General features: G+C 39.4%; 1 protein-coding gene across 1 annotated transcript; it reads left to right on the plus strand.

Moving 5' to 3' along the window:
* The first annotated feature begins 26,103 nt into the window (after positions 1-26,103).
* LOC124966725 (guanylate-binding protein 6-like) lies at positions 26,104-46,144 on the plus strand. Its single transcript, XM_047528335.1, has 11 exons — positions 26,104-26,237; positions 32,567-32,780; positions 33,549-33,676; positions 38,024-38,133; positions 38,305-38,501; positions 40,499-40,744; positions 41,510-41,790; positions 42,546-42,758; positions 44,016-44,118; positions 44,461-44,654; positions 46,031-46,144. Exons 2-11 carry the CDS (start codon positions 32,591-32,593, stop codon positions 46,142-46,144), a joined length of 1,776 nt encoding a protein of 591 aa, XP_047384291.1. The 5' UTR covers positions 26,104-26,237; positions 32,567-32,590.
* Positions 46,145-72,089: the final 25,945 nt, after the last annotated feature.

Genomic DNA, 72,089 nt, shown 5'->3' on the forward strand with positions numbered 1-72,089 from the left:
CAACACAGTGTTGCCTATGTCTTAAAGGGCCAGAAACAGACACAAACAAAAAACAGAGACAGAGAGGATCCTCAAACCATAGCTGAAAGACAGGAACCTTTAGAATAGACAGACCAAACAAGGGAAAAATCTCCCTAAGTTTCCAACTCCTGTTTAACTGCGACTTCTACACCCGTGGCACTATGGATATCACCATGAAGAGGTACCAGTTGGGGAACCAAATATGTAGACTCAAGGGTCTGGAAGTGCACAATGGGGGACCTTATCAAATGGCCAAGGTATTGTAAATTTACTGCATTCAGTTTCCTTTCTCTCAAAGTAGACCAAGATGAAGCAATCCATACAGTTCAGGGAAGGAAGGTGGGAGTTCTCCAAAGCAAAAGGGCCTTTGGCAACTGCTGGGATGGTCCCTTGGTCCCTCCCTTTACTTACAGGAATAGCTCCTCTGGTTCGACCTGAGGCATACTCACCTGCCTCCTGACTTTCCAGCAGTCAGCTCTCAAAATGTTTGCTTTACATCCTCAGCATGGAAGTGCAGTTGCTTAGAGTGACAGACCTGTTCAAGAAAGCTGGAGTGGGGGCTGCTCTCAGGTCCCATCTGGGGTACAAATTTTGTTCAAAAATCTCAGTTCTTGTCCCTGATGCCAATTCATGCCAATTTAATAATGAGAACACAGTTTTGAGAAAAAGGGGGAAAGAAAATGTTTATTGCTTTGCTAGCAAAGGAGAAACAGGGGACTCCAGTCCCAGACGCTGTGGTTCTGTCTATCAGAGAAAACAGAGGACTTTTAAAGAAGCTCTTTCAAGGCTACATTCCAAGTGTGCCCTCACAGGGAGTCCCAAGTGTGCCCTGATGGTGTGTTGAAATTTTCTGGTTAATTTGGAAGATAGCCACTTCCTAGATCTTCTGGTGACATCTCTTTCCTGTGAAGCACAGATAACTCAAGTTAATCTTGTTTTCTGCCCCCAGGTTAGGGAGGGGAAGGGGAGAAGAGGAGAAGAAAAACATGTCCCTTTAAAAATAAGCAGCAAGAGGTATATTCAAAAGGTAAAGCATACCACTGTTACATTTCCCCACTGTCCAATTCTACATTCCATTTCTATGGAAAAATGGGTGATGACATCTCCATGTTGCTTCCTGTTGAGAGAGGGTGAAGTTGGGGGGAAGTAACACAGAGTTCTTTTTTTCTGACAGTTGGGGTATGGACAGTTAAGGGTTTTCAGCATCATAGCAGTCCAGAGGTCCATGATGGCAGTTGGCAGGTGACTGAACAAGGTATCCATAGGGCAATGATCATGCTAGGACAACAGTAAACAAGACAGGAAAGCATTACTTTTTTGCAAATGATTAATACAAAAGCAATTAATATTTTAGTCAGTCTCTGAAAAATAGGGCAATCTTGTGTCTTTAGAGTTCTTTATGATAATTAGATATTAGGCATTCCCACAAGAACCCTTAATTTACAGCTTCCAGCTTACTTACTCTTGATGAGGCTAACACAAGTGTACATCTCAAGTTACATTAAAATAATTATTGTCTTTCTTTTAAAAGCCCAGAGATGGCTGTGCTTTGGTTATAAATGTTTTTGCTAGGTGTTTAAGATCAAGCTGGTCAAATTGACCTTGTTCCTACCTATTGTTAAGAGTCAGCTGTGTTCCTTCAGGGGGTCACTCTTGGGGAACTTGAGAGCAGCTCCTTAGCTCCTTTAGTGCCATCTGCCAGGATTGGTCAAGAGTCTTGTTGACCATGTGGCTTCCCTTGGAAGCATTAGGGATGTCTCCATTTCCAACCACTCTCCTTTTTTGCAGCATGTGCACTGGTTGACATTCTGTTCTCTAGGGTCTCAGTGATCCCACTGATCAGGAAGTCATGTGGCCTAGAGTTGCAAAGTCCTTAAAGAAGACCCCTTATTCCCTGAGTTCAAGCTGACTCAGAGGGCAAGAGCCAGATGTGACTAACTTCCTTAATTTTAGTCTCCAAGTTTTGGTCTTGAATATCCAGGAAGTCAGTTTTACCAGTACTGGGTTTTAAATTTAATGTCTATAACTTTACAGTTATTTACTCCTTATATTTTATTGGGGGTCAATAGTAGCTCTGGAAGTTAGCTTTATATCCAGTCTGTCCTGTAGGTGATGGCTCATTATCTCAAATTAACTCAGGTATATATTAGAAGTTAATCTCTGTAAGGCACTGAAAGATAACAGTTAAAGTTCACAAGGAAACTGCAAAATTAAATTAATAAGAGGAAAAACATTGTTTTTAAATTATATCTGAACCAAGACATATAATTTCCATAATCCCAAACCTTACTTAGTTATATATCTCCTATTTATTTTGAGGTCACAGTAATCTTCCCATCAACATTTTTCCTTTGAACATGATTTTAAATGAGTTTATATCTAACCTACTTTGGAATCATCCTAACAGAAGTAAGGTGAGAGGGAGAGTCTTAAAACTTAGATGAGGTGGAGCTCAACAAATCTTAGGTAAAGTGTTTTATTGTTGAAGTTGATATTTGCCTCTTTATTAAATATCATTTCACAAAAATTAAAATTTGAGAACTAAAAGTGCACAGTCAAATAGAAAGTCATGGACCAAGCCAATAGCCTTGGTAACTTCCCAACATCTGTGCAGCATAGATTTCAACAATTAGCTCCAACACTCTTAATGTCTATTCAGCATGGACTCTGATCAATGCCTTTATCCAGAAGCCTTAAGTCCCCAGACTAATATACTCAGGTGGAAAAGTTTTCTGCTAGTTTCTCCCTCACATCACATGGAATTCTATTTTTCTCCCTTGTGTTTAAAGCTAATTTTATTTATTTGTTTATTTTTTGTCCTCTGACACCATCCATGGATTTCATCCTTTCAACTCATGAGACAAGAATATAGAAAGAAAATTGGTGAGGCCTACAGCCCACATAGATTTCATTTGTCTGCAGAAGCAGTGAACTGAGCCCTGTTCTCAAACACCAATTTTATTCCCAGGGACAAAAAGTGGCTGGAAAGCAGGATAGAGGCCATGTCCTCTTGGCCCATTTCTCTATAGGCCAGGCAGATTTCTTGGAATTTCCCCCCCTCTTTATCCCAGGACTGTTGTCCCTGACCCACAGCAGGATGATCTGTAGATGCCTGAGGTCAGGCTGAGAAGCAGTACTCAGACTGTCAGCACTGGGTTGAAAGGATTAAAAACATTTTTTTTAAATTCTCTTTTTGTGGTCTGCTATACTTGCATATCAGAGGCAGCACCTTTTTTTTGTATCAAGGTTAGTTTTTGACTGGTTAGACTCATTATGTAATTGCATACATTCCTGAACATACAAAATCTTTCACTTATTTTGTCTCTGGCAGACTAACTCCCAACTGCAAGATTGTACAATAATACAGAAAATTCAAAGGCCAGATTGTTACACTGAAACATGATTTTTTTCTTAGACAGGTTTATATCTATAGGTGGTCCATTCAGCCAAGATCTTTCCCAAGAAAAAAATTTATAGGATCAACACAGTGTTGCCTATGTCTTAAAGGGCCAGAAACAGACACAAACAAAAAACAGAGACAGAGAGGATCCTCAAACCATAGCTGAAAGACAGGAACCTTTAGAATAGACAGACCAAACAAGGGAAAAATCTCCCTAAGTTTCCAACTCCTGTTTAACTGCGACTTCTACACCCGTGGCACTATGGATATCACCATGAAGAGGTACCAGTTGGGGAACCAAATATGTAGACTCAAGGGTCTGGAAGTGCACAATGGGGGACCTTATCAAATGGCCAAGGTATTGTAAATTTACTGCATTCAGTTTCCTTTCTCTCAAAGTAGACCAAGATGAAGCAATCCATACAGTTCAGGGAAGGAAGGTGGGAGTTCTCCAAAGCAAAAGGGCCTTTGGCAACTGCTGGGATGGTCCCTTGGTCCCTCCCTTTACTTACAGGAATAGCTCCTCTGGTTCGACCTGAGGCATACTCACCTGCCTCCTGACTTTCCAGCAGTCAGCTCTCAAAATGTTTGCTTTACATCCTCAGCATGGAAGTGCAGTTGCTTAGAGTGACAGACCTGTTCAAGAAAGCTGGAGTGGGGGCTGCTCTCAGGTCCCATCTGGGGTACAAATTTTGTTCAAAAATCTCAGTTCTTGTCCCTGATGCCAATTCATGCCAATTTAATAATGAGAACACAGTTTTGAGAAAAAGGGGGAAAGAAAATGTTTATTGCTTTGCTAGCAAAGGAGAAACAGGGGACTCCAGTCCCAGATGCTGTGGTTCTGTCTATCAGAGAAAACAGAGGACTTTTAAAGAAGCTCTTTCAAGGCTACATTCCAAGTGTGCCCTCACAGGGAGTCCCAAGTGTGCCCTGATGGTGTGTTGAAATTTTCTGGTTAATTTGGAAGATAGCCACTTCCTAGATCTTCTGGTGACATCTCTTTCCTGTGAAGCACAGATAACTCAAGTTAATCTTGTTTTCTGCCCCCAGGTTAGGGAGGGGAAGGGGAGAAGAGGAGAAGAAAAACATGTCCCTTTAAAAATAAGCAGCAAGAGGTATATTCAAAAGGTAAAGCATACCACTGTTACATTTCCCCACTGTCCAATTCTACATTCCATTTCTATGGAAAAATGGGTGATGACATCTCCATGTTGCTTCCTGTTGAGAGAGGGTGAAGTTGGGGGGAAGTAACACAGAGTTCTTTTTTTCTGACAGTTGGGGTATGGACAGTTAAGGGTTTTCAGCATCATAGCAGTCCAGAGGTCCATGATGGCAGTTGGCAGGTGACTGAACAAGGTATCCATAGGGCAATGATCATGCTAGGACAACAGTAAACAAGACAGGAAAGCATTACTTTTTTGCAAATGATTAATACAAAAGCAATTAATATTTTAGTCAGTCTCTGAAAAATAGGGCAATCTTGTGTCTTTAGAGTTCTTTATGATAATTAGATATTAGGCATTCCCACAAGAACCCTTAATTTACAGCTTCCAGCTTACTTACTCTTGATGAGGCTAACACAAGTGTACATCTCAAGTTACATTAAAATAATTATTGTCTTTCTTTTAAAAGCCCAGAGATGGCTGTGCTTTGGTTATAAATGTTTTTGCTAGGTGTTTAAGATCAAGCTGGTCAAATTGACCTTGTTCCTACCTATTGTTAAGAGTCAGCTGTGTTCCTTCAGGGGGTCACTCTTGGGGAACTTGAGAGCAGCTCCTTAGCTCCTTTAGTGCCATCTGCCAGGATTGGTCAAGAGTCTTGTTGACCATGTGGCTTCCCTTGGAAGCATTAGGGATGTCTCCATTTCCAACCACTCTCCTTTTTTGCAGCATGTGCACTGGTTGACATTCTGTTCTCTAGGGTCTCAGTGATCCCACTGATCAGGAAGTCATGTGGCCTAGAGTTGCAAAGTCCTTAAAGAAGACCCCTTATTCCCTGAGTTCAAGCTGACTCAGAGGGCAAGAGCCAGATGTGACTAACTTCCTTAATTTTAGTCTCCAAGTTTTGGTCTTGAATATCCAGGAAGTCAGTTTTACCAGTACTGGGTTTTAAATTTAATGTCTATAACTTTACAGTTATTTACTCCTTATATTTTATTGGGGGTCAATAGTAGCTCTGGAAGTTAGCTTTATATCCAGTCTGTCCTGTAGGTGATGGCTCATTATCTCAAATTAACTCAGGTATATATTAGAAGTTAATCTCTGTAAGGCACTGAAAGATAACAGTTAAAGTTCACAAGGAAACTGCAAAATTAAATTAATAAGAGGAAAAACATTGTTTTTAAATTATATCTGAACCAAGACATATAATTTCCATAATCCCAAACCTTACTTAGTTATATATCTCCTATTTATTTTGAGGTCACAGTAATCTTCCCATCAACATTTTTCCTTTGAACATGATTTTAAATGAGTTTATATCTAACCTACTTTGGAATCATCCTAACAGAAGTAAGGTGAGAGGGAGAGTCTTAAAACTTAGATGAGGTGGAGCTCAACAAATCTTAGGTAAAGTGTTTTATTGTTGAAGTTGATATTTGCCTCTTTATTAAATATCATTTCACAAAAATTAAAATTTGAGAACTAAAAGTGCACAGTCAAATAGAAAGTCATGGACCAAGCCAATAGCCTTGGTAACTTCCCAACATCTGTGCAGCATAGATTTCAACAATTAGCTCCAACACTCTTAATGTCTATTCAGCATGGACTCTGATCAATGCCTTTATCCAGAAGCCTTAAGTCCCCAGACTAATATACTCAGGTGGAAAAGTTTTCTGCTAGTTTCTCCCTCACATCACATGGAATTCTATTTTTCTCCCTTGTGTTTAAAGCTAATTTTATTTATTTGTTTATTTTTTGTCCTCTGACACCATCCATGGATTTCATCCTTTCAACTCATGAGACAAGAATATAGAAAGAAAATTGGTGAGGCCTACAGCCCACATAGATTTCATTTGTCTGCAGAAGCAGTGAACTGAGCCCTGTTCTCAAACACCAATTTTATTCCCAGGGACAAAAAGTGGCTGGAAAGCAGGATAGAGGCCATGTCCTCTTGGCCCATTTCTCTATAGGCCAGGCAGATTTCTTGGAATTTCCCCCCCTCTTTATCCCAGGACTGTTGTCCCTGACCCACAGCAGGATGATCTGTAGATGCCTGAGGTCAGGCTGAGAAGCAGTACTCAGACTGTCAGCACTGGGTTGAAAGGATTAAAAACATTTTTTTTAAATTCTCTTTTTGTGGTCTGCTATACTTGCATATCAGAGGCAGCACCTTTTTTTTGTATCAAGGTTAGTTTTTGACTGGTTAGACTCATTATGTAATTGCATACATTCCTGAACATACAAAATCTTTCACTTATTTTGTCTCTGGCAGACTAACTCCCAACTGCAAGATTGTACAATAATACAGAAAATTCAAAGGCCAGATTGTTACACTGAAACATGATTTTTTTCTTAGACAGGTTTATATCTATAGGTGGTCCATTCAGCCAAGATCTTTCCCAAGAAAAAAATTTATAGGATCAACACAGTGTTGCCTATGTCTTAAAGGGCCAGAAACAGACACAAACAAAAAACAGAGACAGAGAGGATCCTCAAACCATAGCTGAAAGACAGGAACCTTTAGAATAGACAGACCAAACAAGGGAAAAATCTCCCTAAGTTTCCAACTCCTGTTTAACTGCGACTTCTACACCCGTGGCACTATGGATATCACCATGAAGAGGTACCAGTTGGGGAACCAAATATGTAGACTCAAGGGTCTGGAAGTGCACAATGGGGGACCTTATCAAATGGCCAAGGTATTGTAAATTTACTGCATTCAGTTTCCTTTCTCTCAAAGTAGACCAAGATGAAGCAATCCATACAGTTCAGGGAAGGAAGGTGGGAGTTCTCCAAAGCAAAAGGGCCTTTGGCAACTGCTGGGATGGTCCCTTGGTCCCTCCCTTTACTTACAGGAATAGCTCCTCTGGTTCGACCTGAGGCATACTCACCTGCCTCCTGACTTTCCAGCAGTCAGCTCTCAAAATGTTTGCTTTACATCCTCAGCATGGAAGTGCAGTTGCTTAGAGTGACAGACCTGTTCAAGAAAGCTGGAGTGGGGGCTGCTCTCAGGTCCCATCTGGGGTACAAATTTTGTTCAAAAATCTCAGTTCTTGTCCCTGATGCCAATTCATGCCAATTTAATAATGAGAACACAGTTTTGAGAAAAAGGGGGAAAGAAAATGTTTATTGCTTTGCTAGCAAAGGAGAAACAGGGGACTCCAGTCCCAGACGCTGTGGTTCTGTCTATCAGAGAAAACAGAGGACTTTTAAAGAAGCTCTTTCAAGGCTACATTCCAAGTGTGCCCTCACAGGGAGTCCCAAGTGTGCCCTGATGGTGTGTTGAAATTTTCTGGTTAATTTGGAAGATAGCCACTTCCTAGATCTTCTGGTGACATCTCTTTCCTGTGAAGCACAGATAACTCAAGTTAATCTTGTTTTCTGCCCCCAGGTTAGGGAGGGGAAGGGGAGAAGAGGAGAAGAAAAACATGTCCCTTTAAAAATAAGCAGCAAGAGGTATATTCAAAAGGTAAAGCATACCACTGTTACATTTCCCCACTGTCCAATTCTACATTCCATTTCTATGGAAAAATGGGTGATGACATCTCCATGTTGCTTCCTGTTGAGAGAGGGTGAAGTTGGGGGGAAGTAACACAGAGTTCTTTTTTTCTGACAGTTGGGGTATGGACAGTTAAGGGTTTTCAGCATCATAGCAGTCCAGAGGTCCATGATGGCAGTTGGCAGGTGACTGAACAAGGTATCCATAGGGCAATGATCATGCTAGGACAACAGTAAACAAGACAGGAAAGCATTACTTTTTTGCAAATGATTAATACAAAAGCAATTAATATTTTAGTCAGTCTCTGAAAAATAGGGCAATCTTGTGTCTTTAGAGTTCTTTATGATAATTAGATATTAGGCATTCCCACAAGAACCCTTAATTTACAGCTTCCAGCTTACTTACTCTTGATGAGGCTAACACAAGTGTACATCTCAAGTTACATTAAAATAATTATTGTCTTTCTTTTAAAAGCCCAGAGATGGCTGTGCTTTGGTTATAAATGTTTTTGCTAGGTGTTTAAGATCAAGCTGGTCAAATTGACCTTGTTCCTACCTATTGTTAAGAGTCAGCTGTGTTCCTTCAGGGGGTCACTCTTGGGGAACTTGAGAGCAGCTCCTTAGCTCCTTTAGTGCCATCTGCCAGGATTGGTCAAGAGTCTTGTTGACCATGTGGCTTCCCTTGGAAGCATTAGGGATGTCTCCATTTCCAACCACTCTCCTTTTTTGCAGCATGTGCACTGGTTGACATTCTGTTCTCTAGGGTCTCAGTGATCCCACTGATCAGGAAGTCATGTGGCCTAGAGTTGCAAAGTCCTTAAAGAAGACCCCTTATTCCCTGAGTTCAAGCTGACTCAGAGGGCAAGAGCCAGATGTGACTAACTTCCTTAATTTTAGTCTCCAAGTTTTGGTCTTGAATATCCAGGAAGTCAGTTTTACCAGTACTGGGTTTTAAATTTAATGTCTATAACTTTACAGTTATTTACTCCTTATATTTTATTGGGGGTCAATAGTAGCTCTGGAAGTTAGCTTTATATCCAGTCTGTCCTGTAGGTGATGGCTCATTATCTCAAATTAACTCAGGTATATATTAGAAGTTAATCTCTGTAAGGCACTGAAAGATAACAGTTAAAGTTCACAAGGAAACTGCAAAATTAAATTAATAAGAGGAAAAACATTGTTTTTAAATTATATCTGAACCAAGACATATAATTTCCATAATCCCAAACCTTACTTAGTTATATATCTCCTATTTATTTTGAGGTCACAGTAATCTTCCCATCAACATTTTTCCTTTGAACATGATTTTAAATGAGTTTATATCTAACCTACTTTGGAATCATCCTAACAGAAGTAAGGTGAGAGGGAGAGTCTTAAAACTTAGATGAGGTGGAGCTCAACAAATCTTAGGTAAAGTGTTTTATTGTTGAAGTTGATATTTGCCTCTTTATTAAATATCATTTCACAAAAATTAAAATTTGAGAACTAAAAGTGCACAGTCAAATAGAAAGTCATGGACCAAGCCAATAGCCTTGGTAACTTCCCAACATCTGTGCAGCATAGATTTCAACAATTAGCTCCAACACTCTTAATGTCTATTCAGCATGGACTCTGATCAATGCCTTTATCCAGAAGCCTTAAGTCCCCAGACTAATATACTCAGGTGGAAAAGTTTTCTGCTAGTTTCTCCCTCACATCACATGGAATTCTATTTTTCTCCCTTGTGTTTAAAGCTAATTTTATTTATTTGTTTATTTTTTGTCCTCTGACACCATCCATGGATTTCATCCTTTCAACTCATGAGACAAGAATATAGAAAGAAAATTGGTGAGGCCTACAGCCCACATAGATTTCATTTGTCTGCAGAAGCAGTGAACTGAGCCCTGTTCTCAAACACCAATTTTATTCCCAGGGACAAAAAGTGACTGGAAAGCAGGATAGAGGCCATGTCCTCTTGGCCCATTTCTCTATAGGCCAGGCAGATTTCTTGGAATTTCCCCCCCTCTTTATCCCAGGACTGTTGTCCCTGACCCACAGCAGGATGATCTGTAGATGCCTGAGGTCAGGCTGAGAAGCAGTACTCAGACTGTCAGCACTGGGTTGAAAGGATTAAAAAAATTTTTTTTAAATTCTCTTTTTGTGGTCTGCTATACTTGCATATCAGAGGCAGCACCTTTTTTTTGTATCAAGGTTAGTTTTTGACTGGTTAGACTCATTATGTAATTGCATACATTCCTGAACATACAAAATCTTTCACTTATTTTGTCTCTGGCAGACTAACTCCCAACTGCAAGATTGTACAATAATACAGAAAATTCAAAGGCCAGATTGTTACACTGAAACATGATTTTTTTCTTAGACAGGTTTATATCTATAGGTGGTCCATTCAGCCAAGATCTTTCCCAAGAAAAAAATTTATAGGATCAACACAGTGTTGCCTATGTCTTAAAGGGCCAGAAACAGACACAAACAAAAAACAGAGACAGAGAGGATCCTCAAACCATAGCTGAAAGACAGGAACCTTTAGAATAGACAGACCAAACAAGGGAAAAATCTCCCTAAGTTTCCAACTCCTGTTTAACTGCGACTTCTACACCCGTGGCACTATGGATATCACCATGAAGAGGTACCAGTTGGGGAACCAAATATGTAGACTCAAGGGTCTGGAAGTGCACAATGGGGGACCTTATCAAATGGCCAAGGTATTGTAAATTTACTGCATTCAGTTTCCTTTCTCTCAAAGTAGACCAAGATGAAGCAATCCATACAGTTCAGGGAAGGAAGGTGGGAGTTCTCCAAAGCAAAAGGGCCTTTGGCAACTGCTGGGATGGTCCCTTGGTCCCTCCCTTTACTTACAGGAATAGCTCCTCTGGTTCGACCTGAGGCATACTCACCTGCCTCCTGACTTTCCAGCAGTCAGCTCTCAAAATGTTTGCTTTACATCCTCAGCATGGAAGTGCAGTTGCTTAGAGTGACAGACCTGTTCAAGAAAGCTGGAGTGGGGGCTGCTCTCAGGTCCCATCTGGGGTACAAATTTTGTTCAAAAATCTCAGTTCTTGTCCCTGATGCCAATTCATGCCAATTTAATAATGAGAACACAGTTTTGAGAAAAAGGGGGAAAGAAAATGTTTATTGCTTTGCTAGCAAAGGAGAAACAGGGGACTCCAGTCCCAGACGCTGTGGTTCTGTCTATCAGAGAAAACAGAGGACTTTTAAAGAAGCTCTTTCAAGGCTACATTCCAAGTGTGCCCTCACAGGGAGTCCCAAGTGTGCCCTGATGGTGTGTTGAAATTTTCTGGTTAATTTGGAAGATAGCCACTTCCTAGATCTTCTGGTGACATCTCTTTCCTGTGAAGCACAGATAACTCAAGTTAATCTTGTTTTCTGCCCCCAGGTTAGGGAGGGGAAGGGGAGAAGAGGAGAAGAAAAACATGTCCCTTTAAAAATAAGCAGCAAGAGGTATATTCAAAAGGTAAAGCATACCACTGTTACATTTCCCCACTGTCCAATTCTACATTCCATTTCTATGGAAAAATGGGTGATGACATCTCCATGTTGCTTCCTGTTGAGAGAGGGTGAAGTTGGGGGGAAGTAACACAGAGTTCTTTTTTTCTGACAGTTGGGGTATGGACAGTTAAGGGTTTTCAGCATCATAGCAGTCCAGAGGTCCATGATGGCAGTTGGCAGGTGACTGAACAAGGTATCCATAGGGCAATGATCATGCTAGGACAACAGTAAACAAGACAGGAAAGCATTACTTTTTTGCAAATGATTAATACAAAAGCAATTAATATTTTAGTCAGTCTCTGAAAAATAGGGCAATCTTGTGTCTTTAGAGTTCTTTATGATAATTAGATATTAGGCATTCCCACAAGAACCCTTAATTTACAGCTTCCAGCTTACTTACTCTTGATGAGGCTAACACAAGTGTACATCTCAAGTTACATTAAAATAATTATTGTCTTTCTTTTAAAAGCCCAGAGATGGCTGTGCTTTGGTTATAAATGTTTTTGCTAGGTGTTTAAGATCAAGCTGGTCAAATTGACCTTGTTCCTACCTATTGTTAAGAGTCAGCTGTGTTCCTTCAGGGGGTCACTCTTGGGGAACTTGAGAGCAGCTCCTTAGCTCCTTTAGTGCCATCTGCCAGGATTGGTCAAGAGTCTTGTTGACCATGTGGCTTCCCTTGGAAGCATTAGGGATGTCTCCATTTCCAACCACTCTCCTTTTTTGCAGCATGTGCACTGGTTGACATTCTGTTCTCTAGGGTCTCAGTGATCCCACTGATCAGGAAGTCATGTGGCCTAGAGTTGCAAAGTCCTTAAAGAAGACCCCTTATTCCCTGAGTTCAAGCTGACTCAGAGGGCAAGAGCCAGATGTGACTAACTTCCTTAATTTTAGTCTCCAAGTTTTGGTCTTGAATATCCAGGAAGTCAGTTTTACCAGTACTGGGTTTTAAATTTAATGTCTATAACTTTACAGTTATTTACTCCTTATATTTTATTGGGGGTCAATAGTAGCTCTGGAAGTTAGCTTTATATCCAGTCTGTCCTGTAGGTGATGGCTCATTATCTCAAATTAACTCAGGTATATATTAGAAGTTAATCTCTGTAAGGCACTGAAAGATAACAGTTAAAGTTCACAAGGAAACTGCAAAATTAAATTAATAAGAGGAAAAACATTGTTTTTAAATTATATCTGAACCAAGACATATAATTTCCATAATCCCAAACCTTACTTAGTTATATATCTCCTATTTATTTTGAGGTCACAGTAATCTTCCCATCAACATTTTTCCTTTGAACATGATTTTAAATGAGTTTATATCTAACCTACTTTGGAATCATCCTAACAGAAGTAAGGTGAGAGGGAGAGTCTTAAAACTTAGATGAGGTGGAGCTCAACAAATCTTAGGTAAAGTGTTTTATTGTTGAAGTTGATATTTGCCTCTTTATTAAATATCATTTCACAAAAATTAAAATTTGAGAACTAAAAGTGCACAGTCAAATAGAAAGTCATGGACCAAGCCAATAGCCTTGGTAACTTCCCAACATCTGTGCAGCATAGATTTCAACAATTAGCTCCAACACTCTTAATGTCTATTCAGCATGGACTCTGATCAATGCCTTTATCCAGAAGCCTTAAGTCCCCAGACTAATATACTCAGGTGGAAAAGTTTTCTGCTAGTTTCTCCCTCACATCACATGGAATTCTATTTTTCTCCCTTGTGTTTAAAGCTAATTTTATTTATTTGTTTATTTTTTGTCCTCTGACACCATCCATGGATTTCATCCTTTCAACTCATGAGACAAGAATATAGAAAGAAAATTGGTGAGGCCTACAGCCCACATAGATTTCATTTGTCTGCAGAAGCAGTGAACTGAGCCCTGTTCTCAAACACCAATTTTATTCCCAGGGACAAAAAGTGGCTGGAAAGCAGGATAGAGGCCATGTCCTCTTGGCCCATTTCTCTATAGGACAGGCAGATTTCTTGGAATTTCCCCCCCCTCTTTATCCCAGGACTGTTGTCCCTGACCCACAGCAGGATGATCTGTAGATGCCTGAGGTCAGGCTGAGAAGCAGTACTCAGACTGTCAGCACTGGGTTGAAAGGATTAAAAAAATTTTTTTTAAATTCTCTTTTTGTGGTCTGCTATACTTGCATATCAGAGGCAGCACCTTTTTTTTGTATCAAGGTTAGTTTTTGACTGGTTAGACTCATTATGTAATTGCATACATTCCTGAACATACAAAATCTTTCACTTATTTTGTCTCTGGCAGACTAACTCCCAACTGCAAGATTGTACAATAATACAGAAAATTCAAAGGCCAGATTGTTACACTGAAACATGATTTTTTCTTAGACAGGTTTATATCTATAGGTGGTCCATTCAGCCAAGATCTTTCCCAAGAAAAAAATTTATAGGATCAACACAGTGTTGCCTATGTCTTAAAGGGCCAGAAACAGACACAAACAAAAAACAGAGACAGAGAGGATCCTCAAACCATAGCTGAAAGACAGGAACCTTTAGAATAGACAGACCAAACAAGGGAAAAATCTCCCTAAGTTTCCAACTCCTGTTTAACTGCGACTTCTACACCCGTGGCACTATGGATATCACCATGAAGAGGTACCAGTTGGGGAACCAAATATGTAGACTCAAGGGTCTGGAAGTGCACAATGGGGGACCTTATCAAATGGCCAAGGTATTGTAAATTTACTGCATTCAGTTTCCTTTCTCTCAAAGTAGACCAAGATGAAGCAATCCATACAGTTCAGGGAAGGAAGGTGGGAGTTCTCCAAAGCAAAAGGGCCTTTGGCAACTGCTGGGATGGTCCCTTGGTCCCTCCCTTTACTTACAGGAATAGCTCCTCTGGTTCGACCTGAGGCATACTCACCTGCCTCCTGACTTTCCAGCAGTCAGCTCTCAAAATGTTTGCTTTACATCCTCAGCATGGAAGTGCAGTTGCTTAGAGTGACAGACCTGTTCAAGAAAGCTGGAGTGGGGGCTGCTCTCAGGTCCCATCTGGGGTACAAATTTTGTTCAAAAATCTCAGTTCTTGTCCCTGATGCCAATTCATGCCAATTTAATAATGAGAACACAGTTTTGAGAAAAAGGGGGAAAGAAAATGTTTATTGCTTTGCTAGCAAAGGAGAAACAGGGGACTCCAGTCCCAGACGCTGTGGTTCTGTCTATCAGAGAAAACAGAGGACTTTTAAAGAAGCTCTTTCAAGGCTACATTCCAAGTGTGCCCTCACAGGGAGTCCCAAGTGTGCCCTGATGGTGTGTTGAAATTTTCTGGTTAATTTGGAAGATAGCCACTTCCTAGATCTTCTGGTGACATCTCTTTCCTGTGAAGCACAGATAACTCAAGTTAATCTTGTTTTCTGCCCCCAGGTTAGGGAGGGGAAGGGGAGAAGAGGAGAAGAAAAACATGTCCCTTTAAAAATAAGCAGCAAGAGGTATATTCAAAAGGTAAAGCATACCACTGTTACATTTCCCCACTGTCCAATTCTACATTCCATTTCTATGGAAAAATGGGTGATGACATCTCCATGTTGCTTCCTGTTGAGAGAGGGTGAAGTTGGGGGGAAGTAACACAGAGTTCTTTTTTTCTGACAGTTGGGGTATGGACAGTTAAGGGTTTTCAGCATCATAGCAGTCCAGAGGTCCATGATGGCAGTTGGCAGGTGACTGAACAAGGTATCCATAGGGCAATGATCATGCTAGGACAACAGTAAACAAGACAGGAAAGCATTACTTTTTTGCAAATGATTAATACAAAAGCAATTAATATTTTAGTCAGTCTCTGAAAAATAGGGCAATCTTGTGTCTTTAGAGTTCTTTATGATAATTAGATATTAGGCATTCCCACAAGAACCCTTAATTTACAGCTTCCAGCTTACTTACTCTTGATGAGGCTAACACAAGTGTACATCTCAAGTTACATTAAAATAATTATTGTCTTTCTTTTAAAAGCCCAGAGATGGCTGTGCTTTGGTTATAAATGTTTTTGCTAGGTGTTTAAGATCAAGCTGGTCAAATTGACCTTGTTCCTACCTATTGTTAAGAGTCAGCTGTGTTCCTTCAGGGGGTCACTCTTGGGGAACTTGAGAGCAGCTCCTTAGCTCCTTTAGTGCCATCTGCCAGGATTGGTCAAGAGTCTTGTTGACCATGTGGCTTCCCTTGGAAGCATTAGGGATGTCTCCATTTCCAACCACTCTCCTTTTTTGCAGCATGTGCACTGGTTGACATTCTGTTCTCTAGGGTCTCAGTGATCCCACTGATCAGGAAGTCATGTGGCCTAGAGTTGCAAAGTCCTTAAAGAAGACCCCTTATTCCCTGAGTTCAAGCTGACTCAGAGGGCAAGAGCCAGATGTGACTAACTTCCTTAATTTTAGTCTCCAAGTTTTGGTCTTGAATATCCAGGAAGTCAGTTTTACCAGTACTGGGTTTTAAATTTAATGTCTATAACTTTACAGTTATTTACTCCTTATATTTTATTGGGGGTCAATAGTAGCTCTGGAAGTTAGCTTTATATCCAGTCTGTCCTGTAGGTGATGGCTCATTATCTCAAATTAACTCAGGTATATATTAGAAGTTAATCTCTGTAAGGCACTGAAAGATAACAGTTAAAGTTCACAAGGAAACTGCAAAATTAAATTAATAAGAGGAAAAACATTGTTTTTAAATTATATCTGAACCAAGACATATAATTTCCATAATCCCAAACCTTACTTAGTTATATATCTCCTATTTATTTTGAGGTCACAGTAATCTTCCCATCAACATTTTTCCTTTGAACATGATTTTAAATGAGTTTATATCTAACCTACTTTGGAATCATCCTAACAGAAGTAAGGTGAGAGGGAGAGTCTTAAAACTTAGATGAGGTGGAGCTCAACAAATCTTAGGTAAAGTGTTTTATTGTTGAAGTTGATATTTGCCTCTTTATTAAATATCATTTCACAAAAATTAAAATTTGAGAACTAAAAGTGCACAGTCAAATAGAAAGTCATGGACCAAGCCAATAGCCTTGGTAACTTCCCAACATCTGTGCAGCATAGATTTCAACAATTAGCTCCAACACTCTTAATGTCTATTCAGCATGGACTCTGATCAATGCCTTTATCCAGAAGCCTTAAGTCCCCAGACTAATATACTCAGGTGGAAAAGTTTTCTGCTAGTTTCTCCCTCACATCACATGGAATTCTATTTTTCTCCCTTGTGTTTAAAGCTAATTTTATTTATTTGTTTATTTTTTGTCCTCTGACACCATCCATGGATTTCATCCTTTCAACTCATGAGACAAGAATATAGAAAGAAAATTGGTGAGGCCTACAGCCCACATAGATTTCATTTGTCTGCAGAAGCAGTGAACTGAGCCCTGTTCTCAAACACCAATTTTATTCCCAGGGACAAAAAGTGGCTGGAAAGCAGGATAGAGGCCATGTCCTCTTGGCCCATTTCTCTATAGGCCAGGCAGATTTCTTGGAATTTCCCCCCCTCTTTATCCCAGGACTGTTGTCCCTGACCCACAGCAGGATGATCTGTAGATGCCTGAGGTCAGGCTGAGAAGCAGTACTCAGACTGTCAGCACTGGGTTGAAAGGATTAAAAAAATTTTTTTTAAATTCTCTTTTTGTGGTCTGCTATACTTGCATATCAGAGGCAGCACCTTTTTTTTGTATCAAGGTTAGTTTTTGACTGGTTAGACTCATTATGTAATTGCATACATTCCTGAACATACAAAATCTTTCACTTATTTTGTCTCTGGCAGACTAACTCCCAACTGCAAGATTGTACAATAATACAGAAAATTCAAAGGCCAGATTGTTACACTGAAACATGATTTTTTTCTTAGACAGGTTTATATCTATAGGTGGTCCATTCAGCCAAGATCTTTCCCAAGAAAAAAATTTATAGGATCAACACAGTGTTGCCTATGTCTTAAAGGGCCAGAAACAGACACAAACAAAAAACAGAGACAGAGAGGATCCTCAAACCATAGCTGAAAGACAGGAACCTTTAGAATAGACAGACCAAACAAGGGAAAAATCTCCCTAAGTTTCCAACTCCTGTTTAACTGCGACTTCTACACCCGTGGCACTATGGATATCACCATGAAGAGGTACCAGTTGGGGAACCAAATATGTAGACTCAAGGGTCTGGAAGTGCACAATGGGGGACCTTATCAAATGGCCAAGGTATTGTAAATTTACTGCATTCAGTTTCCTTTCTCTCAAAGTAGACCAAGATGAAGCAATCCATACAGTTCAGGGAAGGAAGGTGGGAGTTCTCCAAAGCAAAAGGGCCTTTGGCAACTGCTGGGATGGTCCCTTGGTCCCTCCCTTTACTTACAGGAATAGCTCCTCTGGTTCGACCTGAGGCATACTCACCTGCCTCCTGACTTTCCAGCAGTCAGCTCTCAAAATGTTTGCTTTACATCCTCAGCATGGAAGTGCAGTTGCTTAGAGTGACAGACCTGTTCAAGAAAGCTGGAGTGGGGGCTGCTCTCAGGTCCCATCTGGGGTACAAATTTTGTTCAAAAATCTCAGTTCTTGTCCCTGATGCCAATTCATGCCAATTTAATAATGAGAACACAGTTTTGAGAAAAAGGGGGAAAGAAAATGTTTATTGCTTTGCTAGCAAAGGAGAAACAGGGGACTCCAGTCCCAGATGCTGTGGTTCTGTCTATCAGAGAAAACAGAGGACTTTTAAAGAAGCTCTTTCAAGGCTACATTCCAAGTGTGCCCTCACAGGGAGTCCCAAGTGTGCCCTGATGGTGTGTTGAAATTTTCTGGTTAATTTGGAAGATAGCCACTTCCTAGATCTTCTGGTGACATCTCTTTCCTGTGAAGCACAGATAACTCAAGTTAATCTTGTTTTCTGCCCCCAGGTTAGGGAGGGGAAGGGGAGAAGAGGAGAAGAAAAACATGTTCCTTTAAAAATAAGCAGCAAGAGGTATATTCAAAAGGTAAAGCATACCACTGTTACATTTCCCCACTGTCCAATTCTACATTCCATTTCTATGGAAAAATGGGTGATGACATCTCCATGTTGCTTCCTGTTGAGAGAGGGTGAAGTTGGGGGGAAGTAACACAGAGTTCTTTTTTTCTGACAGTTGGGGTATGGACAGTTAAGGGTTTTCAGCATCATAGCAGTCCAGAGGTCCATGATGGCAGTTGGCAGGTGACTGAACAAGGTATCCATAGGGCAATGATCATGCTAGGACAACAGTAAACAAGACAGGAAAGCATTACTTTTTTGCAAATGATTAATACAAAAGCAATTAATATTTTAGTCAGTCTCTGAAAAATAGGGCAATCTTGTGTCTTTAGAGTTCTTTATGATAATTAGATATTAGGCATTCCCACAAGAACCCTTAATTTACAGCTTCCAGCTTACTTACTCTTGATGAGGCTAACACAAGTGTACATCTCAAGTTACATTAAAATAATTATTGTCTTTCTTTTAAAAGCCCAGAGATGGCTGTGCTTTGGTTATAAATGTTTTTGCTAGGTGTTTAAGATCAAGCTGGTCAAATTGACCTTGTTCCTACCTATTGTTAAGAGTCAGCTGTGTTCCTTCAGGGGGTCACTCTTGGGGAACTTGAGAGCAGCTCCTTAGCTCCTTTAGTGCCATCTGCCAGGATTGGTCAAGAGTCTTGTTGACCATATGGCTTCCCTTGGAAGCATTAGGGATGTCTCCATTTCCAACCACTCTCCTTTTTTGCAGCATGTGCACTGGTTGACATTCTGTTCTCTAGGGTCTCAGTGATCCCACTGATCAGGAAGTCATGTGGCCTAGAGTTGCAAAGTCCTTAAAGAAGACCCCTTATTCCCTGAGTTCAAGCTGACTCAGAGGGCAAGAGCCAGATGTGACTAACTTCCTTAATTTTAGTCTCCAAGTTTTGGTCTTGAATATCCAGGAAGTCAGTTTTACCAGTACTGGGTTTTAAATTTAATGTCTATAACTTTACAGTTATTTACTCCTTATATTTTATTGGGGGTCAATAGTAGCTCTGGAAGTTAGCTTTATATCCAGTCTGTCCTGTAGGTGATGGCTCATTATCTCAAATTAACTCAGGTATATATTAGAAGTTAATCTCTGTAAGGCACTGAAAGATAACAGTTAAAGTTCACAAGGAAACTGCAAAATTAAATTAATAAGAGGAAAAACATTGTTTTTAAATTATATCTGAACCAAGACATATAATTTCCATAATCCCAAACCTTACTTAGTTATATATCTCCTATTTATTTTGAGGTCACAGTAATCTTCCCATCAACATTTTTCCTTTGAACATGATTTTAAATGAGTTTATATCTAACCTACTTTGGAATCATCCTAACAGAAGTAAGGTGAGAGGGAGAGTCTTAAAACTTAGATGAGGTGGAGCTCAACAAATCTTAGGTAAAGTGTTTTATTGTTGAAGTTGATATTTGCCTCTTTATTAAATATCATTTCACAAAAATTAAAATTTGAGAACTAAAAGTGCACAGTCAAATAGAAAGTCATGGACCAAGCCAATAGCCTTGGTAACTTCCCAACATCTGTGCAGCATAGATTTCAACAATTAGCTCCAACACTCTTAATGTCTATTCAGCATGGACTCTGATCAATGCCTTTATCCAGAAGCCTTAAGTCCCCAGACTAATATACTCAGGTGGAAAAGTTTTCTGCTAGTTTCTCCCTCACATCACATGGAATTCTATTTTTCTCCCTTGTGTTTAAAGCTAATTTTATTTATTTGTTTATTTTTTGTCCTCTGACACCATCCATGGATTTCATCCTTTCAACTCATGAGACAAGAATATAGAAAGAAAATTGGTGAGGCCTACAGCCCACATAGATTTCATTTGTCTGCAGAAGCAGTGAACTGAGCCCTGTTCTCAAACACCAATTTTATTCCCAGGGACAAAAAGTGGCTGGAAAGCAGGATAGAGGCCATGTCCTCTTGGCCCATTTCTCTATAGGACAGGCAGATTTCTTGGAATTTCCCCCCCCTCTTTATCCCAGGACTGTTGTCCCTGACCCACAGCAGGATGATCTGTAGATGCCTGAGGTCAGGCTGAGAAGCAGTACTCAGACTGTCAGCACTGGGTTGAAAGGATTAAAAAAAATTTTTTTAAATTCTCTTTTTGTGGTCTGCTATACTTGCATATCAGAGGCAGCACCTTTTTTTTGTATCAAGGTTAGTTTTTGACTGGTTAGACTCATTATGTAATTGCATACATTCCTGAACATACAAAATCTTTCACTTATTTTGTCTCTGGCAGACTAACTCCCAACTGCAAGATTGTACAATAATACAGAAAATTCAAAGGCCAGATTGTTACACTGAAACATGATTTTTTTCTTAGACAGGTTTATATCTATAGGTGGTCCATTCAGCCAAGATCTTTCCCAAGAAAAAAATTTATAGGATCAACACAGTGTTGCCTATGTCTTAAAGGGCCAGAAACAGACACAAACAAAAAACAGAGACAGAGAGGATCCTCAAACCATAGCTGAAAGACAGGAACCTTTAGAATAGACAGACCAAACAAGGGAAAAATCTCCCTAAGTTTCCAACTCCTGTTTAACTGCGACTTCTACACCCGTGGCACTATGGATATCACCATGAAGAGGTACCAGTTGGGGAACCAAATATGTAGACTCAAGGGTCTGGAAGTGCACAATGGGGGACCTTATCAAATGGCCAAGGTATTGTAAATTTACTGCATTCAGTTTCCTTTCTCTCAAAGTAGACCAAGATGAAGCAATCCATACAGTTCAGGGAAGGAAGGTGGGAGTTCTCCAAAGCAAAAGGGCCTTTGGCAACTGCTGGGATGGTCCCTTGGTCCCTCCCTTTACTTACAGGAATAGCTCCTCTGGTTCGACCTGAGGCATACTCACCTGCCTCCTGACTTTCCAGCAGTCAGCTCTCAAAATGTTTGCTTTACATCCTCAGCATGGAAGTGCAGTTGCTTAGAGTGACAGACCTGTTCAAGAAAGCTGGAGTGGGGGCTGCTCTCAGGTCCCATCTGGGGTACAAATTTTGTTCAAAAATCTCAGTTCTTGTCCCTGATGCCAATTCATGCCAATTTAATAATGAGAACACAGTTTTGAGAAAAAGGGGGAAAGAAAATATTTATTGCTTTGCTAGCAAAGGAGAAACAGGGGACTCCAGTCCCAGACGCTGTGGTTCTGTCTATCAGAGAAAACAGAGGACTTTTAAAGAAGCTCTTTCAAGGCTACATTCCAAGTGTGCCCTCACAGGGAGTCCCAAGTGTGCCCTGATGGTGTGTTGAAATTTTCTGGTTAATTTGGAAGATAGCCACTTCCTAGATCTTCTGGTGACATCTCCTTCCTGTGAAGCACAGATAACTCAAGTTAATCTTGTTTTCTGCCCCCAGGTTAGGGAGGGGGAGGGGAGAAGAGGAGAAGAAAAACATGTCCCTTTAAATATACGCAGCAGGGACTATATTCTAAAGGTAAACTGGACCACTGTTATACTTGTATTGAAGAGTATTGTCTGTGCCAGTTCAGACCACATCTTTTATGTTACCCATTTTCTGCTTGTTTTTCGTTTGACTTCTGGCCTGGGCCTGTGCCTTACTATTATTTGCACACCCTTCAATTTTGTTTTGAAATATGAACAAAGTTGGATTAATGTATCTCTAATTTTTTAAAAAAATTTTTATCAGGCATATTGAATTCAGGCTATGCTTCCTTTAGGAAGGGTATCTATTTTAGACAAGTTAGAAGAAAGGAATGTTTGTGTTCTCATGGGCCTAAATTTTGCGTGCTCTCTCTCTCTCTCTCTCTCTCTCTCTCTCTCTCTCTCTCTCGCTCACTCTGTGTATTTGTATGTGTTTTTACCGAGTATATGGAAATATTTTTTGTATTTACATTTTGTGTTGATGGAAGTGAAGTCAATTCCTTTGTTCATTTGCTAGAAAACATACCTCTTGAATTGAAGTCTGATCAATGTCAAAGTATAACCTTGATCCAAATCATTTTTCCTGAAACATTATTAAACATATTTTTCCTGACTGTATGTTTCTGTGGGCTGCATAGCTATTTAAGAAAAAAAGTGTGTCACTGAGATCAAACATGCATAAAGCACTGTACTCAGATCTTTGCTGTACATATGCTGGGCGTTCACAGATGCCAGTGTCATTGTAACTTCCACTGAGATCAAAGCATGAACATTACTAGAATCCCAGAAGCCTCTAGTTCTGGTCACCCAGTGTTAACAATTGTTCTGAGTTTATTCACTAGTTTAGTCTGTTTCTGGAATTCAAAGAGCAGAGCTTCCTGTGCTGCTTTCCAATTGCTCAGTGCTGTTTGTAGGAATCCTCTGCACTCCAGGTGGCAGTAGTTCTCCCTCCTTCATTGCTCTCCATTCTCAGGATGGACACTTTGGGCTGCATGGTACTTGCCGTGGAGCCTCTTCTGTGCACTGTGGGACATTTAGCAGCATGCCTGCCCTCTAACTGGCTGATGCTAGTAGTACCTGTGTGGTACCCAACCCAGCTGTGACATCCAAACATGTCTCCAAACATCACCAAATGCCTCCTGGGATCAAATGTTTTTAAATTGCCTGATTTTCTGCGGAGAAGACAAAGCAATATGGTCTAATCCTCAGGCTCCTGCTGTATTTCCTTTTTTATTTTTTTGATACCAGGGATTGAATCCAGGTGCACTTAACCAATGAGACACATCTCTAGCCCTGTTTTATTTTTTGTTTTGGGACAGTGTCTCACTAAGTTGCTTAGGACTTTGCTAAACTGCTGAGGCTGGCCTGGAGCTTGTAAACCTCCTGCCTTAGCCTCCTGAGCTGCTGGAATTGCAGACATGTGATTCCACTTCTGACTCCTACTGTTTCTCAGGTCTCTCTTCTTTGTAGTTTTATGGATACATGAGAAAATGTGCAGTGTTTTATTAATATTTTTCAATATTTTGTGTTCAAAGAGTTTACGTGTTATCATTCAAAATGTTTTCAGTATCAGAAATTTCCTACAATTGTCCTCTCATTTTGATTAAGAATAATATTGTATTAGTCAGGGTTCTTTAGAGGAACAGAATCAATAGGCAGTATGAGTATAAAAAGGGGATTCATTAGATTGGCTTATACTACCAGAAGCTGGATAGTCCACAGTGGCCTCCTGTAGGCTGGAGAGCTGGAGGAATCAGTAGCTGCACAATCCAAGATGCTGAAGCCTCAGAACAGGAGAGATCAGCAGTGCTGCCCTAGTTCAACACATAAGGCTTCTGGAAACTCCTTGGAGAATCACTGGCACAGTCTGCTTTGGAAGAGTGAAGGAGCAAGAATCTGATATCCTCAGGCGTTTGCAGCAGCAATCAAGAATCTGTTCAAGAAGAATGAAGTTTGTATCTGCTCCTGCTTCCTTATTCTTCCAACTTTCATCCCATCCAAGCCTATTGGATGCTTCTGCCCATGCTTAGGGAGGGTGTCCACTTCAGTTTGCTATCACACATACCAATCATTCCTAGACACACCCTCATTGACACACCCAGAAGCCTCTTAATCTTCAGCATCTCTTAATCCAATCATGTTGGCAATTCAAAATGACCATTACAAATATTAAGTAAATAATCAAACCAAGAATAAAATATAAAACTCTAGTATATATACAAACCAATCTGAGCAAAATTCCAAAATAAGTTGATTTTGTAATTAAATTGTGTATCTTAGAGACATCATTTATTTCCAGTCACAGAAAAATACAAGAAAAGCTAACAAAATGATGATGATGGCAATGATTATAGCCAGAAATTCAAGACCGACCAAAGCTCGCTTTTATGAGTTTGTGTTCTGATTTGTTTCACATTCACAATGTAGAGAGAAAAACTCATGTGGGATCCTCAGCGAGGTCAAAGTGAATATTTTAAATCATAATTGCATCTGGTCAGTGGGTAAACAGGTACTACATTGACCCTGGCCATGTGCTGCTGGTATTGAGGAAGACTTGAGAAGGTGTTGAGGGAAACATGCCTATGTTACAGTCGAGGTTATTGTGCTCTTATATGTCTCAGTTCAGAAATAAGACATCAAATGAATTATACCAACTGCTAGAATTTAAATTGCTCATAAGTATGGTGAAGGATTAGCACCAAGTACCAGGAGTCAGTGTAGAAAGAAAGTCTAGAGCCAATTGAGGTTAATCAGTTGGTGCTTTTTCCATCAGGAAAGGAGTTAAGATGAATTTTTACTGAGGACACAATTTCAGTGGAAGTGAGGGATGTGAATTCCAGAAAGGAAAGAGTTTATGTACAAATTCCTAAGTGAGGAAGAGCTTGAGGTGTTTGGTCCTGAAGGAAGAGCCAGGTGGTGAAGCTGAGACAAAGGGAGATGAGAAGAGGGGCAGACAGGAGCCCAGCTGAGTACGATCTTGCAGGCCTTGATGTCCAGGGAGACTGGACATCATTCTTACTGTAATGGGAGACTTAAGAGTTTGTTCTTAAAGACTTTTAAGAATGGTGACATGACTTAATTTGTGTTTAACAACTCCCATGACTGCATCAGGTAGGATGAATTGGAGGTGGTAAAAAATGTTGGTTCCTGGCCAGGTCGTCAATGCTTATAACCCGCCCCCCCCCGCCCCCGCAATTTAGCCTATAAAATGACCTACCTGTTTGTAGAAACACTTGAAAGAGTAAACATCACATCCTTTTTCTTGAACAACAATAATGGGAAGTGCTGGAACTCTTAAACACATTTTCCCCTTTGCTCCCTCCAAATTTTCCATAGTGTTACTGCACAGGGTGGTGGTGGTGAAGGAGGAGAGATAGGAGGAGAGGTAAAAGGAGAAGGCCCTCTGCCCTCACGCAGCCCAGCCTTCTCATGAATGTCCCCCCCACCCTTCATCTCCCAACTGTGGGAAGAGGTAAAGGATTAATCTCTTTGCTGCACAAACATGCACATATTCTAAACTGCTTTAGATACCCTGCCAATTGGCTACATATATAGAAAGGGAACCCTGTGTTAGGAAGGGTTATGTATCAGGGAAACATCAAGAATACTGAACAAAATGTCAATAATGAATATCTCTGGATAACAAAATAAAGGTTTACTCAGTTTTATCTTTTTTCTCTATTTTATTGTAAAAATGATAACCTATACTATGTTCAAAACCATTAAAAATTCTTCTTTAGCAAAACAGAGATTTCCACTAAGAGAAAAATGGTTGAAATAGTTTTGGTTTATATAACTTTGCTTATATTTGTACCACAGATTTTCTATTTTTTTTTTTTTAATGAAACATAAGCCAACTGGAGGGATGTATTTAGAAGGGAGCCTGTGAAAGCCTTCCAAGATGAGGGGGGAGAGAAAAGAAAGTTAGTAGGACTGTGTTGACGGAGATGTCACCATGGAGTGTCTTGTTTTTCTGTCCTCTTATCTCTACAGTCTGTTTCTGAGCAGTGGTCTGATTTTTCAGAAGTCTTTGTTAACTTTAGCAATGCTGTGAGTTACTTTTAGTTTCAGTTTGACTGCAGTATTCTCTTTGTGGAAGGGGCTGGCTTCCTTAGTTTTGGTTTTATTTTCCAGCTTATATAAGGGAGAGACAGACAAGTGGAAGGAGGCAGACAACTGGAGGGTGTGTTCGAGGCAGCTGAGGACTTCTTGGAGCTGTAGTTCAGTGGGGCAGGTATGTTCCTCTTCCTCCTCCTCCTCCTCTGCCTGCCCCCTTCCTCCTCTCCTTCTCTTCCTCTTCTTTTTTTCTTTTTTACATTCGACTTAGTCGTACTTTTGATTTGATTTCCAAAACGAAGTGACAGTTGAAGGATGGCCAGGAAGGGCAGGTAGCCTGTTTTTAGCCTGTAGGGGTCTTTACCTGGCTTTAGTTCTGGGGAAACTCAGCTTCTCTCTTTGACCAGTGACAACTTTGAGGTGGCAGCCAGACACACAGAGGCCCCTGGTCCCTGAATTCCCTGCATCTTCAACTCAAGGCAGAAACCAGGGGTGAAGAGGGGTGGTGGGGGTGGAAAGAGCCCTGGATGGGAACCCATCTACCATCTGCAGACCTCTATCAGTTCCTTTAGTAACTCTGGAACACACAGGAGAGCATTCCTGCCTAGGAGCTTAAGGCAACTGTAATCTAGAGACTTCGCTTTTTGTCTTTCTAGTTGTCACACTTAAGATATCTTTAGAGTGAGAGTTATGTTTCCATGTGGAAACAAATGTAGTTACTGTGGTTTTGACTTTTTTTTTTTTTTTTTTTTTTTTTTACCAGTACTTTATTTTTATTTCAAGAAAAGAAGTTACTTTACCCTGATACATGACCAAATACCTCTGGGTGGTTTACAGATATTATTTCTTTTGATCTCACAGCAAAGTTGCACTGTAGGGACAAGCATTCCCTTTTTACAAGTGCAAACCCTGAGTGTCAAAGGTATTAAGTGTCGTGTGCAAGTTGATACGGCTGGCCAGTGGGAGGCCCAGGATCTGAGTTGTCTGACTCCAGTCTCTGTGACTCCGTAGTGTGTCACAAAGTGAGTGGGTTGCCCTTTGAGCTGTGCTTGAGTTAGAAGGCAAAGGGCAGGAACGCTGCTGGGTGCTAAGCCTCATTACTTAGACTGAAGTGTGTTCAGAGTCTGACAAAAAGGATTTCAAGGGACTAAGAAGCACAGCATAAGTAGAAAGGAACTATGCATACTTAATTTGTAGTGCTGACTTTCATTGTTAAAAGTAATTATGTAGGCAAGATTCTGTGTGTGTGTGTGTGTGTGTGTGTGTGATGTTTGTTTCTTACAGGGACATCAGAGTCACCTGTAGATGCTTAGACCTGGGAATCTATATTTTAATAATCCCTGAGGGTGATTCTGAGGTACACTGAAGTTTGAAAACCATTCCTGAACATGATCAAAAGAATAATCATTAATTTGAATTTAGAAGGCCCAGTGATTCATTCATAACTAACCAGAGACATTTCTAAAGTTGTCTGCAGTAACGGCCACATCATCCTAGACCTGCCTTTAATCTTCACTGCAGAGAGGGTGCCTCCCAATTCCAGGAATTATAACAATTCTGGGAATCATAATGTTGACGCTGGGGGATTATGTGATCCCCACATTAAAGAATCAGACAAGAGAAACAGCATGTTTGAACTGAGTGCTCTGTTCTGGTGAAAAATTAATTTGCAGTTTTTGTTTCTTAGTAATTAACAGTGTGCAGCTTTTGTTGAGACATATGATCTAATGGATCGATTTGCTTAGTATGACTATTATAACTTAATTGCCATCTAATTCAACAAACATTTACTGAATTCTGCATTGGGATGCATGCTATCCTAGGATATAAACTTCTGTTGTCTCATTTAGTTTTTGAACACCTTTCTGCTTGGACCTATTGTTTTACTCATAAGCTCCGTAATTACCCAACTTAGGATTTGCTAGAGGAAACTCCTAGTTTAAGTGAACTCAAGTGAATCTTAGAGCTAGCATTTTTAAAAACTAGTTCATTTTTAAAATGAACTAGACATAATAGACATAATATTGGAGTTCATTTTGACACGATTATTTAAGTATGGAATAAACTTTGCTCCAATTCAGTCCCCATATTTCTTCTTTGCCTCTCCTCCTCCCTCCCTGTTCTCTTTTCTCTACTGATGTTCTATTTATTTATGGGTTTAAAAAATAGTGCACTATGATATATACATATAAAGATAAAATTCACTGTGGCATGTTCATATACGTATATAGGAAAGTTTGGTCAGATTCATTCAGTTGTCCCTCCTTTTTCTCATTCATCCTCCTTCCCCCTCAGTCCGCTTTCCTTGCTTCACTGATCTCTATTCTATTTTTGTGGTATTCCCTACCCCTTTTTCTTTTCTTTTCCCTCATTTGATCTAGTTTCTGCATATGAGAGAAAACATTTGATACTTGCCTTTCTGGAGTTGGTTTATTTGATTACTGTGATGTTCTCCAGTTTCACACATTTACCAGCAAATGCCATAAACTCATTTTTCTTTACGCTTGAGTAATACTCCATTGTGTATATATATCATATTTTCTTTATCCATTCATCTTTTGATGGACACCTGTGTTGGCCCCATAGCCTGGCTATTGTGAATTGTTCTGCTGTAAATATTAATGTGACTGCATAACTGTAGTATGCTGATTTTAGATCTTTTGGATATATGCCAAGGAGCGGGAAAGCTAGGTCATATGGTGATTCTATTCTTATTTTTTGCAGAATCTTCATACTACTTTTCAGAGTGATTGAACCAATTTGCAGTCCCACCAAAGATGTATGAGTGTACCTTTCCCCCTACATCCTTGCTAACATTTATTGTTACTTTTATTCTTGATTATTGCCATTCTGCCTGGACAGAGATAAAATCTCAACATAGCTTTAATTTGCATTTCTCTAAATTGCTAGAAACGTTGAACATTTTTTCATTTTTTTGTTGACCATTTGTATTTATTCTTTTGAGAAGTATCTGCTTAGTCCCTTTCCCACTTATTGATTGGGTTATAAAGTTTTTTGGTGTTAAGTTTTTTGAGTTCTTTGTATATTCTGGATATTAATCCCCTGTTAGAGGCACAGCTGGCAAAATCTTCCATTCTGTGGGCTCTCTCTTCACATAGAGCTGGTATTTTTGATGGCACTGGGTGCATCTTGAATATTTGACATTATTATAAACAATATTTGCAATATTTGACTATGATATTATTTTTAAACATTCCGATTATGAAAGAATACACAGATACCATAGAAAACCATTTCAATATAATGGTAATCAAAAATATGCCAGGAGATCCATGAAATAATTATTGTACTTTTATTACTTAATTTTTTATATTAAACTTTTACCTAAAATAACTTCAATGAAAACCCATATGCCTTTTACCTAGACTGACCCAATGGGGACACTGGCTTTCTCTCTGTTTACCTAAGTCCGTCTATCTCATACAGTGCTATGCACTTCTGCTCCTTTCCATGGGATAAGCTGCAGAGAACCAGACCTTCCTCAGCCATTTACTTCAGCCTTTATCTGAATTCTGAAGATTCGGGACATTCCCTTGTTTCCTGTTTTTGAAGGGTGACTGCATACGTGGGGTAGGCCTCATTCTCAGTTTTTCCCTCCTCTGCTTTTAGCCCCTATTCCCATCACTCTTCTAAACCTGGAGATGAAAGTCACTTGATCACACTGGTGCATTCCAGAGCCCCTTTTGGTTTATGATGGTCATTAAAAAACTATCACAAGTTAGAGATCAAAGAACACAGAGTAACCAAGGTCTTTGAGGAAGATGGTTCTGCCAAATAAGTGCCTGCAGCAACATAACAGAAAAAATAGATTGTTGGATTACCCAGGGGTTTGTCTTTTACTTTTTTGCCTGCGTGGTGGTAAAATGTACATAATAAGATTTATATTTTAACGGTTTACAGTGTACAGTTCAGTGACACGAGTGTATTCACATTGCTGTGCAATTCCATCACTTAACATTTCCAGAACTTTTTCATCATTCCAAACCGAAATTCTGTACATTTAAAATAATTATCACCTATTAACCTCCCCCACCTCTCCCTGGCCATGGCAATCACTCTTATACTTTCTGTCTGGATGTATTTGACTATTCTAGGTTCCTCCTATAAGTGGAATCCTTTAATATTTTTCTTTCTGGATCTTGATTGCTTCACTTAGCCAATTCAAGGTTCATCCAACATTGTAGCATGTGTCAGAATTTCATCCCTTTTGTGACCGAATTAGACGCCATTTTTCTATGTACCACGTTTTGTTGATCTACTTATCTATTGGAAATTTGGATTCTTTCCACATGTTGGCTATTGTGAAAATGCTACCATAATAATTGGTGTTGAATTATCTGTTTGATCCTGCATTTAATTTTTATGTGTGCTGTATATACCCAGAAGAGGAATTGTTGGATCTAATATTCAATGTGTGTTTCATTTTCTGAGAAACAGCCACACTTTTCGACAGTGGCATACAACTTTATGTTTCTACTAGCAAAGCACACAGGTTCTAACTTACCCACATGATGAGTAACACTTTTTTTTTTCCTGATGACTGCAACACATCCACTTATTGTTAGGAAGGGCACCTCCCACTCACATGGGTTTTAACATGAACACATCACATCAACAGGGTGCCCTGCCCACAAAACCCTCTCTCTTCATTGCTGTTTCTGTTACCCTGTAGCCTGGCCAAGCTCCACTCCCAGCAGCTGAAACCTCCCATGTTATCCACCTGGAATGCCATCTTCCGGAAATCCACCAACAACATGCCCACTGTAGACCTCTGTCTCTTCCACAGTGTTTTCTTGGCTTTAGTCCAACAGACTGGCTGATTGTTTTGCTTGGAATGTCACAAACCTCCATCCAGCTCATTAGCAAATATATTTTGCTCATTGGGACTTTCTCTCATTTCCCATAGAACCTGAATAACACTTTTTTAAAAAAAATGTTATTTCATTTCTGATAGCAGCCATTGTAGTGACTGAGTACCACATTGTGGTTTGATTTGCATTTCCTTAGTGTTAAAGCAAGATTAAAATTTTTGAGTAAAAAAAACAACTAGACATTACAAATAAAATGATCCTTTCATAAGCTTCAAATCTGAACAAAACAAACTTGGGTCATTCTGGGTAAATGTTTATGTAAAACAGAATCAAAATCTAACCTGTTACTCATAAGCAGCTAACATATAATTATGTGACTAATACTTAGCCCAGAAGAGCAAATTTGTAACTACCACTTATCAATTAACTTCTTCATTATGCTTCTATGTTTTTCAAGTAAATACTTGCCTCTGATACTTTGTTATCAGAACACAAACACTAAAACAAACACTGTCTTCAATCTGGTTATTCCTCCAAACATAAATTGCATCTTACTCAAATAAATTCTAAAATTTTATTATATCTCCACATTTTCTTTTACACTAGTGATTAGTGGAGTTGAGCCTGTGTTCATGTGCTCATGGTCACTTGCACATCTCCTTTGAAGAAATGCCTATTTCAGTCATTTACCCACTTTCAAATTGGGTTTTCTTTTCTTGTTGATGAGTTGTAGGAGGTCTTTTATATTCTAAAGATTAATCCTTAATCAGATAAGTGATTTGCAAGTATTTTTTAACTTGATCTGGTTTTCCTTTTGTTCTGTTGATAGCATTCTTTGATGCCCAATAGTTTTCAACTTTGATGAAGTATAGTTTATGTTTTTCATTTATTTCCTGTGCTTTGGTATTATACCCAAGAAATCATGTTTATCTGAAATTCAAGTTAGGAAAAACAGACTAGAAAAGTAGGCCCCCAGTCAGGTTAGCCTATTGCTAATAAGATCTTCTCCATCCCCTCCAGTTCAAGGTGGGTGGGGGGATTCAGGATCAGACTACTACCTCTAGAACAAGACTGTGCCATGCTGGGGAGTGGCTGTGGAAAGGGCGAACTTCCTTCTGTTATGAATGTGGCTTTGTCTTGATTGCACACTATTCCTTTGAATGGTTTTCAGAACTCCTATAAAATTATTTTAGCTTTCTTTTTTTAATCATGTCCATGGAAGGAACAAGAACTTGGCATTTCTTAGTCTGCTATTCTGCTCAATTATCTGGGTTTTTAATCCTGTCTCTGTGATATAGTCACTCAGCATTTGTGAAGCTTATTTATCTCATTTGTAAAGTGGGCTGAATAACTCTAACTTGCAGGTACTTTTAAATATCAATGAGGTCAGATACATAAGATCTTCATTATAGTTTTTAGCATATTCTTGACACCCAGTAACATTATATGGGTTGTATTATTACTATTGAAGTAAAACTTCAGCGAAGATAATACCTTATGTCTCATCACAACAGTAGAGATTTGGGGGAATGATGAAGGAAACCTTCTGAAGTCTACTCATGTTTGTTTATGTGTAATCCCATACAAAGTACAGAAGGCTCATCAGTCTAAGTTGATGGATGCTAGGATAACTCTGAGATAGAAAATGACTTTGAAATCTTATTTCTACTTGGAGGTTGTTACAGGTTAGCAGGTTGCTATGGCTTCTGGACCGAAAATGTCTGCCCCCATTTGTCTGGTGGAAAATAACGGTGAGCAGCTGATGGTGAACCAGGAAGCTATACGGATTCTTGAGAAGATTTCTCAGCCAGTGGTAGTGGTGGCCATTGTTGGACTGTACCGTACAGGAAAATCCTACTTGATGAACCGTCTGGCAGGACAGAATTGTGGTGAGTGGTGTCCTGGGTGGTGCCAGTTGCTTGATTCCAGCTGAATCTCAGCTTCTTAGTGCTGATGCCCATTCACACAAAGGGAGGATCCAACTCCTCTCAGTAAAGGAACTTTCTCATTCTAATTCTCACCACCAAATTACTACTTTACTGTAATCGTTCCTCATATTCTTTCCTTTATTCTGATTAAGGAAAATCTCTCCTACTGGTGCTCAGAGTTGTATGTTTTCTAACATCCAAATCTTTTCTAACACTTCTGTTAATGTTTCTTCTGTCTCATTCAAGATATTTTGTTTTCTCTATGTAGTATTTTATCAACATATAAAGATCTTTGAATATATATCATCTTAAAAATCCTTCCTGAACTTCACCTCCTGTTGCAACTACTCCTGTTTCATTTTGCTTTTTCTTTCAATTACCTTTCAATGCAAAAATATTATTCCAATTTCCTTTTTTCACTTTTTATTTTCTTATGTCTATCTTAAATCCACAGATCTCTGAGCCCCACCATTTTTTCAAAATGCTCCTTACTTGTGACCTCCATTTTGTCTGGTTCATGGATGCCTCTTTGTCTTCGTCTAGAACCATTAAGGGGCATCATTCTCAGTGAAATAGGTGATTGGCAAAGTAAGACATTCTTTTGGAAATAGAGACTGCACCATCTCAGCTGTTGGGGTACTTATATTACAAGACCTCTAGCTATGCGTGCTGTAGGCTGCTTAGAAGATCTGCTCTCAGCATATGTTGCTCTCTGATCTTCCCTTGCAGGCTTCCCTCTGGGCTCCACCATACAATCTGAAACCAAGGGCATCTGGATGTGGTGTATGCCCCACCCCACCAAGCCAAAATGCACCCTGGTCCTTTTGGACACTGAGGGCCTGGGTGATGTGGAAAAGGTGAGGCAGTGAGTCTCAGATTCTCTGTATGCTGAAATTTTTCCTCATTTCTTTATGACCCTGCTTTGACCTACTATCTGGAAATTGAACTGTAGTGAATGAGGAAAATTAGTTGTTTAAATCTTACCTCTACATAAGATAAGATAAGGGGTATAGTGAATAGAATGTTTTATTTCTTGATGGTAGGGTGAATGCTTTGACTCAATATAATAAAAGCTTATCTAGCAGCAAAGTTCCAGCCTTCTGGATGGGCATTACTGACAAAGTAAATGCTCTATCCTCAAATAAAACTGTAGTCCCATTGAGGAGACCACATCTAGGCTTCAGATTAAATATAGGCCTGGAAAGAAGCAGGTTGGAAAGAGGACAATGCTGTGCTACAGTGTAATGCCTGAGTACTCTGTCAGTTCAATGGGGAAATATGTGGCTGGGATGGCCCTTTGGAGGGATCCTGCGTTGAGACAAGAGAGTTGGGTCTTTATCCCTGGTGCCAATCATTCTTTGGAGGTCTGTCCTGGAAGCCTTTCTCATTCAGTGCTGACCTCTGAGGGCTTATCCATCAGCATTTCCAATAACTGGGGAATAACTTCTTTAATCTTGAAAAGTGATCCAGACCACACATCCCAGTTTCTACCACATAGAATTAAGTATAAGAGAGACTTGATAGGAGGGTAGAGAGGTCATCGGTGGATGAGGAAAATCTCCTGATTCATCTTTCAAACTATGAAATGCAGTTTGTATTTGGGTGTTGGAGTTAGGAGACCCAGATATGCATTTTTATGGTGAAGCTTATCAGCAACCCACAGAACATTCTGTAAGTCTTTGAGAAATCTATGACTATGCTGGTTCTATCAAAGCATGTTTTTGACATAATACACATTTTAAGATGGATTTTTGATATTTTAGCTTTCTAACAATAGGTGAACTGGGTGATCTGTCCTTTTTATTTTTTGACACAATACCTTTATTTTATTTATTTTTATGTAGTGTTGAGGATTGAACCCAGTGCCTCACATGTGCGAGGCAAGCACTCCACCACTGAGGTATAGCCCCAGCCTGTGATCTGTCCTTTTATGCCTTATGTTGATACCCACTTGAGTATAATGTCTAAATTTTTATACTCTCCATTTTTTGCATAAGGGATTAGATATTTTGTGCTTACTTTTTATGAGCTTTTTAGAAATATAACTAACAAATAAAATTGTATGTATTTAAGGTGCACAACTTGATCTTTTGATTTACTTTGTGAAATGATCTGCACAAATTAATATACATATCACCTCACACGGTTTTCTTTTTACTTTTATAGTGAGAACACGTAAGACCCAGCTTCTTAGCACAATTCAAGTATATGATACAGTGTTAACTATAGTCCCAATGCTATACCTTTGACCTCCAGAACTTATTTATCTTGCATAACTGAAACTTTGCACTTTTTGGCTAATATCTCAGTTTCTCCCACCCTTCAGATCCCAGAACACATCATCCCATTCTCTGATGCTCCGGGTTTGCCCTGTTGGACCATTTTGCATTCCACACCTGAGTGAGATAATGTAGTATTTTTCTTTTTGTGTGTGGCATATTTCACTTAGCATAATGCCCTCAATTTTCATCCATGTTTTGCAAACAGCAAGATTTCCTTTGCTGTTTTTTTAGGTTTGAATACTCATATTCCACACTTTCTTTACCCATTTATTCCTTGATAAACATTTGTATCTTGGTCATTGTAAAATTATGTTGCAATAAATATGGAAGGGTAAATATCTTTCTGAGATATTGATATTACTTCCTTTGACTCTCTATATAAAAGTGATATTGCTGGATTATATGCTACTTCTATTTCTTGAGGAATTTCCAGAATGTTTTCCCTAATGGCTATACTACTTTACATTCCAAGCAACAGCATACAAGTGTTCTCTTTTTTTCTATATCCTCAACAACAGATGTCATCTTTTGACTTTTAGATAATATCCATCCTAATAGTTGTAATAGCTTATGTGATTTTGACTTTCATTTCCCTGATGATTAGTGATGTCGAATATCTTTTCATGTACCCACTGGCAATTTGTATATAAACTTTTGAGAAATGTATTTTCAAGTCATTTGTTTATATTTATTGGGTTGTTTGATTGACTGTTGAGTTGTATGAGTTTCTTACAAACTTTGAATCTTAACTCCATATCAGATATATGGTTTGATAATATTTTTATCCCGTTCTGTAGTTTCCTGTTTATGTGGCTGATTGTTTCTCTTGCTTTCAAAAAGGATTTTAGTTGGATGCTCTCCAACTTGTCTAATTTTGCTTTTGTTGTCTGCACTTTTGGTGTCATATCCACAAAAACCAATGCCAGACCAATATTAAGAGACTTTTACCTGTTTTCTTCTTGAAATTTTATGATTTATGGTCATTTTTTCCTACAATCTAACTGAAATTTTGTGTCCTTTGACTAACATTTCTCTATGACCCTTTTCCTGCTTTGAACCACCCTTTCAACCACCATTCCACTCTCCACTTGTATGGATGCAACTAATGTAAGTTCCACATACAAGTGAGATCAGGTGGCATTTGCCTTTTTGTGCCTCTCTTCATTTCACTTAGTTTAATATCCTGCAGGTTCATCTATGTTTTTGCACTGACAGGATTTCCTTGCTTTTATGAATGTGTAGTATTCTAGTGTGTGTGTTTACCTCATATTCTGCATCCATTTATCTATTGATGAACACTTGGTTTGATTTCATGCCTTGACTTCATTTCCTTTGGATATACACATAGTAGTAGATCCACTTTCAGTTCTTACATGTGAGTCTCAATTCTATTTTGAGTTGATTTTAATCACTCTTCTGCCTACGGATACCCAGTTCTTCTGACATCATTTGTTGAAGAGGTCATTCTTTCCTCATTGCGTGTTCTTGGCATTGTTGTCTAAAATCAGTTGACTGTTAAAGCATGGGTTTATTTCTGGGTGCTCTCTCTGTTCCATGGGTCTAGATGCCCACTTTTACATCATATCATACTGTTTTGAACACTGTAGCTTTGTAATATTTTAAATCAGGAATTGTGATACCTTGACCTTTGTTCTTCTTGCTCAAGATTGGTTTGATTATTCAGTGTGTTTTTTTGGTCCTGTATGGATTTTAGAATTTTTCTTTTTGTTTATTAAAGAATGTCATTGCCATAGGTCATTTAAAGCCACCTATCCAACCATGGTATGTGCTTACCTAAATGGTGTTTTTTTTTTTTTTTTTTTTTTTTTGCCAAAAGTCCTAGTTCTAAGGAGAACACTAATTACTTTTTAATATTTAGGGTTTGGGGAAATAAAGAAATGAACAGGTTAATCTGCCCACCCTTAAACTGCTATGTAGAATAGTCTAGGCCTGAATCTGTTATTACCTTTGCTCTCTAGGAACAAACTTTATATACTCTTTATATTAGAAGCAATTTCTAGATTTAATTTAGGCAAATGCTATAATTTACAGAAACTCATCAGCCTGACCTTTAGTGCCCTTCATCAACCTGTGTCAGCACTCACCACCCAGCATTGTTTCCTGCTCCTACCTGCTTCTCAGTCAAACAAAATAACTATTTTCATTTCACAGACCCCTGAAACCTACAATCTCTAGTTTTGTTTCTGTGGGTCTTCCTACCTGCAGCATTATCTTTATTTCATCTGTCAACATTCTGCCAACTCTTTAATGGTCAGTTTGTGATTTCCAGGAATCCTTCACATGTTTTTCCTCCAACTTTCATAGCTCTATTCTTTCTTGATTGACATGTAGCTTATAATTTAATATTACAGCTCTGATTTCACTACTTACATAAATTACTAAGATTCAAATTTTTTATTGATATTGTTATCTTTGTTTTATTCATTATTGTGAATACTTGTCATTGCTTTAGTCATTGTAAAGTAACTTGTCATTGTTAAATTTGTTTTTCTAAATCTAAAAACAGTTGGTTCAGTAGCCTTCTATGTCCAGCTATGTCTACTGATATTTATATACATATTATATGGCCTATGGCCCATAAATACATATAGAATGAAGAAATGATAAACACTGATGATTGAAAGCTCCATTGAGAACCCAACAGAGTACTAGTTTTTGTATATATATTATCTTATTTCATCCAATTGAGGGGAAAAATAAGCTATGTGAAGAAGGATATCATCTTATGAAGAAATTATGATCCTAAGAAACATAATTATCAAAGCTGTTATTTGCATTCAAGTCTCTCTTCATTGCATGTGAGTACCTTAGTAAACCCATAAATGAAAGACTGACAGAATCAAGTCTGAAGGAAATGTCTAAAAAGTAACCCCTAAGTCCCTTCTTTAATTTGCTTCCTAGGGTGACCCTAAGAATGACTCTTGGATCTTTGCCCTGGCTGTGCTTCTCAGCAGCACCTTTGTCTACAACAGCATGGGCACCATCAACCACCAGGCCCTGGAGCAGCTGTAGTATCCTTCCAGAAATTGAACTACCCTGTCATTGAGTTTAGGGGAAGTGAATATTGAATCATTGTCTTTTGCCCTGTCATTTAGTTGTTTCTGGGGAAGCATAAGGCACCTGGGGGAAAGAGGGTGTTTATAGGACATGGAAATGGTGTTTTTTCCTTAGTCAAGACCTAGTTATGTGACAGAACTGACAGAATTAATCAGGGCAAAGTCCTCCTCAAATCATGATGAAATAGAAGATTCCACAGAGTTTGTGAGTTTCTTTCCAGACTTTGTCTGGACTGTACGGGATTTCACCCTGGAGCTGAAGTTTGATGGTCACCCCATCACGGAAGACCAGTACCTGGAGAACTCGTTGAAGCTGATTAAAGGTATCAGAGTGTGGTCTAGGCTCAGGGAGGCTCAGGAAGGTGTGGGATCTGTTGAACACTCTCCATCATTTCTGGAGTTCCATTTGATTTGAGATCGAATTAAGGTCTGTAGAAATGGTGACAGACGACGTGTAGATTGAAAAGTTCCAGGAACTGAAGTTTACTTAAGAAATGTGAGGCCTACAGTACAGTAAAATTATTCAAAACCAAAACCAAGTTCTTTTTTTTTTTTTTTTTTTAACAATTTGTACTTTGGTATTCTTATTACAATGGATACAGATGTGTCTGTTCACATCTTTTGGCATCTACTTTCCTTTATTTAGGAGAAAAATTGACCTCATAATTGTTAAACATGAAATTATAATCCAAAGCCCATCTCAAGAAAAAATATATATTTCACACAGTTAGATATTCTTTTCAAGAAGAATATAATTTTCAAGTACTAGTGTAGTCAATCATTCATATGGAAAACTTTGTGATCTGGGCATGGCATCTGAAATCCTTGATGCTCCGGAGTCCAGAGCAGAAGAATCTCAAGTTCAAGCTTAATGAGACCTGTCTCAAAATCAAAAGTAAAACGGGCTGGAGATACAGCTCAGTGGTAGTGGCCCCTGTCTGGAGCAGCAGGATCTCAAGTTTGAAGCCAACGTGGGCAACTTAGGAAGATTCTATCTCAAAATGAAAAATAGAAAAGGTTGGGGATGTAACTCATGGAGTGACTCTGGGTTCACTTCACAGTACTCTCCCTCCACCCAATACCTTTATGTTCCAAATAGATCTGAAGAAGCTTGTGTCTTTTCCATTTATTCTTTTGCAATATTTACTATGATTATCAGAACACTCATTTGACTTTATGTATCATGGCTTTCTCTTAATTCCAACACATGTACTCATGCTATTATTTCAAAAGAGATTATAGAAATTGGTGTGTATATTGCTTATCTGTAAATTGTTTACATGGGTGCATAGCTAAAGAAATTTTGCAAGAAATTCCAATTCTGATTTACTTTTTTGTGCTTTCATTTTTCTCTCCATGCTTTCTCAAAACATTTATTGAAAAATTGATAGACAGAAAAGCAAACTGTCAAATCAAATATAGACCTTTGTCTCAGATCTTAAAATCACATTCCATTTACTTTTGGTCTTTGGAGGTTTTTGCTAAAAATAGCTAACACTGTATGAAGTTATTTAAAAAAAATAAATTACATTGTGTATATTTGAGGTTTACATTCCAGTATATGGGATAAATACATATAGTAAGGTGATTATTACAGCAAAGCAGATAATGCATCTATCATCTCACATAGTTAATTTGTAATAAAATAGTTAAAATTTATTTAATAAAAATCCCAAATACAGTGGTTTTGTTACCCATAGTCCTCATGTTCGACATTAGATCTCTAAACTTCTGATTCTTACATATCTTTCTTTTACCTTTGGCCTACATCTCCCATTTCCTCCCCATCCCTGGTAACTACCATTTCATTCTCTTTGTCTATCTGACTTTTTAAAAATTGAATTCTTTTTAGCATTAAAGTAGTTTTCCTTAATGAATCATGGTATCCTTCCTAATGTTGTTATTTCTGATATTGCTCCATTATCTCTTATTTGTGTGTCTTCTTTCTGGTTCTACAGCTCATTTTTTACAAGGGATTGAATTGACCAGAAATTTATATAATTTTTTATTCATTCAGTGAACACATAAATAACAACTCTAAACTGGTACCATGTTTAGGTCTGGGGATATCAGTCTATGTGTTTTTTTTGTTTTTTTTTTTTTTTTTCCCACAAGTGTCTAATGTTTCTCAAAATATCTTGTCAGAGTTATATCATTGGCACAAGTTTGGTGTACAAAGAAGTATTGAATATTTGTGTTAAAAAAATTCTTTAACAATATACAACACACTGCAAGGATGTAACAATCCCTGTCAAAAAAAACTTTAGTTCCCTGTCCCTAGATAATTCCTACTGTATTCTCTGTTTTTCCTATTCCTTAGGGAAAAACCCCAAAGTTGAAAAATCCAATCAGCCCAAGGAATGCATCAGGACTTTCTTTCCAAAACGGAAGTGTTTTGTCTTTGACCGGCCGATAAATGACAAAGAACACCTAGCCAAAATTGAGAATGTCTCAGAAGACCAACTAGATCCTAAATTCCGGGAACAAACCAATAATTTCTGTTCATACATCTACACCCATGCAAAGACCAAGACCCTCAGAGAGGGAATTGTGGTTACTGGGAATCGTGAGTCTTTTCATACTTCTGTGTTGACTAATACATATGTAATATACTATATAATGTGTTTCCAATGCTTTTGTTTGATTCTATATGTAAATGTGGTAAAATATATTCAAACCTGAAGAAATATGTACAATTTTTAATCAGGTTGCTTGTTAAGGTTTACAAGTCCCTCTTTAAAATTTTGCTCTTTGTTATTGATATCTGTGGTTCCCACATACCTGAAAAATCCTCCACAGATAATGAAATCACTAACACAGTATAAAAACAGATATATATATATATATATATATATATATATATATATATATAGATATATATATTTTCACAGGAAATCTTATATGTTAAGTGTTGTTTGTAGGTAGAATATGAAATGCAATTTGGGAATTTAGAGTAGTTCATATATAAATACTGGCCTGTAAGTCCCTGAAAATCCTTTGACAGTTACAAGTTTGGCAGCAAATATAATTTGATATACCCTGTCTCATTGGTCAACCTATGTAATCTATTTTCCTTTGTCTTTTAATTGGGATGCTATGTTCTCCATATACATTTAGTGTATTAGACGAAGGTGGATATTTAACAGTTTTAACACTGCTACTTAGAGAATCATAAAACTGAGGTTGATAGTAACACAAAAGTAATGACAGTAGAAAGAGGTAGGCATGTGTGTTTTTATATATATGAGATTTTAGAAACATTGCCTTAGAATCTTGGATCTCATTGAGTTATAGCTTCCTATTTATCACCTAAAATTTCTGACTTACTCAGGCTTGGGGACTCTGGTGGCGACCTATGTAGATACCATCGCTAGTGGGTCAGTGCCTTGTTTGGAGAACGCGGTGACCACTCTGGCCCAGTGTGAGAACTCGGCAGCCCTGCAGAAGGCAACCCACCACTACAGTGAGCAGATGGCCCAGCGAGTGGAGTTCCCCACAGACACACTCCAGGAGCTGCTGGAGGTGCACGCAGCCTGTGAGAGGGAAGCCATCGCAGTGTTCATGGAGCACTCCTTCAAGGATGAAAATCAGGAATTCCAGAAGGAGCTGGTGGTAATTGTCTCACTCATTACCTTTTATGATAGTTCCCTTCAAAAATGTAGCCTACAGTTACTTTTATGGACCTCATGGCTCTTTCTCTCTCATTCAAGGATAAAGCGCTTTGGATTCTCATGAGGAATATAGTTCCCAAAGACCATATATCCCTCTTCCCCCACTCCCCAAAACTTGGGGCACATTAACAGAAATCTCAGATGGTTGAAAGAAAACCAAAATAGATATCTTCCATAATACTCTGATGATTGAAGCAAAATCTATATAGATATCCTCCTGAATGCTTCTAATGGATACTGGTAAATCCTTCGATGGGTGACAAACCAGCCTGGAACACCCGCAAGTCACCCTCATACTGTTTCCTTTTCCTAGGAACCAAAGTTTCTCTTGCCAGACTCTCTTTCTAGACTGTTGTTCATCTTACATTATTCTTGTATCATTGTATCATTGAAGATTGAATCACAGGAATCCACAGCTGCAAGACACCATGGTAGCTGTGGAATGTAATCCCTTTATCTCACAGATGAGCATTTTGAGGCCCAGGAATGTTAAGAAAGTTTCCTATAGACTTGCAGAGGATCTTCAGGGTTGCAATGAATCAAGTTTTGTGATTTCTGATTCATCCCAGGTCTTACTCCACTTGAATGTTTTTCCCATCATAAATACAGTTAGATAGACTCTTCAGTGAGGTTCTCTGGAGTTTCATCTCCTCCATTCCTATCTTCCAATGACATCTGTCTATAACTCCATTGCAGAAAATAATAGAGGAGAAGAAGAAATATTTCTTGCTGAAGAATGAAGAGACCTCTGAAAAATACTGCCAGGATGAACTGAATAAGATTTCAAAGGTCCTATTGGAAAGCATTTTAGCAGGAACTTTCTCTGTTCCTGGAGGCCACAAGCTCTACATGGAAGCAAGGGAAAATGTTGAACAGGCGTATTTGCAAGTGCCGAGGAAAGGCATCAAGGTGAGTAGTAGTGAGACATGGGGAGCTTAGAGAATAGTCAAGGAATCTCTTAAATCTGAGGACAGAGCACCACTTGTGAGTATTAAGAAATCATGATGCCTTTATCTCCCTCCTTCTTCCCCAAAACTGGGGATGGAAACCAGGACTTTGTGCAGTCTAGATAAGAGCTCTATCACTGAGCTACACCCTGACCCCATTTAGGCTTCTAATGTTTCCTATTTATTATATATTCCCGAGAGTGGAAGTGTTTATTTCTCAAGATATTATGAATTTCAGAAATCCAGGAAAGACAGAAAGAACTTAATTTCTTCATCCACATTACATGAAATGTGCCAAGTGCTGGTGATTCACATAGTTCAGTCAGAGCCTTTGCTCTCAGGGCTGATCAAAGTAAGAAAGTCAACTAAATGGACAATTACATATGGAGCGATATCACTTATGAGCCAGGGACAACAGGTGAGAAAGGTGGTGGCAGGAAACAAGTAATGGCACAACTAACATATCGAACTTTATTGACTATAGACACGGTGATAGGTTCTTTTTCTAGAACTTTTAATGTAGTCCTTCAAACAACTTTATGTAATGCCTCTCCTCATGTGGACATTTTACACATCAGAATTTAGAGGCCTAGAGATATTTCATAACTGGTCCAAAGCTACACCAGCCAGTGGTGGGAGAAAGCAGCAACATAGACCAGAGGTAGCATTTCACCTTGGAAGATAAATGCATGAAAGCATTAGAGGTTGTGGTTTGTACAACTGCACATCATTCAGACTGGCTGGAATCTAGAGCAGGTGGAGGGAAGGAGCACTGGGAGAGGGCTGGAGGGGACAGGAAGAGGAAGTATGGAGTGTTTCAGGTCATGCTGAGGAACTAGGTCACTTTGCAGGGAACCACTGTGGAATTTTAACCATGAAGCCAAAATGATGGACATATTTGGTTTTTGTTTGTTTTATTCTACTTTTTAAAATTTATGTTTTGCTTAGGACTGGGGATTGAACCCAGGGGTGCTTAACAATCCTGAGTCACATTCCCAGCCCTCTTAATTTATTTTTAAATTTTGAGACAGAGTCTTGCTAAGTTGCTTAGGGCCTTGCTAAGTTTCCTAGGTTGGCTTTGAACTTGCCATCCTCCTTCCTCATCCTCCCAAGTCCCTGGGATTACAGGTGTGCACCACTGTGTCTGGCTGATATATTGTTTTTGCAGAAGTGGTCTCCCAGTGAAATCTGAGTTCTTTGATTCTTCTTGGTTCCACAGGCAGGTGATGTCTTCCAGAGGTTCTTGCTGTCACAGGCACCAACGGAGAAATCCATCTTGCAGGCAGATAAAGCCCTTACTGATGGGGAGAAGGCCATTGCAGGTACAGGGGCAAGACTCTGCTCCCAGGGAATGGTTAGATTCCTGTAAGTCCCTCTGACAGGTCCGACAGCAAGACCTTCCCCAAACTGAGCTTCCCCTTCTCTGTGGAATGCACGCTCTGCTGAATGTGTGAAGAGCAAGGGGTAGTGGAGGTCAGACCTCAGCCTGAAGGGCAGGACCTATTCCACCACTTTCTGAAATGTGTGGTTCATAGTGTGGACCTGTGTGAATTCTGTGATCTCCTGCACTGCCTTTCTGATATGGTTTGGTCTCTGAACTCAGTAAAGTACAGTATGGCTTTTGCCTGTTTCTTTCTTCTTTCTCTAAAACTTTCCTGTGACAGAGGAGCGAGCCAAGAAAGAGGCAGCTGAGAGGGAACAGAAGATTTCGAGACAGAAACTACAGGAACAGCAGCAACAGATGGAGGCTCAAGAGAAGAGTCTCAAGGAAAACATGGAGCAACTGAAAAAGAAGTTGGAGGAGGAGAGAGAAGAGCTCTTGAAAAATCAGATTATCATGTTGGAGCACCACCTGAAGGTGGGTGTGGCCATGCTCGGTAGTGCCTGATGGTCCTGGGGCCCCATAGAATGTGGTGCAGGTTACACTCAGCCCACAGAAAGAAGACTGTTACCATTTGTTTCTTGTGATTCATTGCAAGCCCTGAATCCTCTTTTAAAAAGATTTTTTTTTGAATTGTGTTTCATATTTAGATTCTGGAGAGTTCAGGTCATCTATAGTTCCTTAAATCCTTAGATTATAAACATGGTTTAAGCTGCTGTTTAAAGAGATTTTAAACTGATCTTATGACAGTAATATCTAGAGTGTGGGACATTCTATAGGGCAACTGTCTCAGTCTGCAACAAGTCAATGGTATTAAAAAAAGAAACGAGGAAGAAAGGAGGGGGAGAAGAAGAAGAGAAGGAGAAATCACAGGAGTAATAGTGAGGGAAACTTCTCTAGATTAGAAGATAGTTCAGACCTAATAACCAAATAAACATAAACTTTGTTGGGACCCTAATTTGAATAAATGAACATATAGAATATGTGAAACAATCAAGAAAATTTTACTATGGTATAAACATTTTTGCCAAATAATTAATTTTGTTATATATGATAAAGCCCTTGTGTTTATATAAGACAAATATTAACTTTGTTTAGAGATGCATATTAAGGTGTGTAGTGGTAAAATGACCTAATGTTAAGGTTTTACTTTCAAGTATTTGGTAAATGAATAAACGGCATAAAGCAAACAAAACAAACAAAAAATCTCATGAGGGCCGGATTAAGCAGATTTCTAACTAGCTGTAGTCAATATGAACAGCAACTGGTTTGCATCACCAAGACCCATGTTGTCTGGAACCCTGTTTCTACTCCAAGACCCTAAGGCAGATCTACATTGACAGAATTAAAAGCGAAGGAAGTGACAGTTTCTAAACTTGCTGCGGTTAACTCCAGGTGTAAATAACTACCTGAAGTAGCACAAGACATGAGAGGAAATCTCTCATAGTCCTTTTGGAAGTTATAGGGTAATGGATTTCTGGATCAGGTAATGTGTTCCCATCATTGCTATTTTATGGTGACCACGCCATCCCAGTGGGACTGAGACTCTTGTTCAGTCAGACCAATAGTATTTCTCTTGGCAAGAATGTGAGTTTGTTCTCACATCTTGGTTAGCACAGCAGCCAACCTGTAATATTAGGTGGGTGAATATTAGTAAAATTGGAAATGGTGATTCTGTATCATGTCTAGGTCCAGCTCAGATGATAGTCTTTGTCACTAAATTATCCTACAGTAATTGAGAAAACATTTTAGGGAGAAAAAAAGACATTTTGATAAAGTTTTTAAACAAAGTATAGCTCAAAGTATCAAAATCATGAAATATTCACAACCCTTTCAACCCTTATTTATTTTAGGTTCAAAAGGATTTGCTTGAGGAAGGATTTAAGAAGAAATCTGAGGAAATGGATGCAACGATTAATCATCTGAAAAGTAGGATTGATGCAACAAAAGAGGATAATGTTCCCTGAATTTTAAAAGTCTTGGACGTATTTGGCAATGGGCTAAATTCAGTATTATCTGTTGGTACCTCTGTTGGTAAAATTGTAAAAGGAGTCACCTCACTATTTAAAAGGAAGTAGCTCTTCTTTAAGGAAATTGTTGATTGTGGTACATGCTTTTGTCTGTTTTGGTGCTCATGTTTTTCATTTTCATTCTGTGAAGTTTTAAACATAAAAAGTGCTTGCTAGAAGATATCAGTGCCTGATCTGCATTAGATGAAACAAATGCATGGAAACATTAGCAGATAATGTTAGCATTAATAAACTTACATTTGCAGTATTAATATGTGGAAGAGGTTTTTTATGCATTGATTTTAATCATAAAAGTCTGGAAACTATATAAATGTCATCTACATAAAATTGATACTGTAAATTTTCTTATTTGTCAATACTGGAATACTCAGGAAACAAAATGCCATGGAACTCCAGAATTTAATATAGGATGATCTTGAAGATAAATTGTCAAGTAAAAACAAAGTCCAAAACAGTATATATGGTTGATCACTATTAAAAATGCAATTGTCACATGCAAACATACAGTGCACAGATGAAATATCTTTTGAATGTTTAATAAAAAAGTAGTATCACTGTCTCCTTCTGGGGAGAACTAGGTGGAATCAGGGGTTGAAGGGACACATATCATTCATTATGTACTTCATCTTTGGAAAATCATGAAGAAAACTTGTATCTCATTCATTTGGAAAGAAATTTAAAAATTAGTTAATGATAATAATGAAAGTGAGTTTGACTATTATATGATGAAACATTTCATTATTTGAACAATAACATTAGCCAGCTCAAAGACCAATGCAAGTCTAAGATATGAGTACCAGAATCATAAAACTTATATCCTAATTCTGTTTTCATTGTGACCTTGGTTTTTAATCCCCTATATCTGTTTCAGAATTGAGGTATAAACTTTCCTGTGTGTTTGCAAATCTTAACTAGGTTCTCTATCTCTGCTTCCTACTTCTGGATTAGTTTTAAGGTGTTAAAAGCACAATGACAAGCACAAGGCCCTGGGTTCAATCCCCAGTACTGAAAAACAAAACAAAACAAAACAAAACAAAACAAAACCCCAGAAGGCACAATGACCCCAGGTTAAGAACATGCACAGATGAAAAGGATCCTGGCATTATTGTAATTTCAGTGGGGGTCTCTGTGGTGGCTAGGGTAGAGGGGACAGTGTCTTTTGGGAACTGGACTCATTGATGGGAAATGGAAGAACCTGACACATGGAGACCAGGTGTTGTCCAGACAGACAAGGTAATGAACTAATGGGCTTTTCCAGGAAGAATTCTGAAGATGGGGAAGAGGATAAAGATGGATAGAGAGAAAACGATAAAATGGAAACTAGGTGAAAGGAGTCCCCCAAACTTCCTAATCCTTAGCCTTGATCTCAGCTAACTTCAGTTCCCAAACTCATCAGCTGGAGAGGAGAGCAGGATCCAGGTTAAAGGACATTCCAACTTGAAGACAAGGATCAATGGTAAATATTTTCCCAGTTCTCCCACTAGGGGACCCCTGACATGTGCTCAGTACCTCTGCATTGGGGAAATGGGAATGACCAATCATTACCATACTTTTACCATAGGCAGAAGTAAAGAGATCTCAAAAAGAAAGTCTAAAATCAAAGGAAAATGAGGAGCCAAGATAGCATATATGTGCAAAATGATCAATACATAAGGATGCTATGCAACTATTGTAATAACATTCTCTAATTGAAAAAAGAGAAGAAAAAATTAACAAAAAATAATTTGGTCAATGTGGGGATATAAGTCAAATATTTTGAAGTCCTTGGGTTATTTTGGAGGAGAGTAAAGGTGAATAACTTTGAATTTGATGATTTAAGGGTGAATATTGTTGTGTACAATGTAATTAATTCAAGAACATGGAAAATTTTTAAATTTCCATTCAAGAAGATGTAAAAATTCTCTTAACATATTTCAGTATTTCAGACAAAAAATAACAGATGAAAAATATCATTATTTTAATAATGTATTAATGTAATACCTGGCACCCAACAACAGTAGAATGCTCATTCTTCATAAGCACACTTAGAAACTTCACCTAAAGTTTACATGTATAAACCACAAAGCAGGATTGGTTGTGCCTCTTGTCAGATCCTCTAGAGGTGGAGCCTCAGGAACAGATTCTTTTCCAAGTGACTTGTCGAGGGTGCCTTCAGTACAGTGAGGCTGAGGGAGGCAGGAAAGGGCAGGAAAATAAAAACAAAGAAGAGATGGTGTTTCAGTTGAAACCGGCTCAGGGCTGATCCTTTGGGAATTTCTGTGGCCCAAATTTCATCTGAACTGGCCCCTCCTTAAGCCAAAGGGGCTGGTCATCGGTACCCCACATCAGTCAGTCATCATCTTGGGCCATTCAGTAGGGAGAGACTGTGTAAGCTCTTGGCAGAGCACTCACATTTAGTCAAGGGAATTTCTCTGGGGAAAGAGGGAGCTCTGAGCCCTCACCAATACAAACTGTTAACAGTAGAGTTATGGGTTCAGTGGCTTGGAAAGGGGATTTGGGTGAGATTCTAGTAACAGAGAGCAACAGCGAAAATATCAGCAACTGCACAGTTGCATTGTGTCAAGTCCATGCAGGTCACACCTAGCACCACTGGATTTCCTGCATCCCAGCAACCAGTGATGTAGACCGAGAATCTTGTCTTAGCTTCTTAGGTTTCAGACTTGTCCTGGTACCATCCACTGCTGATCATATTCCCCAGGAAGCAGATTATAAGATGCACATTTGCATTTAAGGTTTTTATTAGAAAGCACTTCTCAGAGGAACACACATGCAAGGGTGTAGAAGAAGAGGGACTATGAAGAACAGGAGCTTAATTGTGACTCAGCCTCAGTAATGGCTTCACCAACCCCATTGGAAGGCTCTGGAGAGCAGAGGTTCTCCTGGCAGTCAGAAAATTTGGAAAAAGAAGAGACTAATACCCTTGAAACCTGTGACTTTCTTCAGAAAGAGGCTAGAAATAGTTTTTTAAAAATATTAATAAATTTATATTTATTTAGTTTTGTTTTTTTAGTTATACTTGACAGTAGAGTGTATTTTGGAAGATTATACATTCATAGAGTATAACTTGTTCTATTTAGTATACCACTCTGTGGTTGTATATGATGTGGAGTTACCCTGGTCATGTATACAAATATAAGGCTAGGAAAGCCATGACCATTTAATTCTACTGTTTTTTCCTCCCTCTCCCTTCCCTTCATTTTCTTTTGTCTAATCCAATGGATTTGTTTTATTTCCCTTTTCCAATCTCCCTTGTTTTGGGTTAGCATCCACAAATCAAAGAGAACATTCGGCCTTTGGTTTTTTGGGATTGGCTTATTTCACTTAGCATGATATTCTCTAGGTTCATCCCTTGACCAGTAAATGTCACAATTTCATTTATCTGTTTGGCTGAGTAATATTCCATCGTGTATATATACCACATTTTCTTTATCCACTCACCTGTTGAAGAACACCTAGTTTGTTTCCACAGCTTGGCTATTGTGAGTTGAGCTGCTATAAACATGGATGTGGCTATTTCACTGTAATATGCTGATTTTAAGTTCTTTGGGTGTAGACTAAGGAGTGGGATAACTGGATCAAATGGTGGTTCCATTCCAAATTTTCAAGGAATCTCCTTACTGCTTTCCATAGTGTTGCACCAATTTTCATTCCCACCAGCAATGTATGAGTACCTTTACCCCATATCCTCACTGACATTTATTGTTACTTGTGTTCTTTATAATTACTTTTCTGACTGGAGTGAAATGGAATCTCAGTGTAGTTTTAATTTGCATTTTTCTTGGAGACAGTATGTGCCAGAACCATGGGAACATGGCAGTGGTGAAAAATGGTGGGCAGAGTGGATACAGACTTCTATGTGATTCAAGAGGCATTTAATGAGACAGAGAAAAGTGATTTAGATGGGGAGAGAGTTGGATGATTAAGGGCAAGGTTCACAAGTGATAATTTTATTTTTAATTTAAAAATGGAGTCATGTGTATTAGTCACTTATTTCTAGAGAAAATGAAGTGATAGGATATATATATGTGTAGAAAGAGCCTTATTATAAGAAATTGGCTCATGTAATTATTGACACTGGCAAGTCCAAAGTCACCAGAGTGAGCCAGTATGCTGGAGACCCAGGAGAGCCATTGTTCCATTTCTAGTCTGAAGGTAGTCCATGATGGAACCAGGAGGAGCTAACATTTCAGGTAAGTTCAAAGGCAGGTTGGTGGGGAATGTGTATTGCTAGGAGAAGTCAGTATTCGCCTTATATTTAAGATTTTAACTAACAGTTTGGGGAATACTCACATTGACATATGGAAAATAGTTTGATTAGCTGGTAATGTCCTAGTATAAATGTTAATCTCCTACAGAATGCCCTCACTGAAACATTCAGGTAACTGTTTTGACCAAACATGTGGGTGACTGGGACCCTCCTAACAGAACACATCAAATTAACCAACACAATGTGAACACAGGTAGTTTTACTTTGGTGGAGGAAAATATTTTTGGAAGGGAAGGAATTGAGAAGTCAGCATATTGGGGTGGTCATGTTGAAGTCATGGCAAAGGACAAAGAGTAGGGTAAAAGAGGACAGGTACTGAAGATAATCACAAATATGTGCTGAGGTTGGCAATGAAAAAGGGTAATGAATGTCAAAGCTGACACAGATATTTTAAAAAGCAAAGAGAAGAAATATTTGGGGAGAAAGAAAGCAAAAAAGTGGGACACCCACATCATGTCTCGTTCTGAAATCTGAAGATTCTCAGAATGTACAGTATCTATTTCAGATGATGGTAAGGGAAACCATCGAGGGCCCAGCAAATTTCTATTAGAAACTAAACATGGATGATACATTCAGGGAAGAGTGTGGGATGTAGGGAAGTTTGCTGCTGACAGACCATGTTTGCCCAAGGACACTGAAAAATCATTTGTAAAGATGGAGAAGTGTAGAAGATCAACACAGGTGTAGGCAATGTGATGAGCAGAAGAGGAGCAAAATATGTGGAATAATGGAGATTTGGATTCTGTGGTGACAGATAATTGAGCACAAATGTGAGATGAGCTGGGAATGGGCTTGGAATTGTCAGATTGTGCCATTTTTCAGACTGAGGGTGACTAGTCTCTTCTCCGTTTAGTTCTTTTCTGACAGCCAGAACCCATGAAGATGGAAGGCCCTGGGTCAGCTAGTCTCTTCTGCTATGGGTACATGCTGGGGAGCAAGCAATGACAGTCCCTGGGACCTTCTTTGTCCTTCTCCCTCAGAAAAGGAAAGAAGGCCAGTCACATAGGTATGGAAGCATTTCCTTCAAGTTTCTTGAGTTGCAAAGTTCTGAAGAGGCATGATCAAATTCAGTTAAGGATTCCAAGGTATTTGGGGGAATAGAACAGCATGTTACAGCCTGCTTTTCCTATGACTTGTTTGTCAGGGACTGGCCCTGCTCAAGTTCTCTTAGACTTTAATAAAAATAGATGCCCTGATGAAACAGAGTGGAAAGGAGGAAATAGTATGTGTCTATAATATTGTCAAAGAAAAAGAACCTAATGGCCCATGTCAGTGCTGATTACAACCTGTTAAAGTAACTGAGGGTGGTGGCAAGAAGTCAAATTTATGGAAAAATGATTAGACTTATTTCTGAAATCAAAAGAAAGTGAACATTTGGACTTTCCGCAGAGCATGATTAAGAGGCTGAGATTTTCAGTGACACCAGCATGGTGATAGCCTAGAGTTGCAAGGACAGTGCATGACCAACTGTTGACAGCTCAATTCAGGGAGAGCACTGGTGGCCCAGTCAGACTATCCCCTGGTCCCTCACTTCCTGGTTTTCAGAAGCCATACAGGTCTCATTTGCCCTGGATTTTAAAACCATTACACATTTTGGAAAATTAGACTTCATGGTTTCCCAATAATAACGATAGGTGAGTTCTCAAATCATTGGAAACTATATGTGAGTTTCACTGAAAATGAGATTGGTGAAACATTTCATACCAATAATGCCAAATTTACTCAAGTCAATATAAGCATTGGGGGTGAATGTTTAAGTCTCTTGCAGGAAAACAAGGCACAATGTTCACAGAGTTACCTAAAACGTTAAAGAGTACAACTGTAATTAAAACATGATAGGATTTAGGTTTGTACTTTTGTCTTACCAAAAATCTTCTGGAAGTCCTTAACTGCTTGTGTTACCAAAAGCTCAGTCCTTGTTCCCAATGCCAATTTAATGATGAGGACATGGTTTTGATAAAAAGGAAAAAGATGGTTTATTGCTTTGCTAGCAAAGAAGAAACACAGGGAACTCCAGTGCCAGAGGTGTGATTCTGCCCATCAGGGAGAACAGAGGACTTTTAAAGAAGCTTTTTCAAGTCTACATTCCAAGTGTGCCCTCACAGGGAGTCCCAAGTCTGCCCTGATGGTGTGCTGAAAATTTCTGGTTAATTTGGGAGATAGCCACTTCCTAGATCTTCTGGTGACATCTCTTTCCTGTGAAGCACAGATAACTCAAGTTAATCTTGTTTTCTGCCCCCAGGTTAGGGAGGGGAAGGGGAGAAGAGGAGAAGAAAAACATGTCACTTTAAAAATAAGCAGCAAGAGGTATATTCAAAAGGTAAAGCATACCACTGTTACATTTCCCCACTGTCCAATTCTACATTCCATTTCTATGGAAAAATGGGTGATGACATCTCCATGTTGCTTCCTGTTGAGAGAGGGTGAAGTTGGGGGGAAGTAACACAGAGTTCTTTTTTTCTGACAGTTGGGGTATGGACAGTTAAGGGTTTTCAGCATCATAGCAGTCCAGAGGTCCATGATGGCAGTTGGCAGGTGACTGAACAAGGTATCCATAGGGCAATGATCATGCTAGGACAACAGTAAACAAGACAGGAAAGCATTACTTTTTTGCAAATGATTAATACAAAAGCAATTAATATTTTAGTCAGTCTCTGAAAAATAGGGCAATCTTGTGTCTTTAGAGTTCTTTATGATAATTAGATATTAGGCATTCCCACAAGAACCCTTAATTTACAGCTTCCAGCTTACTTACTCTTGATGAGGCTAACACAAGTGTACATCTTAAGTTACATTAAAATAATTATTGTCTTTCTTTTAAAAGCCCAGAGATGGCTGTGCTTTGGTTATAAATGTTTTTGCTAGGTGTTTAAGATCAAGCTGGTCAAATTGACCTTGTTCCTACCTATTGTTAAGAGTCAGCTGTGTTCCTTCAGGGGGTCACTCTTGGGGAACTTGAGAGCAGCTCCTTAGCTCCTTTAGTGCCATCTGCCAGGATTGGTCAAGAGTCTTGTTGACCATATGGCTTCCCTTGGAAGCATTAGGGATGTCTCCATTTCCAACCACTCTCCTTTTTTGCAGCATGTGCACTGGTTGACATTCTGTTCTCTAGGGTCTCAGTGATCCCACTGATCAGGAAGTCATGTGGCCTAGAGTTGCAAAGTCCTTAAAGAAGACCCCTTATTCCCTGAGTTCAAGCTGACTCAGAGGGCAAGAGCCAGATGTGACTAACTTCCTTAATTTTAGTCTCCAAGTTTTGGTCTTGAATATCCAGGAAGTCAGTTTTACCAGTACTGGGTTTTAAATTTAATGTCTATAACTTTACAGTTATTTACTCCTTATATTTTATTGGGGGTCAATAGTAGCTCTGGAAGTTAGCTTTATATCCAGTCTGTCCTGTAGGTGATGGCTCATTATCTCAAATTAACTCAGGTATATATTAGAAGTTAATCTCTGTAAGGCACTGAAAGATAACAGTTAAAGTTCACAAGGAAACTGCAAAATTAAATTAATAAGAGGAAAAACATTGTTTTTAAATTATATCTGAACCAAGACATATAATTTCCATAATCCCAAACCTTACTTAGTTATATATCTCCTATTTATTTTGAGGTCACAGTAATCTTCCCATCAACATTTTTCCTTTGAACATGATTTTAAATGAGTTTATATCTAACCTACTTTGGAATCATCCTAACAGAAGTAAGGTGAGAGGGAGAGTCTTAAAACTTAGATGAGGTGGAGCTCAACAAATCTTAGGTAAAGTGTTTTATTGTTGAAGTTGATATTTGCCTCTTTATTAAATATCATTTCACAAAAATTAAAATTTGAGAACTAAAAGTGCACAGTCAAATAGAAAGTCATGGACCAAGCCAATAGCCTTGGTAACTTCCCAACATCTGTGCAGCATAGATTTCAACAATTAGCTCCAACACTCTTAATGTCTATTCAGCATGGACTCTGATCAATGCCTTTATCCAGAAGCCTTAAGTCCCCAGACTAATATACTCAGGTGGAAAAGTTTTCTGCTAGTTTCTCCCTCACATCACATGGAATTCTATTTTTCTCCCTTGTGTTTAAAGCTAATTTTATTTATTTGTTTATTTTTTGTCCTCTGACACCATCCATGGATTTCATCCTTTCAACTCATGAGACAAGAATATAGAAAGAAAATTGGTGAGGCCTACAGCCCACATAGATTTCATTTGTCTGCAGAAGCAGTGAACTGAGCCCTGTTCTCAAACACCAATTTTATTCCCAGGGACAAAAAGTGGCTGGAAAGCAGGATAGAGGCCATGTCCTCTTGGCCCATTTCTCTATAGGCCAGGCAGATTTCTTGGAATTTCCCCCCCTCTTTATCCCAGGACTGTTGTCCCTGACCCACAGCAGGATGATCTGTAGATGCCTGAGGTCAGGCTGAGAAGCAGTACTCAGACTGTCAGCACTGGGTTGAAAGGATTAAAAAAATTTTTTTTTAAATTCTCTTTTTGTGGTCTGCTATACTTGCATATCAGAGGCAGCACCTTTTTTTTGTATCAAGGTTAGTTTTTGACTGGTTAGACTCATTATGTAATTGCATACATTCCTGAACATACAAAATCTTTCACTTATTTTGTCTCTGGCAGACTAACTCCCAACTGCAAGATTGTACAATAATACAGAAAATTCAAAGGCCAGATTGTTACACTGAAACATGATTTTTTTCTTAGACAGGTTTATATCTATAGGTGGTCCATTCAGCCAAGATCTTTCCCAAGAAAAAAATTTATAGGATCAACACAGTGTTGCCTATGTCTTAAAGGGCCAGAAACAGACACAAACAAAAAACAGAGACAGAGAGGATCCTCAAACCATAGCTGAAAGACAGGAACCTTTAGAATAGACAGACCAAACAAGGGAAAAATCTCCCTAAGTTTCCAACTCCTGTTTAACTGCGACTTTTACACCCGTGGCACTATGGATATCACCATGAAGAGGTACCAGTTGGGGAACCAAATATGTAGACTCAAGGGTCTGGAAGTGCACAATGGGGGACCTTATCAAATGGCCAAGGTATTGTAAATTTACTGCATTCAGTTTCCTTTCTCTCAAAGTAGACCAAGATGAAGCAATCCATACAGTTCAGGGAAGGAAGGTGGGAGTTCTCCAAAGCAAAAGGGCCTTTGGCAACTGCTGGGATGGTCCCTTGGTCCCTCCCTTTACTTACAGGAATAGCTCCTCTGGTTCGACCTGAGGCATACTCACCTGCCTCCTGACTTTCCAGCAGTCAGCTCTCAAAATGTTTGCTTTACATCCTCAGCATGGAAGTGCAGTTGCTTAGAGTGACAGACCTGTTCAAGAAAGCTGGAGTGGGGGCTGCTCTCAGGTCCCATCTGGGGTACAAATTTTGTTCAAAAATCTCAGTTCTTGTCCCTGATGCCAATTCATGCCAATTTAATAATGAGAACACAGTTTTGAGAAAAAGGGGGAAAGAAAATGTTTATTGCTTTGCTAGCAAAGGAGAAACAGGGGACTCCAGTCCCAGACGCTGTGGTTCTGTCTATCAGAGAAAACAGAGGACTTTTAAAGAAGCTCTTTCAAGGCTACATTCCAAGTGTGCCCTCACAGGGAGTCCCAAGTGTGCCCTGATGGTGTGTTGAAATTTTCTGGTTAATTTGGAAGATAGCCACTTCCTAGATCTTCTGGTGACATCTCCTTCCTGTGAAGCACAGATAACTCAAGTTAATCTTGTTTTCTGCCCCCAGGTTAGGGAGGGGGAGGGGAGAAGAGGAGAAGAAAAACATGTCCCTTTAAATATAAGCAGCAGGGACTATATTCTAAAGGTAAACTGGACCACTGTTATACTTGTATTGAAGAGTATTGTCTGTGCCAGTTCAGACCACATCTCTCTTTTATGTTACCCATTTTCTGCTTGTTTTTCGTTTGACTTCTGGCCTGGGCCTGTGCCTTACTATTATTTGCACACCCTTCAATTTTGTTTTGAAATATGAACAAAGTTGGATTAATGTATCTCTAATTTTTTAAAAAAATTTTTATCAGGCATATTGAATTCAGGCTATGCTTCCTTTAGGAAGGGTATCTATTTTAGACAAGTTAGAAGAAAGGAATGTTTGTGTTCTCATGGGCCTAAATTTTGCGTGCTCTCTCTCTCTCTCTCTCTCTCTCTCTCTCTCTCGCTCACTCTGTGTATTTGTATGTGTTTTTACCGAGTATATGGAAATATTTTTTGTATTTACATTTTGTGTTGATGGAAGTGAAGTCAATTCCTTTGTTCATTTGCTAGAAAACATACCTCTTGAATTGAAGTCTGATCAATGTCAAAGTATAACCTTGATCCAAATCATTTTTCCTGAAACATTATTAAACATATTTTTCCTGACTGTATGTTTCTGTGGGCTGCATAGCTATTTAAGAAAAAAAGTGTGTCACTGAGATCAAACATGCATAAAGCACTGTACTCAGATCTTTGCTGTACATATGTTGGGCGTTCACAGATGCCAGTGTCATTGTAACTTCCACTGAGATCAAAGCATGAACATTACTAGAATCCCAGAAGCCTCTAGTTCTGGTCACCCAGTGTTAACAATTGTTCTGAGTTTATTCACTAGTTTAGTCTGTTTCTGGAATTCAAAGAGCAGAGCTTCCTGTGCTGCTTTCCAATTGCTCAGTGCTGTTTGTAGGAATCCTCTGCACTCCAGGTGGCAGTAGTTCTCCCTCCTTCATTGCTCTCCATTCTCAGGATGGACACTTTGGGCTGCATGGTACTTGCCGTGGAGCCTCTTCTGTGCACTGTGGGACATTTAGCAGCATGCCTGCCCTCTAACTGGCTGATGCTAGTAGTACCTGTGTGGTACCCAACCCAGCTGTGACATCCAAACATGTCTCCAAACATCACCAAATGCCTCCTGGGATCAAATGTTTTTAAATTGCCTGATTTTCTGCGGAGAAGACAAAGCAATATGGTCTAATCCTCAGGCTCCTGCTGTATTTCCTTTTTTATTTTTTTGATACCAGGGATTGAATCCAGGTGCACTTAACCAATGAGACACATCTCTAGCCCTGTTTTATTTTTTGTTTTGGGACAGTGTCTCACTAAGTTGCTTAGGACTTTGCTAAACTGCTGAGGCTGGCCTGGAGCTTGTAAACCTCCTGCCTTAGCCTCCTGAGCTGCTGGAATTGCAGACATGTGATTCCACTTCTGACTCCTACTGTTTCTCAGGTCTCTCTTCTTTGTAGTTTTATGGATACATGAGAAAATGTGCAGTGTTTTATTAATATTTTTCAATATTTTGTGTTCAAAGAGTTTACGTGTTATCATTCAAAATAGTTTTCAGTATCAGAAATTTCCTACAATTGTCCTCTCATTTTGATTAAGAATAATATTGTATTAGTCAGGGTTCTTTAGAGGAACAGAATCAATAGGCAGTATGAGTATAAAAAGGGGATTCATTAGATTGGCTTATACTACCAGAAGCTGGATAGTCCACAGTGGCCTCCTGTAGGCTGGAGAGCTGGAGGAATCAGTAGCTGCACAATCCAAGATGCTGAAGCCTCAGAACAGGAGAGATCAGCAGTGCTGCCCTAGTTCAACACATAAGGCTTCTGGAAACTCCTTGGAGAATCACTGGCACAGTCTGCTTTGGAAGAGTGAAGGAGCAAGAATCTGATATCCTCAGGCGTTTGCAGCAGCAATCAAGAATCTGTTCAAGAAGAATGAAGTTTGTATCTGCTCCTGCTTCCTTATTCTTCCAACTTTCATCCCATCCAAGCCTATTGGATGCTTCTGCCCATGCTTAGGGAGGGTGTCCACTTCAGTTTGCTATCACACATACCAATCATTCCTAGACACACCCTCATTGACACACCCAGAAGCCTCTTAATCTTCAGCATCTCTTAATCCAATCATGTTGGCAATTCAAAATGACCATTACAAATATTAAGTAAATAATCAAACCAAGAATAAAATATAAAACTCTAGTATATATACAAACCAATCTGAGCAAAATTCCAAAATAAGTTGATTTTGTAATTAAATTGTGTATCTTAGAGACATCATTTATTTCCAGTCACAGAAAAATACAAGAAAAGCTAACAAAATGATGATGATGGCAATGATTATAGCCAGAAATTCAAGACCGACCAAAGCTCGCTTTTATGAGTTTGTGTTCTGATTTGTTTCACATTCACAATGTAGAGAGAAAAACTCATGTGGGATCCTCAGCGAGGTCAAAGTGAATATTTTAAATCATAATTGCATCTGGTCAGTGGGTAAACAGGTACTACATTGACCCTGGCCATGTGCTGCTGGTATTGAGGAAGACTTGAGAAGGTGTTGAGGGAAACATGCCTATGTTACAGTCGAGGTTATTGTGCTCTTATATGTCTCAGTTCAGAAATAAGACATCAAATGAATTATACCAACTGCTAGAATTTAAATTGCTCATAAGTATGGTGAAGGATTAGCACCAAGTACCAGGAGTCAGTGTAGAAAGAAAGTCTAGAGCCAATTGAGGTTAATCAGTTGGTGCTTTTTCCATCAGGAAAGGAGTTAAGATGAATTTTTACTGAGGACACAATTTCAGTGGAAGTGAGGGATGTGAATTCCAGAAAGGAAAGAGTTTATGTACAAATTCCTAAGTGAGGAAGAGCTTGAGGTGTTTGGTCCTGAAGGAAGAGCCAGGTGGTGAAGCTGAGACAAAGGGAGATGAGAAGAGGGGCAGACAGGAGCCCAGCTGAGTACGATCTTGCAGGCCTTGATGTCCAGGGAGACTGGACATCATTCTTACTGTAATGGGAGACTTAAGAGTTTGTTCTTAAAGACTTTTAAGAATGGTGACATGACTTAATTTGTGTTTAACAACTCCCATGACTGCATCAGGTAGGATGAATTGGAGGTGGTAAAAAATGTTGGTTCCTGGCCAGGTCGTCAATGCTTATAACCCGCCCCCCCCGCCCCCGCAATTTAGCCTATAAAATGACCTACCTGTTTGTAGAAACACTTGAAAGAGTAAACATCACATCCTTTTTCTTGAACAACAATAATGGGAAGTGCTGGAACTCTTAAACACATTTTCCCCTTTGCTCCCTCCAAATTTTCCATAGTGTTACTGCACAGAACTGTTCCCTGTGGGGACAAGAGGTGAGGCTTTACCCCTCCTTGCTCCATCAAACCCTCAGGAGGCAGAGTGAGAGGAAAATAGTTTTTATTCAAGACCAACTTTGATGGAAGACAGAGGAAGCCTTTTTATTTCAAATCACCATCTTCAGAAAACTCAAGACCAAGGGAAGCTTTTAAAGGGAAGCAGTGGTAAGCAGGACAAAGGCAGTAATAGATTATAATAGTAATAGAATGTAGATTTAGCTATGCAGTGTTAGAGAACGTGTGTGTGTGCGCACATGCACGCGTGTGTGTGTCATTTCTGTTCTCAGCCTGAGCAAGGTGGGAAGCTAAAAGAACTTGGAGCTTTAATTTTCAATATGACAAAGTTGTCCTTATTTTCAGAGGGACTGTGTTTCAACACATCATTGATTTTTTTAAAAGAATCACTTAGTATGCAGGTTTTTCTGGCCAAACAACCCCCAAGGTCATTCAAAGCTACCTGAAGAGGCATTGCCTGTGAACATAGTTCAGATGGAAACAAAGCAACAGAGAGTTACTTGTGAAGGATATGGAAAATGATAACGGCAATACAGTGTGGCCCAGGAAGAGGGAGGGAGGAAGAAGGCAAAACATTTATCCTTTCCAATAAATCCTTTCCCAGTGACAAAACAATTCTTGCGAAGGAAGTGTTCATTAATTCTAAAATGGAAGTCCTTGGATAAACATTGATCCTTTATAATACAATGACCCCCAGAGGAAGAAGATAAACACTGAGACCCTCCATCCCTTCCCAGTAAAAAAAAGTTTCAAATTTTTACAACCTTTTTCCAGATTGCCCCAAAAGACACATTCTGTTGAATGTGTCACCTATTAGTGTAACCTACAGAATCCCAGACCCCTCCTGTGACTGGTGGCCATTTTCTACCCAGAAAGTGAACCCCTCCAATGCCTGATTGACTCTGTAGCTAAATAAACCACATTGCTGATATGTGAGGTCTGCTCCCATCCCCTTCATTTGTGTTTACAACTTGTACAATAGGTTAACTTCCAGAAATCAGTTGCTATTCTGTTCTATAGCAAAACAACAACCTGATTTTAAATATATAAATTTAGATCAGACTGTGTAGCTCTTTTTAAGTGATTAAGTTAATATCCCTCGGGTACTTCTGCAGATTCTCCAGAAAGCAGAGTCTTCCACTGGGGGCATCTGTATTTTCCAGGATAGAAATATTTTATGGCGTGTATGTGGTGGCTTTGTTGGGGACATTACCAAAGTCCAAGATCCCTCAAAATGTGTAATTCAATTTCAGCTTCTTGTCTCTTTCCTCCCGAGCTACCTTTTGCCATAAATTTCCAAAACAAGGATGTCTGGGTGCTATGGGAACTCTCACAGTTTTCCAGGCAGTGCCCTCTTCTCTTTCATAGCTGAATAGACAATGGGATAATGTGGTATGAGCAGTGAGACAAAGATTTAGTATTTAACACCCAGATCCCCAGTTTTTGATAGAAAGGGAATGTGATTTGTTTGTAAAAGTTCATTTACATGTCTATTAGAGGGGGCAATAATATGAAGGATGTGTGTGTGCCAGCAGTAATCTAAGTAATAAAACATTTTGCTAAATTGCTTTGTTGGAGAAACAACCACAGTGGAAAGATCCCTTTCATGGTGATGGAAACAGTCATGTTGTAGGAATGAGTCAAGACTCAGAATGGTCTAGGCATCCTTTAAAAGCACCCAAATATCACAGGAAAGTCACAGAAATCCCTTTGTGATGTGATTTTCCCTTTGTGAAACCATGCAATTTGAGATGATTCAAACATGTTTGAATTAGACAAATGAGTTCTTACTGTGATAAATGATCTTAGAGGAGTGAAGAAGCCCATCATGAAATAGCTTATGAAAGAGAGCTCAGAAGGTGAGTTCCCAGGGAAGGGAATCCAGGTCCAAACTGTGTATTCAAGAGGTGCTCTAAGTTCTTTAATATATCTTCTGAGTCAAGACAGAGTGTCCTGGAGATCAGGTTTTCTTCATGAGGTTGGCTCTGAGATAAGTTTTGGAGAGTGAACTAAAGTTAACAGGCCAACAAAAACCAGGGATGTTCCTTAATATATGATAATATAATATATTAATAAAATGAAAGCAACCTGAAAGTGTTTTAATGGGCGAATGCAAATGTTATATCCTTTGTTATGTAAGAAGCCATTCAAGCATATACAAACACACTGATCTAAAATATATTGTGTGGCAAAAGAATGTTAAAGTGGTATGCATATAAAAGACAAACTGAGAAAAGGATATTCAAATGTGCAATAAACACCTGAAAAAATGTTCAGTTATATGACTCATTAATATCATGGAATGTTACCACTACACATCTGCCAATGAAAATATAGCTGACAATGTCAAGGTCTGATGAGCTTGTGGAGAACCTGGAATGCTTACACACTGCCAGTGCAAAGACTAGATAGCACAACACTGAAACTCTTTGGAGAACCTGCTAGTGCTGAACACGTGCCTTACAGCAGTATATGCATTAGAATGTGCCAGCCTGTGAACTAAGTGGGAGGTACAGAAATTTTCATAAGTTTTTTTTTTTCCATCATCCCCAAACACTAGATACTACTGAAATGTGTATTAGCACTTGCATGGATAAATATTATAATATGCTCACAGATGGAGTACTTTATATCAATGGGAGTAAGTGATCCTGTAGCCATACACTGCAATGTAGACTAATGTCACAGGCAGAATATTGAAAAACCCTGAATACTATACAGTACATAGTTGATTATTTTATTTAGATAAGGTACTTAAAGCGTGATAATGCTGCACTCCCCCCAAATCTCTCCAATTTTTATAACCAGCAATAGTGGTAAGAAATAGTCACATCAAAATGTTTTAGAGATAAGGATTAATGGTGAGAAAATGGAAAATAAGTTACATAATAAGATACTTCATGTACTTTTGCTTTGAGTTATAAACTGTCATCTGTTGTAAGCAAGTTTACGCACATCACAGGATGCATGAGACTCTTGACAGAACATCTCCTTAATAATAAAAATTAATCAAATGATTCAATAATCAAGTTCTAACTCATGTGCTTTTTCAATTGTAGTGAGGCAGTTTTGTGTTCATGGTATTCTGATACAATACAAAGTCCCCTGCTTTGGACACTTCTGCAATCCTTTCTCCATCTTCCCTATTTAGTCTACAGACTGTCTCTCTGGAAACCCCTCTCACCTGTCCCTCTGGGTTTCGATAGTCCTCACAGCATTTTCTTCTGTGCTGGGGAGGAGGTGGTTGGGTAGAAACCCATTAGAAGTTCTAAGAAAGGAGAGCAAACCTCCCTCCAGGAATACCTGGAATGTTGGGGAAGCAAAAGAGCTAACAAGAGAGTGTCACATAGTCCCTCTGGCCTGCTCAGAGTCCTCATGGGCACCAGTAGGTGGGAAGGTAACCAGCATAAGAGGCTTTGCTACATGTGGGTGATCCTGACACCAGTACAAACAGTATGGGTGCTCCTGACAGGAACCTGACATTCTTGGCACTCAACTGCTTTGTGTAAGTACAGAGTTTTTTGGAACAGATGGATGTGAATTCCTAACATTTTCAGAAAGTATTGTTTTTTGTTTTGATTGTTCTCATTCCCACCCCAGCTTTTGACTATCTTCCCATAGTCACAAGCCAGCCCTGTGGGCCAGCACCAGGTTCTCAGGATGTTTCCCCTCCTGAGTTAGGCTTGAGAAGACCCATGTTTGAGATAATCCTGAGGCTGATGTGAGCTCCAGCTTTCCATGACTTGCGGAGGTTTTGCATCTTCTTTGAGCTTGATCTTTGTTTCAGAATTTCTTTTCAGGGAACATGTTTAATATTCCATGTCCTTGTAGGCTTGTAACTATGACTTCTTCAACTTAACCTCTCTCCTGGCAATAGGAGTGCAAGTTAGAATCCTCTGTGAGTGAATTCTGATTGCCTTGACTGGGGTCTCAGAGGCTCTGAACCACTCTGGATTCTGTTTCTCACAGTCCCTGACACCTATGGAGGCTCTCTTGCTCTTCTCCTTGGTCTTTTGCATTCTGCTGTCCTGAATAGCCACGTGGCCCATTGCCAGATGTTGGACTGTTGTGGTAACATTAGTAGCCCTTTGGTGCTTAGAAGCCATTGACCTTGAACTCCCAACCCCACAAATTTGAAAACCTGGTGACAGTCAAAAAAGCTTCTGATTAAATTTTGTCAATGATGTGCACATAGAATGTGAAAATTGTTCAAACAATATGCCCACTGTCTACAGAGGTGCTTCCTGTGAAGCAAATCTCAGTCCAGCCTGGACACCATGATGTCTACCGCAGCATCATTAGCCTTAAAGTGAGGTCTGGGGCAGGATCCTTTGTGGAGTGAGTAGCGATGGGTCAGGGGTTGTAGTTCTGGAGCATGCAGAGCTGGCATGAACTGCTCTATGCCTGCCATGCCTCCTGCCTTTTCATAGAAAGTGTTCTAGTCCTGTTCATCTCTCCTGACCCCTCATACAACCCCGCTGGCTTCAATATTCCTCATGCCTCCCCAGTCTATGTCCATTAACAAACCCTCTTTTGCGGATAAAGGGAGGAATGTTCTGTGCTAAATTCCCAAGTTGTAAAGTGATCATTCCAGAATTGGAGATTCACACTCTCCTTATCCAGCCCATGGGTATGAACTGGAGGAGGCACATTTCAACAGCCACAGATTACTGCTTTCTCTGGAATAATTTAAGGAAAATTACTATTTACATAAAATGATCATCCTAGTTGTTTTCAAGGAGTTTACCTCCTCATTCACTCACCAGAATGAAATTCCATCTCTTCTTTTTGACCCTGAAACTTTATTGGGTGCTTCGTTTCTGCTTACACCATGAGCGGTGAGAACATCCAATCAATTGAGCAACCTTTCCTATCTGACCACTTTAATATCAATAACTCAGAGGTAACCAGGTAAGTCCTGCTGTGTGGCTGAATATTGGATGTTGTCAGTGTGTATAGAATACTTCTTAGCAGATAAATGACCATTTGAATTGCAACACCTGATACATAAGACTTACCCAGAAAATATTACCTGAAAGAAATGACTTTGTTGAATTTTACTATGAGAAGTCTTAAGCTTATTACTTTTTAATTCCACATTCAGACAAAAGTTAAAATTATGTTTGTGACTTGTCTCTTCAAGGAACATTTTTCCTTTTGGAAATTCAGTTTATCCACTAGTCTTATGAATTCACTTCTCTAGTAGATTAACAAAATTAAGATGCTTTGATTATCTCCCTTCCTTCCTTCCTTCCTTCCTTCCTCCCTTCCTTCCTCCCTTCCTTCCTTCCTTCCTTCCTTCCTTCTTTCCTTCCTTTCTTTTTGTACCAGGGGTTGAACCAAGGGGCACTTAACCAGCAAGCAACTTCCCCAGTGATTTTTTTAATATTTTAGTTGGAGAAAGGGTCTCACTAAGGGAGTTGCCTAGGGCCTCACTAAGTTGCTGAGGCTATCTTTGAACTCAATCCTCCTGCCTCAGTTACCTGAGTTGCTGGGATTACAGGTGTGCACCACCTTGCCCAGTGTTATCTGCTTCTTTCTAATTGTTAGTGTAGGACAAATTTTCTTTTTTTTTTTTTTTTTTTTTTTTTTTTATTGTGAACAAATGGGATACATGTTCTTTCACTGTTTGTACATAGAGTAAAGGCATACCATTTGTGTAATCATACGTTTACATAGGGTGATGTTGGTTGATTCATTCTGTTATTTTTTTCCCCTTCCCCCCACCCCTCCCATCCCTCTTTTCCCTCTATACAGTCCTTCCTTCCCCCATTCTTGCCCCCCTCCCTAACCCTCACTCTAACCCTAAAACTAACCCCTCCCACACCCCATTATGTATCATCATCCACTTATCAGCGAGATCATTCTTCCTTTGGTTTTTTGAGATTGGCTTATCTCACTTAGCATGATATTCTCCAATTTCGTCCATTTGTTTGCAAATGCCATAATTCTATCATTCTTTATGGCTGAGTAATATTCCATTGTATATATATGCCACAGTTTCTTTATCCATTCATCAACTGAAGGGCATCTAGGTTGGTTCCACAATCTGGCTATGGTGAATTGAGCAGCAATGAACATTGATGTGGCTGTATCTCTGTAGTATGCTGATTTTAAGTCCTTTGGGTATAGGCCAAGGAGTGGGATAGCTGGGTCAAATGGTAGTTCCATTCCAAGTTTTTTAAGGAATCTCCATACTGCCTTCCAGAGTGGTTGCACTAATTTGCAACCCCACCAGCAATGTATGAGTGTACCTTTTTCCCCACATCCTCGCCAACACCTGTTGTTGCTTGTGTTCTTGATAATCGCCATTCTGATTGGGGTGAGATGGAATCTTAGGGTGGTTTTGATTTGCATTTCTTTTATTACTAGAGATGTTGAACATTTTTCCATATGTTTGTTGATTGTTTGTAGGTCTTCTTCTGTGAAGTGTCTGTTCATTTCCTTAGACCATTTGTCGATTGGATTATTTGTAGTCTTGGTGTTGAGTTTTTTGAGTTCTTTATAGATTCTGGAGATTAGTGCTCTATCTGAAGTATGATTGGCAAAGATTTTCTCCCACTCTGTAGGCTCTTTCTTCACATTGCTGATAGTTTCCTTTGCTGAGAGAAAGCTTTTTAGTTTGAATCTATCCCAGTTGTTGATTCTTACTTTTATTTCTTGTGCTATGGGAGTCCTGTTGAGAAAGTCTGGTCCTAAGCCGACATGTTGAAGATCTGGACCTACATTTTCTTCTATAAGATGCAGGGTCTCTGGTCTGATTCCGAGGTCCTTAATCCATTTTGAGTTTAGTTTTGTGCACGGTGAGAGATATGGGTTTATTTTCATTTTGTTGCATATGGATTTCCAATTTTCCCAGCACCATTTATTGAAGAGGCTATCTTTTCTCCATTGCATATTTTTGGCCCCTTTGTCTAGTATGAGGAAATTATATTTGTTTGGGTTTGTGTCCGTGTCTTCTATTCTGTACCATTGATCTACCTGTCTATTTTGGTACCAATACCATGCCGTTTTTGTTACTATTGCTTTGTAGTAAAGTTGAAGTTCAGGTATTGCAATACCCCCTGCTTCATTTTTCCTGCGAAGGATTGCTTTAGCAATTCTGGGTTTCTTATTCTTCCAGATGAATTTCATAATTGCTTGCTCTATTTCTGCAAGGTACATCATTGGGATTTTAATTGGAATTGCATTGAATCTGTATAGCACTTTTGGTAGTATGGCCATTTTGACAATATTAATTCTGCCTATCCAGGAACATGGGAGATCTTTCCATCTTCTAAGGTGTTCTTTAATTTCTTTCTTTAGTGTTCTGTAGTTCTCATTGTAGAGGTCTTTCACCTCTTTTGTGAGATTGATTCCCAAGTATTTTATTTTATTTTTTTGAGGCTATTGTGAATGAGGTACTTTTCCTAACTTCTCTTTCTGAAGATTCATCACTTATGTATAAAATGCATTGAATTTATGAGCATTGATCTTGTATCCTGCTACTTTACTGAATTCACTTATGAGTTCTAAGAGTTTTCTGGTGGAATTTCCTGGTTCCTCTAAGTATATAATCATATCATCAGCAAATAGGGATAGTTTGAGTTCTTCTTTTCCAATTCGTATCCCTTTAATTTCTTTGGTCTGTCTAATTGCTCTGGCTAGAGTTTCAAGGACGATATTGAATAGGAGTGGTGAGAGAGGGCATCCCTGCCTTGTTCCAGATTTTAGGGGGAATGCTTTCAGTTTTTCACCATTAAGAATAATATTAGCCATGGGCTTAGCATAGATGGCCTTTACAATGTTAAGGAACGTTCCCACTATCCCTATTTTTTCTAGTGTTTTGAGCATGAAGGGGTGCTGTATTTTATCAAATGCTTTTTCTGCATCTATTGAAATAATCATGTGGTTCTTGACTTTAAGTCTGTTGATATGGTGAATTACATTTATTGATTTCCTGATGTTGAACCAACCTTGCATCCCTGGGATGAAACCCACTTGATCATGATGCACTATCTTTTTAATACATTTTTGTATGCGATTTGCTAAAATTTTGTTGAGAATTTTTGCGTCGATGTTCATTAAGGAAATTGGTCTGAAATTTTCTTTCCTCGATGTGTCTCTGTCTGGTTTAGGTATCAGGGTGATATTGGCTTCGTAGAATGAGTTTGGGAGGGTTCCCTCCTCTTCTATTTCATGGAATACTTTGAAAAGTATTGGAATGAGCTCTTCTTTAAAGGTTTTGTAGAACTCGGCTGAGAAACCATCAGGTCCTGGACTTTTCTTTGTTGGTAGGCTTTTGATGACTTCTTCTATTTCATTACTTGAAATTGGTCTATTTAAATTGTGCATGTCCTCCTCGTTTAGTTTAGGCAATTCATAGGTCTCTAGAAACTTGTTGATATCTTCGAAATTTTCTATTTTGTTGGAATATAGATTTTCAAAATAGCTTCTAATTATGTTTTGTATTTCAGTCGTGTCTGTTGTGATACTTCCTTGTTCATTCCGAATTTTGGTGATTTGGGTTTTCTCTCGTCTTCTCTTTGTTAGTGTGGCTAAAGGTTTATCAATTTTGTTTATTTTTTCGAAGAACCAACTATTTATTTTGTCAATTTTTTGTATTGTTTCTTTCGTTTCAATTTCGTTGATTTCAGCTCTGAGTTTAACTATTTCCTGTCTTCTACTACTTCTGGTGTTGGTCTGTTCTTCTTTTTCTAGGGCTTTGAGCTGTAGTGTTAGTTCATTTATTTTTTGAGTTTTACTTCTTTTATTAAATGCGCTCCATGAAATAAATCTTCCTCTAAGTACGGCTTTCATAGTGTCCCAGAGATTTTGATACGATGTTTCTTTGTTCTCGTTTACCTCTAAGAATTTTTTAATTTCCTTCCTAATATCTTCTGTTATCCATTCCTCATATAATAGCATATTGTTTAATCTCCAGGTGTTGGAGTAATTTCTGTTTTTTGCTCTTTCATTTATTTCTAGTTTCAATCCATTATGGTCTGATAAAATACAAGGAAGTGTCTCTATCTTCTTGTATTTGCTAACATTAGCTTTGTGGCATAATATATGGTCTATTTTAGAGAAGGATCCATGTGCTGCTGAGAAGAAAGTGTATTCACTCTTCGTTGGATGGTATATTCTATAAATGTCTGTTAAGTCTAAATTATTGATTGTGTTATTGAGATCTAAGGTTTCTTTATTCAATTTTTGTTTGGAAGATCTGTCCAGTGGAGAGAGAGGCGTGTTAAAATCACCTAGTATTATTGTATTGTGGTCTATTTGGTTTCTGAGATTGAGAAGGATTTGTTTGACATACATGGGTGAGCCACTGTTTGGGGCATAGATATTTATGATTGTTATGTCTTGCTGATTTATGGTTCCCTTAAGCATTATGAAATGTCCTTCTTTATCCCTTCTGATTAACTTTGGCTTGAAGTCCACTGTATCTGAAATGAGGATGGATACCCCAGCTTTTTTGCTGGGTCCATGTGCATGGTAAGTTTTTTCCCATCCTTTCACCTTTAGTCTTTGGGTATCTCTTTCTAAGAGATGAGTCTCTTGCAGGCAACATATTGTTGGATCTTTCTTTTTTATCCAATCTGCCAGTCTATGTCTTTTGATTGATGAATTCAGGCCGTTAATATTCAGGGTAATTATTGAGATATGATTTGTATTCCCGGTCATTTGACTCATTTTATTCATTTATTTGCTTATTTTTGACACGACTTGGTTCCTCTTTATTTGAGAGTTCCTTTAGGATATCTCCTCCCTTTGCTGATTTGCTTCTTTGTTTTTCATTTCTTCTTCATGGAATATTTTGCTGAGAATGTTCTGTAATGCTGGCTTTCTTTTTGTATATTCTTTTAGCTTTTGTTTATCATGGAAGGATTTTATTTCGTTGTCAAATCTGAAGGTAAGTTTTGCTGGGTATAAGATTCTTGGTTGGCATCCATTTTCTTTTAGGGCTTGAAAAATGTTATTCCAGGCCCTTCTAGCTTTTAGGGTCTGGATTGAAAAATCTGCTGATATCCGTATTGGCTTCCCCCTGAATGTAATTTGGTTCTTTTCTCTCACAGCCTTTAAGATTCTGTCTTTATTTGTATGTTAGGTATTTTCATTATAATGTGCCTTGGTGTGGGTCTGTTGTAATTTTGTGTATTTGGAGTCCTGTAAGCCTCTTGAACTTGATTTTCCATTTCGTTCTTCAGATTTGGGAAATTTTCTGAAATTATCTCATTGAATAGGTTGTTCATTCCTTTGGTTTGTTTCTCTAATCCTTCCTCAATCCCAATAATTCTCAAATTTGGCCTTTTCATGATATCCCATAGTTCTTGGAGATTCTGTTCATGATTTCTTACCATCTTCTCTGTTTGTTCGACTTTGTTTTCGAGGTTAAATATTTTGTCTTCAATATCTGAGGTTCTGTCTTCCAGGTGTTCTATCCTATTGGTTGTGCTTTCTATGGAGTTCTTAATTTGGTTTATTGTTTCCTTCATTTCAAGGATTTCTGTTTGGTTTTTTTTTCAATATCTCTAACTCTTTATTGAAATGGTCTTTTGCTTCCTGTATTTGCTCTTTTAACTGTCTATTGGTGCGTTCATTCAATGCCTGCATTTGCTCTTTCATTTCATCGTTTGCTTCCCTTATCATGTTGATTATGTACATTCTGAACTCCCTTTCTGACATTTCTTCTGCCATGCTGTCATTGGATTTTATTGATATAACATCCAGATTTGTTTGAGGCATTTTCTTCCCTTGTTTTCTCATATTGTTCAGGTATCAGTGGACTGCAGAGATGTTGCAGATTTCCTCTATTGACTTATAATGTCCCTGAAGATTGCTAGTGTATCCCCTCTTATCCTTCAGTAGCCTGAAGTCTTAGAGGAAGTTGATACTTCGGTGTTCCCCTAGGTAGCTGCCTCTCTAGGGGTGGTGGTCTTCAGGTGGGGTATATTCCCTGCTAGAGGGCAGAGGTGCCTCTACTTGTTGACCAATGGTCATCCAAAGGGGAGCTAGACTGCGGGCTAAGGCAATGCCTGTTTGGGCCTGTGTCTCTGGTTTTACTGTCTTTGTGGGAAAACCTCACTCGGCGGGGAAGACCCACCCGGTGGGGAGGTCTCACTAGTCCGTTCCCCTCCTAGAGGTTCTCCTCAGTCCACAACTACCGCCTGTGCAGGGCAGCCTTCCCAAGCAGCGTTTCCAGGGGCCTGGACCTACCTCCTGGGCTTGGGAGCCCTGCCCTTCGCAGACGAGTCTCCTTTGGTGGCCCCTCCTCAGAGAAGCTGCCCACAGTCCTGGAACCTTCGCTCCACCCCTCAGCTGGTCTCTGTGTAGCTCTTTCAAGAAAAGGTGCTTAGATCCCCGGCTCGGACCGTGCTTTGCACCTAATCACTTGGCTATGCGACCCCTCCTCTGAAGAGTCACTTGGAGCCTCGTACATATGCTCCAAGCCCCAGTGACCCGTCACTCGTCTCTTCCTCCAGGCAGGTGTTCTGTGTGGGCGCTTGGAGACCAAGCCACTCACTGCGCACCTCCACCTCCTCAGGACAGCCCCCTCCCCGTTGTTCAGGCAGTTGCTGAATCCAAATAGTTCGCCACCCAACTCTTTCTCTGGCAGCCCCCGGATCCCTGGCAGATTGGTCCAAAAAACCAAAAAACCAAGCGGTGTGCTGCTCGGCCTCCTCTGCAAGGTCTCCCACTTTCCGAGCTCACTGTTCCAATGAGGTTAGATGTGTCTTGCTGCCTGGGCAGGGCAGCCTTCCCAGGGGCCCAGACCTACCTCCTGGGCCTGGGAGCCTCACCCTTCGTAGACGAGTCTCCTTAGGTTGTCCCTTCTCAGAGACGCTGCCTGAAGTCCTGGAACCTTCACTTCGCCCCTCAGTTTGTCTCTGTGTAGTTCATTCAAGAAAAGGTGCCTAGGTCCCTGGACCGGACCTTGCTATGCACCTAATCGCCTGGCTATGCGACCCGCCCTCTGAGCAGTCACTTGGAGCCTCGTACATATGCTCCAAGCCCCAGTGACCCGTCGCTCGTCTCTTCCTCCAGGTGTGGGCGCTTGGAGACCAAGGCACTCACTGCGTACCTCCACCTCCTCTGGGCAGCCCCCTCCCCGTTGCTCAGGCGGTTGCTGGATCCAAACAACTCGCCGCCCCACTCTTTCTCTGGCAGCCGCTGGAGCCCTGGCAGATCGCTTCAAAACCAAGCAGTGTGTCGCACAACCTCCCTTGCAAAGTTCCCCGCTTTCCGAGTTCACTGCTCCAGCAGGGGAGGTGTGTCTTGCCGCCTGGGCAGGGGCAGCCTTTGCAGGCAACGTTCCCAGGGGCCCGGACCTCCCTCCTGGGCTTGAGAGCCTCACCCTTCGCAGACGAGTCTCCTTAGGTTAGAGAATCTGCCCGCGGTCCTGGAAACTTCAATCCGCCATTTTTCGCTCCGCTTCGCTGTCCGTTTTTACCGCTCCGGCGGGGGAGGGGCGA

Source organism: Sciurus carolinensis, chromosome 1 (genome assembly GCF_902686445.1).
Source record: "Sciurus carolinensis chromosome 1, mSciCar1.2, whole genome shotgun sequence".
NCBI classification, from domain to species: Eukaryota; Metazoa; Chordata; class Mammalia; order Rodentia; family Sciuridae; genus Sciurus; species Sciurus carolinensis.

Coding starts and splice junctions, on each gene's coding strand:
- LOC124966725 (XM_047528335.1), top strand. CDS start 32,591: ATGGCTTCTGGACCGAAAATGTCTGCCCCCATTTGTCTGGTGGAAAAT. Junction 32,781..33,548: donor TCTGGCAGGACAGAATTGTG/GTGAGTGGTGTC, acceptor CTTCCCTTGCAG/GCTTCCCTCTGGGCTCCACC. Junction 40,745..41,509: donor AATTGTGGTTACTGGGAATC/GTGAGTCTTTTC, acceptor TGACTTACTCAG/GCTTGGGGACTCTGGTGGCG.